The 68,748-nt window shown below is 48.3% G+C and overlaps 5 protein-coding genes across 6 annotated transcripts in view; 2 read left to right on the top strand and 3 right to left on the bottom strand.

Moving 5' to 3' along the window:
- CCDC65 (coiled-coil domain containing 65) overlaps positions 1-19,010 on the top strand; it is a 20,547-nt gene extending 1,537 nt beyond the window's left edge. Inside the window, exons 3-8 of the mRNA XM_003405426.4 lie at positions 14,607-14,776; positions 16,446-16,584; positions 17,424-17,621; positions 17,830-18,048; positions 18,409-18,561; positions 18,675-19,010. Of these exons, the coding sequence (XP_003405474.2) occupies positions 14,607-14,776; positions 16,446-16,584; positions 17,424-17,621; positions 17,830-18,048; positions 18,409-18,561; positions 18,675-18,992 (1,197 nt within the window). The 3' untranslated portion in view covers positions 18,993-19,010. The remainder of the gene's footprint in view (positions 1-14,606; positions 14,777-16,445; positions 16,585-17,423; positions 17,622-17,829; positions 18,049-18,408; positions 18,562-18,674) is intronic.
- Positions 19,011-19,427: 417 nt separating this feature from the next.
- Positions 19,428-22,645, bottom strand: FKBP11 (FKBP prolyl isomerase 11). The gene is made up of 6 exons (XM_003405756.4): positions 22,419-22,645; positions 22,170-22,235; positions 21,691-21,778; positions 21,354-21,387; positions 20,914-20,984; positions 19,428-19,679 (listed from the first exon to the last, which is right to left on the bottom strand). The coding sequence occupies exons 1-6, from the start codon at positions 22,536-22,538 to the stop codon at positions 19,462-19,464; spliced, it is 597 nt and encodes a 198-aa protein (XP_003405804.1). The 5' UTR covers positions 22,539-22,645; the 3' UTR covers positions 19,428-19,461.
- Positions 22,646-32,452: 9,807 nt separating this feature from the next.
- Positions 32,453-46,588, bottom strand: ARF3 (ADP ribosylation factor 3). Of its 2 annotated transcripts, none has more exons than XM_010596317.3 (5): positions 46,457-46,588; positions 34,682-34,921; positions 33,756-33,866; positions 33,393-33,517; positions 32,453-32,856 (listed from the first exon to the last, which is right to left on the bottom strand). In XM_010596317.3, the coding sequence occupies exons 2-5, from the start codon at positions 34,827-34,829 to the stop codon at positions 32,695-32,697; spliced, it is 546 nt and encodes a 181-aa protein (XP_010594619.1). In that variant the 5' UTR covers positions 34,830-34,921; positions 46,457-46,588; the 3' UTR covers positions 32,453-32,694. The 2 variants fall into 2 exon arrangements, with proteins under 2 accessions (XP_010594619.1, XP_064140376.1); XM_064284306.1 differs by lacking the exon at positions 46,457-46,588 and adding an exon at positions 42,508-42,678.
- Positions 46,589-49,522: 2,934 nt separating this feature from the next.
- Positions 49,523-55,198, bottom strand: WNT10B (Wnt family member 10B). The gene is made up of 4 exons (XM_023555914.2): positions 54,886-55,198; positions 54,505-54,767; positions 52,465-52,838; positions 49,523-51,383 (listed from the first exon to the last, which is right to left on the bottom strand). The coding sequence occupies exons 1-4, from the start codon at positions 54,957-54,959 to the stop codon at positions 50,925-50,927; spliced, it is 1,170 nt and encodes a 389-aa protein (XP_023411682.1). The 5' UTR covers positions 54,960-55,198; the 3' UTR covers positions 49,523-50,924.
- Positions 55,199-63,874: 8,676 nt separating this feature from the next.
- Positions 63,875-66,851, top strand: WNT1 (Wnt family member 1). Its single transcript, XM_064285277.1, has 4 exons — positions 63,875-63,978; positions 64,712-64,965; positions 65,629-65,894; positions 66,363-66,851. Exons 1-4 carry the CDS (start codon positions 63,875-63,877, stop codon positions 66,849-66,851), a joined length of 1,113 nt encoding a protein of 370 aa, XP_064141347.1.
- The last annotated feature ends 1,897 nt before the right edge of the window (positions 66,852-68,748 follow it).

The following is a 68,748-nucleotide window of genomic DNA, read 5'->3' as shown; positions in this document are numbered from 1 at the left end:
TTACAAGAGACGGGAACCGACTTAACCAAGTCACACAGCTAGTGGGAGTGCAGAGACTAGAGAACAGGTTTCTTGACTCTTACTATAGTGCTTTTTCAGTCAAATTCTGTTTGGCCTCTGATTCAACTTCATTGACCCTAATTAAGGTTGAGAAAATTTCCGTGAGTAAGAGCAGTTCTGGATCTCTAAGCAATTCAGTCAGGCATCTTTATGCTCTTGGAAAGATCTTTTTTAAAAACATTTTTATTGTTCATTAGATGGAAGCTTACAGAGCAAATTAGCTACCCATTCGATAGTCTGCACATAAAGTGTTTCATAGTCTTGGCTTCATTCCCCACAATCTGTCAGCACTCTCCCCATTTCTGCTCTGGGCTGCCTGTTTCCTTTTGTCCTAATTTTCTACCACTTCCTGCCTTCTCATCTTTGCTTTTGGGCTAATATTGCCTTTTCGATCTCATGTAATTGATTATCCTAAGGAGCATGTTCCTCTTGGGTGTTACTGTTTATTTTATGAGATGGATTGACACAGCGCTTACACATAACAAGGATTGTGAGGGTGGCGCAGGACCTGGCAGTGTTTCATTCTGTTGTACATAGGGTCACTACGAGTTGGAAGCAACTCAACAGCACCTAACAACAAGAACAACAATGAGCTTGGCTATTGTTAGACTGGAAGGTGGTCTCCAGGAATGGCTTTAGGTCCAGGTCAGAAGGGTGTCTTACGGCCATAGTCTCGGGGGTTCCTCCAGTCTCTGTCAGACCAGTAAGTATGGTCTATTTTGTGAAATTTGATTTTTTGATTCTACATTTTTCTCCCACTCTGTCTGGGACCCTCAGTTGTAATCCCAGTCAGAGCGGTCAGTAGTAGTAGCTGGGTACCATCTAGTTCTTCTGGTCCTGGGATCGTGTAGGCTGTGGTTCATGTGGTCCATTAGTCCTTTGGACTCATTGCTCCCTTGGATCTTTGGCTTTTTTCACTCTCCTTTCTTCCAGACTGGAAGAGACCAATAGTTGTATCTTAAATGGCCGTTAGCAAACTTTCAAGACCCCAGATGCTACTCACCAAAGTAGAATGTTGAACATTGTCTTTATGAACTATGTTGTGCCAATTGACGTAGATGTTCCCTGAGTCTACAGTCCTTTTGCTTCAAGCCTAGGATCTTCATCCCATCAAGTGTTTGGTTATGTCTAAGATGTTTCCCTGACTGTGCCACTTGTGTGCTCTATTGTCTATATTAATATATGAGGAGCACTTCAGTCATGTATTTAGAAATAATCCACCACCAAACCTGTATTTGCTGATGGGTATGCTGGTGGGTATGTGTATGTACCACAGTTCGTTAATCCATTCGTCTGTTGATGGGCACTTAGGTTGTTTCCACCCTTTTGCTATTGTGAATAATGCTGCAATAAGCATGGCTATGCATATGTCTATTTATGTCACAACTCTTATTTCTTTAGGGTATATACCTAGGAGTGGGATTGCTGGATCACATGGTATTTCTATTTCTAGCTTTTTGAGGAAGCACCATATCATTTTCCATAATGGTTGTATCAATTTACATTTCCACCAGCAGTATGTAAGAGTTCTAATCTCCCCACATCCTTGTCAACATTTGTTATTTTCTGTTTTTTTTTTTTTTTTTGATTAGTACCAATAATGTCAGGGTGAGATGGTATTTCATTGTAGTTTTAATTTGCATCTCTCTAATTGCTAATGACCACGAGCATTTCTTCATATGTTAGTAGCTTAAATGTCTTCTTTGGTGAAGTGTCTGTTCATATCACTTGCCCATTTTTTAATTGGACTGTCTTTTTTGTTGTTGTTGAGGTGTTGAAGTTTTCTGTAAATTTCAGAGATTAGACCCTTGTTGGATATGTTATAGCTAAAATTTTTTCCCCAATATGTAGGTTTTCTTTTTACTCTTTTGGAGAAGTCTTTTGTTGAGCATGTTTTATTTTTAGGTCCCATTTATCTAGTTCATGTTCTGCTGTGTGTGCATTTTTAGTTATGTTTGGTGTTCTATTTATGCCATGTATTAGGGCCTCTAGCATTGTCCCTATTTTTTCCTCCATGATCTTTATCGTTTTAGGTTCATATTTAGGTCTTTGATCCATTTCGAGTTAGTTTTTGTGTATGGTGTGAGGTATGGGTCCTATTTAATTTTTCTACAGATTCAGTTTTTACAGGACCACTTGTTGAAGAGACTGTCCCTTCCCCATTTAATAGAGTTTGGTCCTCTGTTGAAGATCAGCTGTCCATAGGTGGATGGATTTATGCCTGGGTTCTCAATTCTGTTCCATTGGTCTATGTGTCTGTTGTCGTACCAGTACCAGAATGTTTTGACTACCATGGCTGTATAGTAGGTTCAGAGATCAGGCAGTGTGAGGCCTCCTACTGTGTCCTTCTTTTATAATTTTTTACTTATTCAGGGCTTCTTTCCCTTCCCTATAAAGTTAGTGATTAGTTTTTGCATCTCACTAAAGAATGCTATTGGGTCTAGAGAGGTTCTTGAGTTCTTGATTTCATCCCATCTTTTCCTCTAAGGGATTTTGCTGTATGCCCTTCTTTCATCTTATTTTAACCTCTGTTTACTGACTCCTTCTCCTTACTCTCTTCTATCTTAAAAAAAAAAAATTCCCATAACAGCAAAATATACATCGTCAATCTGGTATTCCCCCTCTAGAAAACACATTTCTCCTTCACAGCCAAAGTACTGGGGAAAAATTCAGCAGATCCTAGGCAGCTTCAGGTAATAGATATTAAGAGTCCCCAAATTTGCAAAAATCCTTATACCTTAGAAATCCTCACCCCACCAGTTATACTTTACGGCTTTTGAAGTGATTTTTTTTTCAGACTCTTATTTAGAGTTATCAAACACTTAATGAAAAGAGAACAAGTGGAATAATGCACAATGGGCCAGGCTCACCCACAAGCCAATTAGCTTTTTCCTACACGACAGCCTTGCAGCTTATGATTACAGTCCCTCTTGCCTTAGCTAAATTACACATTGCTAATATTAAGCACCTTCAGGGTCATTTCTGAATAACTGAAACTGCACATGTTAAATGTACAAATGTTAGCGATCCTCATTTGCTATCACCATTTCTTCACCTCCCATTTACCCTGATCCCACAACATCTGGTTTCTACCCTTCTCTAGGAAGCTGTTCTGGTAAAGGCTTCCAGACCAGAATTGTGGATACTTTTCACCATTTAGTCTTCATCTAATCTGACCTCTCTATGGCACTGTCCCTCTTGGTCATCCCTACTTCTTGAAACTCTCCTTTGGCTTCCATGATACCATTCTTTTCCTGCTTTTCTCTTGACGCTGGGACATGTACATCCAGTCCTCTTTGTGAGTTCATCTTCCTCTCTCCGTCCAGTGAACTTCAGTGTTCGCCAAGTTTCTGTGCCTAGACATCTCCAAGTGTCTAGGCTTAGACAATCTTACTCATTCTGTCATTAAATACCATTTACATATTAATGGGAACCCTGGTGGTACAGCGGTTAAGAGCTTGGCTGCTAACAAACAGGTTGGGAGTTCAGGTCTACCAGCCGCTCCTTGGAAACCCTATGGGGCATTTCTATTCTGTTTTATAGGGTTGCTATGAGTTGGAATTGACTCCCAAGTCAGTAACACCAGCCTGGATTTTTCTCTTGAGTTCCAAATCCTTATACTCAAGGTTCCTAGATATCTCTTCCTGATTGTTGCATTTTCCTCACAACTGAACTCATGAGGTTCCCCTTCCCAACCAGCTCATTTTCCATCCTTTTTTTTTTTTTACAGTCTAGTCTTCTTTATACTCTTTCTGGGGTGGCTGATGCCATTCATCAAGTCATCCAGCTCGGAAATCTGGGCATCATCCTAGATTTTTCCTCCATCCCTGACCTCTGTTACTAAGTCCTGTATAATCTTCTGCTTAAGTATTTTTCAAAGCCATACTCTATTCTCCTTCCCCACTGCCCTGCTGTAGTTGGGACCTGGGCATTACCTCTCATCTGGACTACTGCAATAGTCTGGTCTTCCAGTCTTTGAGCTCAACTGACTCCAGATGATTCTCTACACAACTACCAGGATTATCTTTCTAAAACCAAAAATCAGATCCTGTTACTCCGAAGTTTAAATTTTCTTAGTGGCTCCCATCATCTACAGGAAAAAAAATCCAGACTCCATAGTAAGAGCATCAAAGCCCTTTTCTATCTGGCCCCTACCTGTACCTTTCACACAGCCAGCCTTGTTTCATACCTGTGCCTTTGCACATGCTACTCCCTCTGTCTTGAAATCCCTTTCCCCCACCTCCCCAGTCGTACTTCTGGAACACTCCTACTCCTCTCTCAAGAGTTGGTACAAATATCTCCTCTGAAGCCTTCCCCAGTGCTCTTTGTCAGATGTAGGCACGCAGTCCTTTATATCCCATTGTCACTTGTAAAACATCAACCTCATAGTAATTTGCATGTTATATTGTAATTTTATATTTCTACTAGAATATAAGCTCCTTTGGGGGCAGTGATCATGACTTTTCATCTGTGAATCCTCAGCATCCAGCATTGTGCTGGTATATAGCAGGGATTGGGTACACATTTGTTGAGTAAATGAATGGTCTTCATTATCAGAACCTATTTTATAGGATCCTTTTTCATACTATACATATCAGACAGAGGCTAGCTCTGTGTACAGGTCAAACAGTGAGTGAACCCAAGGCTAATGCATCATGTGAGAACTCAGCGTATGACTCTTTTGCTTTGTTTAATTTTAATTTGTCTTCCTTTTTTGAATAGGTAATACATTCACATTATTCAAAATTCAAGAGATAAAAAGGTTGTATACAGAGAAATTTTCCCTCCCACCCATGCCTTTCAGCTGCCAGTGCCCCTCTCAATAATTCCAGTTTCATCAGTAAGCCTTTTTTTTTTTTTAATATAAATGATAGTATACCATCACACACTTTGCCCCTTGCTTTTTTCACTTAACAATTTTTTTTCTATTTTAACCATTTTTTTAATAGTTTTTATTGTGCTTTAAGTGAAAGTTTACAAATTAAGTCAGTCTCTCACACAAAAACTTATATACACCTTGCTACATACTCCCAATTACTCTCCCCCTAATGAGACAGCCCGTTCTCTCCCTCCACTCTCTCTTTTCGTGTCCTTTTCACCAGCTTCTAACCCCCTCCACCCTCTCATCTCCCCTCCAGGCAGGAGATGCCAACATAGTCTCAAGTGTCCACCTGATCCAAGAAGCTCACTCCTCACCAGCATCCCTCTCCAACCCATTGTCTAGTCCAATCCATGTCTGAAGAGTTGGCTTCGGGAATGGTTCCTTTCCTGGGCCAACAGAAGGTCTGGGGGCCATGACCACCGGGGTCCTTCTAGTCTCAGTCAGACCATTAAGTCTGGTCTTATGAGAATTTGGTGTCTGCATCCCACTGCTCTCCTGCTCCCTCAGGGGTTCTCTGTTGTGTTCCCTGACAGGGCAGTCACTGGTTGTAGCCGGGCACCATCTAGTTCTTCTGGTCTCAGGATGATGTAGTCTCTGGTTCATGTGGCCCTTTCTGTCTCTTGGGCTCATAATTACATTGTGTCCTTGGTGTTCTTCATTCTCCTTTGATCCAGGTGGGTTGAGACTCATTGATGCATCTTAGATGGCCGCTTGCTAGTGTTTAAGACCCCAGAAGCCACTTTCCAAAGTGGGATGCAGAATATTTTCTTAATGGATTTTATTATGCCAATTGACTTAGATATCCCCTGAAACCATGGTCCTCAAACCCCTGCCCCTGCTACACTGGCCTTCGAAGCATTCAGTTTATTCGGGAAACTTCTTTGCTTTTGGTTTAGTCCAGTTGTGCTGACCTCCCCTGTATTGTGTGTTGTCTTTCCCTTCACCTAAAGTAGTTCTTATCTGCTATCTAATTAGTAAATACCCTTCTCCCACCTTCCCTCCCTCCCCTCTCTCGTAACCACAGAAGACTGTTTTCTTCTCAGCTTAAACTATTTCTCAAGTTCTTATACTAGTGGTCTTACACAATATTTGTCCTTTGGCAACTGACTAATTTCACTCAGCATAATGCCTTCCAGGTTCCTCCATGTTATGAAATGTTTCACAGATTCATTGCTGTTCTTTATCGATGCATACTATTCTATTGTGAGAATATACCATAATTTATCCATTCATCTGTTGATGGGCATCTTGGTTGCTTCCATCTTTTTGCTATTGTGAACAGTGTTGCAGTAAACATGGGTGTGCATATATCTGTTCGTGTAAAGACTCTTATTTCTCTAGGATATACTCCGAGGAGTGGGATTGCTGGGTCGTATGGTAGTTCTATTTCTAGCTGTTTAAGGAAGCGCCACATCAATTTCCAAAGTGGTTGTACCATTTTACATTCCCACCAGCAGTGTATAAGTGTTCCAATCTCTCTACAGCCTCTCCAACATTTACTGTTTTGTCCTTTTTGGATAATGCCAGCCTTGTTGGAGTGAGATGAAATCTCATTGTAGTTTTGATTTGCATTTCTCTAATTAATGGCTAATGATCGTGAGTATTTCCTCATGTATCTGTTAGCTACCTGAATGTCTTCTTTAGTGAAGTGTCTATTTGTATCTTTTGCCCATTTTTTAATTGGGTTATTTGCCTTTTTGTAGTTGAGTTTTTACAGTATCATATAGATTTTAGAGATCAAGTGCTGATCGGAAGTGTCATAGCTAAAAACTTTTTCCCAGTCTGTAGTCTTTTTACTCTTTTAGTGAAGTCTTTGGGTAAGCATAGGTGTTTGATTTTTAGGAGCTCCCAGTTGTCTAGGTTTTCTTCTGCATTCTTAATAATGTTTAGTATACTGTTTATGCCATGTATTAGGGCTCCTAACGTCCCTATTTTTCCTTCCATGATCTTTATTGTTTTAGATTTTATATTTAGGTCTTTGATCCATTTTGAGCTCATTTTTGTGCATGGAGTGAGGTATGGATCTTGTTTCATTTTTTTGCAGATGGATATCCAGGTATGCCAGCACTGTTTGTTAAAAAGACTGTCTTTTCCCCATTTAACTGTTTTGGGGCCTTTGTCAAATATCAACTGCTCATATCTGGATGGATTTATGTCTGGATTCTCAATTCTGTTCCATTGGTCTATGTATCTGTTGTTGTACCAGTACCAGGCTGTTTTTACTACTGTGGCTGTATAATAGTTTCTAAAATCAGGTAAAGTAAGGCCTCCCACTTTGTTCTTCTTTTTCAGTAAAGCCTTACTTATCCGGGGCCTCCTTCCCTTCCATATGAAGTTGGTGATTTGTTTCTCCATCTCATTAAAGAATGTCGTTGGGATTTGGATTGGAATTGCATTAAATATATAGATCGCTTTTGGTAGAATAGACATTTTCATAATGTTAAGTCTTCCTATCCATGAGCAAGGTATGTTTCTCCACTTATGTAAGTCCCTTTTGGTTTCTTGCAGAAGTATATTGTAGTTTTCTCTGTATAAGTCTTTTACATCTGTGATAAGACTTATACCTAAGTATTTTATCTTCTTGGGGGCTACTGTAAATGGGATTGATTTGGTGATTTCCTCTTCAATGTTCTTTTTGCTGGTGTAGAGGAATCCAACTGATTTTTGTATGTTTATCCTGTATCCCGATACTCTGCTGAACTTTTCTATTAGTTTCAGTAGTTTTCTTGAGGATTCCTTAGGGTTTTCTGTGTACAAGATCATGTCATCTGCAAACAGAGATAATTTTACTTCTTCCCTGCCAATCTGGATGCCCTTTATTTCTTTATCTAGCCTAATTGCTCTGGCTAGGACCTCCAACACAATGTTGAATAAGACCGGTGATAAGCGGCATCCTTGTCTGGTTCCCAATCTCAATGGAATGCTTTCAGGCTGTCTCCATTTAGGGTGATGTTGGCTGTTGGCTTTGTATAAATGCCCTTTATTATGTTGAGGAATTTTCCTTCTATTCCTATTTTGCTGAGAGTTTTTATCATGAATGGGTGTTGAACTTTGTCAAATGCCTTTTCTGCATCAATTGATAAAATCATGTGATTCTTGTTTTTTGTATTATGTATGTGGTGGATTATATTAATTGTTTTTCTAATGTTGAACCATTCCTGCATGGCTGGTATGAGTCCCACTTGGTCACGATGAATTGTGTTTTTGATATCTTGTTGAATTCTATTGGCTAGAATTTTGTTGAGGATTTTTGCATCTACATTCATGAGGGATGTAAGTCTATAATTTTCTTTTTTTGTGATGTCTTTACCTGGTTTTGGTATCAGGGATATGGTGGCTGCATAGAATGAGTTTGGTAGTATTCCGTCCTTTCCTATGCTCTGAAATACCTTTAGTAGCAGTGGTGTTAACTCTTCTCTGAAAGTTTGGTAGAACTCTGCAGTGAAGCCATCTGGGCCAGGTCTTTTTTTTTTTTTTGTTAGGAGTTTTCAATCTCTTCTTTTGTTATGGGTCTATTTAGTTGTTCTACCTCTGTTTGTGTTAATTTAGGTAGGTAGTGTGTTTCTAGGAATTCATCCATTTCTTCTAGGTTTTCAAATTTGTTAGGGTACAATTTTTCATAGTAATCTGATATGATTCTTTTAATTTCAGTTGGTTCTGTTGTAATATCGCCCATCTCATTTCTTATTCAGGTTATTTGTTTCCTCTCCTGTTTTTCTTTTGTCAGTTTGGCCAGTGGTTTATCAATTTTGTTGATTTTTTCATAGAACCAGCTTTTGGTCTTGTTAATTCTTTCAATTGTTTTTCTGTTTTCTATTTCATTTAGTTCTGCTCCCATTTTTATTATGTGTTTTCTTCTGGTCCCTTTGCATTTCTTTTGTTGCTCCCTTTCTATTTGTTCAAGTCGTAGGGATAATTCTTTGATTTTTGGCCCTTTCTTCTTTTTGTATGGGTGCATTTATTGATATAAATTGGCCTCTGAGCACTGCTTTTGCTGTGTCCCAAAGGTTCTGATAGGAAGTGTTTTCATTCTCATTGGATTCTCTGAATTTCTTTATTCCCTCCTTAATGTCTTCTATAATCCAGTCTTTTTTGAGCAGGGTATTGTTCAGTTTCCAAGTGTTTGATTTTTTTTCCCTGCTTTTCCTGTTATTGATTTCCACTTTTATGGCCTTATTGTCAGAGAAGATGCTTTGTAATATTTCAGTGTTTTGGATTCTGCTAAGGTTTACTTTATGACCTAATGTGTGGTCTATTCTAGAGAATGTTCCATGTGCACTAGAAAAGAAAGTATACTTGGCTGCTGTTGGATGGCATGTTCTGTATGTCTATGAGGTCACGTTGGTTGATTGTGGCATTTAGATCTTCCGTGTCTTTATTGAGCTGCTTTCTGGATGTCCTGTCCTTCACCGAAAGTGGTGTGTTGAAGTCTCCTACTATTCTTGTGGAGCCGTCTATCTCATTCTTCAGTGCTGATAGAGTTTGTTTTATGTATCTTGCAGCCCTGTCATTGGGTGCATAAATATTTAATACGGTTATATCTTCTTGGTGTATTGTCCCTTTAATCTTTATATAGTGTCCTTTCTCATCCTTTATGATGGATTTAACTTTAAAGTCTATTTTGTCAGAAATTAATATTGCCACTCCTGCTCTTTCTTTGATTGTTGTTTGCTTGATATATTTTTTTCCATCCTTTGAGTTTCAGTTTGTTTGTGTCTCTAAGTCTAAGGTGTGTGTCTTACAGGCAGCATATAGACGGATCTTGTTTTTTAATCCATTCTGCCAGGCTCTGTCTCTTTATTGGTGCATTTAGTCCATTACATTCAGCGTAATTACGGATAGGTATGAATTTAGTGCCATCATTTTGGTGTCTTTGTGTATTGTTGACAGTTTCTTTTTCCTACTTAACTTTATGTGCTGAGTAGATTATATATTGTCCGTTCCTCATATTTGTTGTTGTTGATTTTGCTTCTGCTGAGTCTATTTTTTTCTTGTATTTAGATGACTAGGATACTTTGTGGTTACCTTATTATTTACCCCTATTTTTCTAAATTTAAATCTAACTTTTATTTCTTTGTATCACTGTATATTTCTCTCCATATGGAAGGTCTATGATTACATTTCTTAGTCCCTCTTATTTTAATGTTGTCTTCTTTTATATAATAACATTGCTGTTACCCTCTTTTGAGCTTTTTTTTTTTTTTTTAATAATCTTGCTTTGTTTTTTTGGATTTCTGTGTCTGAGTTGACTTCTGGTTGCTCTGCCCAGTGTTCTAGTCTTGGGTTGATACCTGATATTATTGATTTTCTAACCAAAGAACTCCCTTTAGTATTTCTTATAGTTTTGGTGTGGTTTTTATGAATTCCCTAAACTTGTGTTTATCTGGAAATGTCTTAATTTTACCTTCATATTTAAGAGAAAGTTTTGCTGGATATATGATCCTTGGCAGGCAATTTTTTTCCTTCAGTTTTTTAAATATGTCATCCCATTGCCTTCTTGCCTGCATGGTTTCTGCCAAGTAGTCCGAGCTTATTCTTATTGGCTCTCCTTTGTAGGTGACTTTTCATTTATCCCTCGCCATTCTTATAATTGTCTCTTTATCTTTGGTTTTGGCAAGTTTGATTATAATATGTCTTGGTGACTTTCTTTTAAGATCTACCTTATATGGCGTTCGATGAGCATGTTGGATAGATATCTTCTCATTTTTTCACAATACCAGGAAAGTTTTCTGACAACAAATCTTTGACAATTCTCTCTGTATTTTCTGTTATCCCTCCCTGTTTTGGTACTCCAAACACTCATAGGTTATTTCTCTTGATAGAGTCCCACATGAATCTTAAGGTTTCTTCATTTTTTAGAATTCTTTTATCTGATTTTTCTTCAAATATATTAGTGCCAAGTGATTTATCTTTGAGTTCAGAAATTCTCGCTTCTACTTGCTCAATTCTGCTCCTCTGACTTTCTATCAAGTTGTCTACTTCTGTAGTTTTATTGTTAATCTTTTGAATTTCTGATTGCTGTCTATGGATTCTTCCAGCTTATTAAACTTTTCATTATGTTCCTGAATAATCTGATTTCTTCAATTGCTTTATCTATGTGTTCTTTGGCTTGTTCTGCATAGTGCCTCATTTCCTTCCTGATGTCTTGAAGGGTTCTGTATATTAAACTTTTGTATTCTGGCTCTGGTAATTCCAGGAATGCAACTTCATCTAGAAGATCCCTGGATTCTTTGTTCTGAGAGTTTGTTCAGGTGATCATGGTCTGTTTCTTTATGTGACTTGATATTAACTGTTGTCTCTGAGCCATCTATAAGTTATTGTATTAGTTTATGCTTGCTCACTGTGTCGTAGCTTCTTGCTTTGTTTTGTTTTGATATACCCAAATGAGTTGCTTCAGTGAGCTAGCTTGATTATTTTTGCCTTTGGAGCTCCGACGTCCTGTCCCCAGATGGCTAGAGCTGTTTTCAGGTATATCAGTCTAGTAGTGCATTCACTTTTCTTGTATGAATTCAGCTCAGGTTTCTAGGTAGCTGATCATCAAGTGTGTAGTACGGGCTCTGTCCTACAGTCTTAGCGGGGCAGGGGTGATTGGCATATAGACCGGTATCTGACTGCAGCAGGGGGTCACGCTCTGAACAAGGCAGGGAGCTGAGAACCAACCCCTGAGTGTCTCTGAGGAAAGGACATCCATATTCCCTAGAGCATGCAGGTGGGTGGGTTCTGCAGATGGACCATGGGCACCCAAAGTTTTTGGTTGTAAGGACTGGGAGGTACCAGTTATCCTTGGACCCTTGTTGCGGGTGGCTGGGTGACCTGAGTGGAGCTACCAGTCCTTAGGTCCCTGATGTGGGTAGAGGACCTTAATAGGCAAAGCAGTCTCAAACATCAAACACCCACCTCTCCACTGCACAGCTGAAACAGTTGGAGTCTGCCAACAAGGGCCTATTCTCCTGAAATAGGCCCACACAGGTCCATGCAGAGGGGAAGGTGCTCAAAGTCCACGGACCATTTATGCCTGGGCAGGAGCCGCTTCTGTCCTGAGTTCCCCTGGTTAGTGGAGCTAGCAAATTATCTTTTCTCCCAGTTTCAATTTTTTTCCTTCCCCAAGGTCGGGAGGATGGCTCTAGGTGCTCAACAGTGCCTATCTCGGGCCCAGGGAATTCAGCCACTGAAGCCGGCTTGGGGATGGGGGAGGGCGTGGTAAAATATACACAAGTACTTAGCTTTTGCCGAGAGCGCCATTCTTCTCTGGTTCTGGAGTTGTGAGTAGGCTGTGTGGCTGGCTGCTTCACCCTGAGGAAACTGCAGCCAAACGCTGGTACCAGCCCGGCGCCACTACTCCGGGAACGGTGCCTGAGGGCTTACCACAATTCAGGTCCGGTAACCCCTCTCCACTGCTGAACGGTCTTTTCCTCCCCCTGCCCCTCAGATCATTTTCTAAGCTTGCCTTTGAAGCTCAGGGCTACCGGCTTGTCACAAATATACTCGTTTCACTTTTTTCTTCGGGTCTTTGTTGTAAAGAGGAATCGCCAGAAGTATCTGTCTATTCTGCCATTTTGGCTCTTTCTCTTGGGGGTTGTTCCACATTAGCCCATAAAGAGATTCTCATTCTTTTATTTTTACAACTGCTTGGTATTCTGTATTGTGGTTTAACGTGTTACTTTGTCTTCTGTGTTTCCTGTCTTGGTAATTAGAGCTAGAAACTAGATTAGATTCAGGTCCTATTTATTTGCCAAGACTACTTTGCAGGCATTGTATTCTTCCATCGGGAGAGACAAAATGTCTAGTTATCTTTCTTTTCGTGATGGTAGCAGCTGTTGATGATCCATTAATTCACTGGGGGGGGAGCAAAATGCTGATATTCTAATAGGACCATTCCTTTTTCATTCATTACCTTGAATACTTCTGTTTTAGGCTGGGTTTGCTAGAGAAGCAAAACCAGTAAAGCATATAAACACATACATAGAGAAATTTATATCAAGGAAATGGCTCCTACAGTTATAGGGGCTGGATCGTCCCAAGTCTGGGGGTCAGAATAGAGGCTTCTCTTGAATCACATAGCCAAAGGGACTGGTGAACCCAAGATCAGCAGGTCAGAGAGCAGGGCTCTTGCTCACAGGCTGTGAAGATTGATGATCAATGAATCCCAAGAGCAGCAGGAAAGACTGCAGGTAAGCTGCTAGTTGAAGAGCCAAGAACCGGAGGGCAGACAAACAGGAGCCAGCTGCAGGATCCAGAGGGGGCAGCAAGCCCCCAAGCCTTGCTAAAATGTTCACTTATATTCAGTGCAGGCCACACGCCCAAGGAAACTCCCTTTCAACTGACTGGCTACTCACAGCAGATCCCATCATGGGGGTGATCCCATATCAGATCTCAACATGGAAGTGATCAAAACATTATACACCTGCCAAAACACTGAGAATCATGGTCCAGCCAAGTTGACACACAGTCTTAACCATCACAACATCTATAAAGAGATACTTCCCCTAATTTACCAGTTACCCAGAAGTATAGTTTATATAGTAAAGGTAGGATAAATGCTTGATACTTTCTCTTTATTTACCAGTTTTCAATTAAGAGAACAAAGAAGCACCCTCCAATGGTAACTGATTGAATTTTTTAAAGTGCCCTTATGAACTCATGAATCAAACATACTTGATATGTTTCACTCCATTGCAGTTATTATCCTTATTGATGCTCAAACTACCTCTTTCTTGCTGGTAGAAGTATTCCAGTTATCTATTGCTACATAACAAACCACCTTTAAACTAGTGGCTTAGAAGAATTTACTATTATCTCTCATGGTTCCATAGGTTGACTGAGCTGACTAGGGTGGTTCTTGTTTGGGGTCTTTCATGCAGTTTCAGTCAGATGTCAGCTGGGGCTACAGTCATCTGAAGGCTTTACTCGGTTGGACATCCCAATGGCTGGGAGTTGATTCTGGCTGTCAGCTGGGAGCTCAGCTGGGCTGTTGACTGGAGTTTCACATGTTCCCCCTATGTGCATTGGGCTTCTCAAAGCATGGAGACAGGGTTTGTAGAGGGAGCAACCCCAGAAAGAGCCTTCTAATGGGCAGGAAGAGGCAACTCGGCCAATTAAGGGCTATGCCCAGAACCAGCACAATGTCACTTCTGCCATAATCTATTGGTCAAAGCAGTTACAGGGTCTGCCCAAATTCAACAGGTGGAAGAGGAGGTTCCACCTCTTAATGGGGAAATGGCAAGTTCACATTCCTGAAGATTGTAGGTTGGGAGACACTGTGCCCATCTTTGGAAATACAAATGGCACAGTGAACTACTTCATGTGTCCTTTTGGCATGACCCTACTGGTCTTTTGTAACTTCTTTGCTATACTGTATGACAAGACGTTCCTAGCTCAACTTGTGGATTTTCTTCCTCAGACCTCAAAGCAGCCATTTCTCCAAGTTTCTTTTAGTGGTAGCTCCGTCATTGTAAATGTTTATTATCCCTAGGGCATTGGCTAGCTCCATTGGGCTCTTGCTTTACATCAAGAGCGGAAGTGCCAGCAATTCTAGAGTCAAAGAACTGCCATTAGGAACTAGGGAGTAAATGTCATGATGCAGTCCAGCTAGCCAGCTGAATATATTTTTCTTTTCACACAGATGCCATTCAGCTAGAATGGTAACTCTCTGTTTCCTGCCCAGTCTTTAGCTAAGGACCTGTCAGAAGCTGAAGAGCAGTATGCTCATGCCCTGCGTAGCCACCTGCACAATGTTGATCAGCTCTTGGCCCTGCAGAGGCGCCGGCTCAACCTCCTGGAGGAAAGCTACAATATGGAGCTGGAGACCCTAACCAAGGAGTTTGAGACAGAAAGGTATGGGGGCCCTAGGAAGAGATGGGGGATTGAGTCCAAGGAAGTGGCCAGACTGTCAAGGAGCTGCCTGTAAGCAGGTGGCCAGCACCCTGGAACATCCCACCTTGATAATGACATGGCCCCCGCAGGGAAGATCATGAGTGCCTTCTAAACTGACATAGGTTTAAACTTATAGCTTTAGTTTCCTTTTTCCCATGTCAGGCCCATCACTTTAAGGGAACGCTTACAAATCGAGTCAGTCTCTCATACAAAAATTTATATACACCTTGCTATATACTCCTAGTTGCTCTCCCCCTAATGAGAAAGCACACTCCTCTCCACCTCTCTTTTCGTGTCCATTCGGCCAGCTTCTGACCTCCTCTGCCCTCTCATCTCCCCTCCAGACAGGAGCTGCCCACATAGTCTCATGTGTCTACTTGATCCAAGGAGCTCATTCTTCACCAGTATCACTTTCTATCCCAGAGTCCAGTCTAATTCCTGTCTAAGAGTTGGCTTTGGGAATTGTTCCTGTCTTGGGCTAACAGAAGGTCTGGGGACCATGACCTCTGGGGTCCTTCTTCGTTTCAGTCAGACCATTAAGGCTGGTCTTTTTACGAGAATTTGAGGACTACATCCCACTGCTCTTCTGCTCCCTCAGGGGTTCTCTGTTGTGTTCCCTGTCAGGGCAGTCATCGGTTATAGCCGGGCACCATCTGGTTCTTCTGGTCTCAGGCTGATGTAGTCTCTGGTTCATGTGGCCCTTTCTGTCTCTTGGGCTCATAATTACCTTGTATCTCTGGCGTTCTTCACTCTCCTTTGCTCCAGGTGGGTTGAGACCAATTGATGCATCTTAGATGGCCACTTGCTAGTGTTTAAGACCCCAGACGCCACTCTCCAAAGTGGGATGCAGAATGTCTTCTTAATAGATTATGCCAATTGACTTAGATGTCCCCTAAGCCATAGTCCCCAAACCCCCACCCCCGCTACACTGGCCTTTGAAGCGTTCAGTTTATTCAGGAAACTGCTTTGCTTTTGGTTTATCCAGTTGTGCTGACCTCTCCTGTATTGTGTTTTTCTTTCCCATCACCTAAAATCGTTCTTATCTACTATCTAATTAGTGAAAATCCCTTTCCCTACCTCCCTCCCCACTCTCGTGGCCATCAAAAAATATTTTCTTCTCTGTTTAAACTATTTTTCAAGTTCTTATAATAGTGGTCTCATACAATATTTGTCTTTTTGCAACTAATTTTACTCAGCATAATGCCTTCCAGATTCCTCCATGTTATGAAATGTTTCACTGATTCATCATTGTTCTTTATTGATGCATAGTATTCCATTGTGTGAATATACCATAATTTATTTATCCATTCATTTGTTGCTGGGCACGTTGGTTGCTTCCATCTTTTTTGCTATTGTAAACAGTGCCCACCATCCACTTTTAACTTTCAAAATCAGAAACAGGGACAGGAAGGAGACTTCTCACTATAACCTTTTGAAATTTTAAATTTTTGTATCATTACTTATTAAAAAATAAAAATAAAAATAATCTTATTCATTCTTCCTGGCCCTAAAAAGAATACAGCCCTCCTTCCCTCTGTACCTGGAGTTTTATTATATAATGTTTTGAGTTGTCATTACTAGTCTCTATTCATTATCCCTGAGAATAGGGACAGTGTCTTGTCTCCTATAGGAAGATGATCATAGACCAACATGAGAAAGAGATTCATTACCTACAAGATGTCTTCATGGCCATGGAGCAGAACTATATAGATACTGAGTATGAAAGCAAGCTGGAGTTCCAGAGCATGTGGGATGATCTCAAAAACAAGGTACAGAGGGGCAGCAGATAGGCAAGAGCTGAGAGAAGTGATACAAAAATGCTCAAGGTTACTAGACCTAGAAGAGACCCTTTAACCCAGGATGGAGGCCAGTGTTTCAGACATCAGCATAGTCAAGAAAATGTCTATAGCCACTGTTAGGTACCCCTATTGCTTTTTGTAATTTCGTGAAAATTAGTTGGGAAATAGGGCCCTTTTGAAATGTCAAGAGAATGCATTTAAAGCTAAAAAGCACCAAGGAGATCATCTGGCTTCACCTGTGATTGGCAGATGAAGAAACTAAGGCCCAAAGAAGTAAAATGACAAGCCACATTCATGCTGCTGGTCTGTGGGAGAGCCAGGAGAATCCAGGGTCTCTTGCCTCTTGGCCCAAAGTGATTTCTACCATCTGGGAGGTTACAAACTTAGTCAGCCTGGGTTTGGGTATGGGGTTGTTTTTGTTTTGCTCCACAGCGTTTTATACAACTTTTGAGTAAGCTTCCTACATTTAAAAATTGGGAGATTTCAAATAAAAATCAAAGTATTCAGCCTCCCTTAAAAAATGGAAAGATCTGGCAACACTGGGCCACATTTCCAAATGCCAGCATTCATGTAGAGCTGAGTAGCTGCAGCCCCCTTTAAATAGAGCATTTCCTCTCCAGTTCACCACAGGCCTACCTAGCCCACAACATTTATTTGTGCCATCTGCCCAGTCTTTATAGACATTTTCATTTGCAATCCCTACACTATACTATGCAACGAACAGTTCAAGGAGGTGAGGTTGCATGTGGAAGTGAACGGGTACTGATAAGTCGATTCCAAACACTGGCTATTTTGGCGCCACTTCCTAGAATTTAGAAGAGAAGCACTTTCTAAGACTGCAGCTGGAGAACATCGTGGAAGATTTGTGGAGACGGTTCCAGGAAGCACTCAAGAATTACACTGATGCCACAGAGGATCGAAAGATTGCCTTTGAGGCCCTGAAGGTAAAGGATGAGAAGAGCTCCAAAGAGATTGAAGCCCAGATGAAAAAAATACAGAAACTACAGGTTAGTGCCACCAGCCAGAAATACTCACGGCTTCAACTGCTCCATCATGCTGTGTTCATCTTCCCCCAATTCCCACTGGGCCTTGTCACTGGTTGGGGAAAGATGTTACACTCTGATTTCAGTCCCCAAACAGACCTTTTGCCTGTCTAACTCAAGACCCTCAGCTGGTCAAGCGTTTCCTCTAATCTATTCTGTTCCTCCCAACCAGGATGCCATAGGTGTTTTAAAAGGCAAAATCATGGTGCACAGCCGTGAGAGTGAAGAACAGAACCAGTATATTCGTGATGACAAGGAGTTGATCCTTGTACAGTTACGGAAACTTAAGGCCCAAAGGACTCAGGCCCGGGGAGTATCACAGGAGAACCTGGTCAAGCTCACTCTAGAAAGTAATGCTACCCTCAAGGCCCTGAAAAAGATTGTCAATAAGGTAAAAAAGGAGAGAGGGTGGTGCAAACAAAGCCTCCCAGCCTGGTACCCTGCAAAGTAAAAAGGTTTGGGAAAAGTACAAGAGGGCAGAAAGTAACCCTCCTGCTTCCTACCTCAGTGGACACTTGCAATGTCTTTTTTATTCCATGTTCTTTCCCCTCTCACATTTTAAATTAGATGAATTAATAAACACAAAACACTTGGAATAATGCTTGGCACAGCATGTAGGTTTTTTTTTTTTTTTCACTATTGTCTCCTATCTGGATGAGTAGCACCCCTGGGTTCAAGCAGGGGAGCCAACTCTACTATCTCTCCTCCTTGCCCTGTTTCCTAATAAGAGTTTTCTTCCTGCTTCCCATAGGGTGAAAAAATCCTCAAACTTGCTGAAATATGTAGGAAATATGAAACAGAGGAAGAAAAAGTACTACCTTTTTACTCATCAATATTGACCCCTGAGGAGCAGGCGGAGATAGTGGAAAATAACCCAGAAGAGCTTACTGAGGAGCTCGCAAAGGTGAAGTTCCTAGGGCCCAGGGGCCATTGCTCAAGGTTAGGGATGATGGGGCACTGGGTAGCAGTCACTAATGGGCCCTGCTGCACACCTTCTCCCTTTAACTCAACTCCCAGGTGATGATGGACTACACAGGGATGGAGAACTTCTGGAAAAGGTACAATAAAGTGAAACTGGAGCAACTGAGCCTCCAACGCAGACGAACCCAGCTGTTCGAAATCAACGAGAAGCTGAGGGAGATGCTCAAGCAGTACCTGGATGGCATCTCAGTGAGTGATGAAGTGCTGAGCCAGCTCAACCCACTCTTCATTGTCAACCATCGAAGCAACTTACCCCAGCCCTTGTCCATACCTATAGCCCACCCAGGTGGCAAACAACGTCCAACCAGTTACAACATCATTGAAGCCGCCCACGTGATCTCCCATACCCTGTGATCCAAGGAGTAAGCCTCTTCCCAACTAGAGATTTTTTGAGATTCAAGGACTTTGCTATTAAAAGTTTCCAGGGAGTTTATTAGCTCCTTGTATCTTTGCTGTATTGGACAGAGCAGTCCACTTTGAAAACACTAGGAACTGCAGTACCAGGGAGCAGAGAGAATAGCTAGGCTACTACCAGGAGGCTTACTGCTCAATGAAGCATTGCTTCTGAACCAGAGCACCATGGGACCTAGGGCTCCAATGGGAGTATCCAAGACCAGGTCACTGGGGTAAGCTAGGAAAGCAAGAGGGGGCCAGGGAGAGGTGATTCAAGGCTTCCAACCATCCCCCTGCCAGGTAAGAGCCAACCCAGAATGTTTTTTCCCTCAGTCCTTTTCCTCAATCCCACTTACAGAAGTAACCTCAGAAAGTATCAGGTGAAGAATGCAAAGGTTTTTTTTGTTTGTTTGTTTGTTTTAATTGTTTATTATTTCTTTTTGCTCTTGTTTCGTTTCTCTTCCTTGAGCTTCTTTTTGGAGACTTTGGGTCTGTTGGCCTTTCTGTATAGGTGATACCCAATGAGGCCCAGGAGGGCTGGCACCATAGCCATGCCTACCAGAGGAAAAATGCCCTTCACCAGCTTTTGCCAGTAGTTGGCTCGGATCAGTGCAATAAGCTCCACATCAAACTGCAGCACTGCATCCGCTGGAGAGGCAGAGAAGGGGTGGAGTGGGGTTAGAATCTCTGTGCGTTTTTCCAGGGCTCAGAATCTAAATGACAACAGGGAGGGTGAGCCACGACAAAGCCAACTGGGAAGCTGGCAAGATTTAAACATGTGGTTGAGTTCTTTGGACAAAGGCAGGGGAAGGCTATGTACAGAGTCTAGTGATAGCCATGTTGACCCCAGCTACAAGTGTGGCTTAGGCCCAGTGCTAGGTCTTTGATAACACAGGAAAACTGTCAATCTGAAAAGTACAGGCTGTTCCCCATCAATAAGTGAGAGAACCATCTATACTAACTGTACCCCTACTCCCACCCCCATTTCTAAACAGCCATATGGATAGAATTTTTGCAAAACTGAAATTAATTGGATTTAAACTAGAAATTGTTTTAATGCCACCAGCGAATGAGCACGCTCAATGTGATGGCTAGAGAAGGTAGAAGTTTCAACATTAGAGCCAGAAAGAAAGAAGGATGTGGCTTAAGAAATAAGGCGTGGGGCGGGGGGGGGGGCAGACGGGGAGTGCAAATAGAAGTAAACAAGCAGCAACCGGAATGGGGAGGGAAGAGAGGTTTGGAAAGAAGAGTTTCTCCCTAGCCCCCTTCCCCTCTTTTTAGTCTGGGCCTCCCTCTAAGCTGGAAATATTAGAACTATGATTCCAATAATCTGGAGTACAACACATTTTAGCTAACTAAACATCTGTTATAACCAGAAGCAAGAGAGATGCATCATGGGAAAGCTGTCCAGCCTTAGGCCTTCAAGAATACCTATGAACGGTGACCTACGAGGGCGTTTAAAAGTTGCCTTTTGTTTTATATTGTTAGGAAATACCTGACTGTGACAATTTTTACTATCTTCTCCCTGGTGGAGGTTGAAAGGAGGGGTGGGGATGGGGTGAGAAGCCATGCCAGCTACACAAATGACACAATGTGAAATCATAGGAAAAAGGCAGGACAGAAGTAGTTTCTGAGGGATGGCACAGGCAGCAGACTCATGTGGCTCAAGCAGGTGTCTCCCTAAAAAGTCACTGGCCGTCAGGACCAAGACACCTCTTGGTGATCTGAGAAGGAAAAATGTGGCCCTGTAGGAGGCCCAGGAGCTCCTGCCCCTTTCAGCAAACTTGATCTAGACCTTCTCAAGTTTCAAAGTGTGTAGCTCCTTGGAGCTCTTAGGGGCTGGGTATTTAGATGGCCTGAGAGAAAGGCCTAGTCAGATTACCTGGGATAGATGGTGGAAATCCCCTTTTTCCGTAAGCCAAGTGAGAAGGAATGATTGCCCTTCGCTTCTCTCTGAGGGAAGGAATGTGAGACACAGCAGAGGTGGGACCTGGTGGGCCAGGAGCCTCCATTTATCTGAAGTCCCACCAGCAAAAGTCCCTGGCTACCCTCAGCTCACTCACAATGGAAACGCAAACTCCCCCACCTGAGCACCAAACAAAAGCATCAACTCCCCATATGCCTCAACTCCTCCAACAAAACCCACAGCCAGAGAGGCACAGAGGCTTTGCATGTCCTCAGGGTTCCCACTGACCAGTGCGAAGCCAGAACCCCTTACCCTCCCTTCCCTGTCTGCTCTAGGAGTAATGGTGGCAGTGGAAGCCTCTATCCATAAAAAGGGGATGCCCAGGCCCAACCCCAGATACTCACCCAGATACTCACCCCACACACATGTCTAGAAGGCTCTGCTCCAGCCCTTGAGGAAGAAGACACAACTGAACTACAAGCTACCCACATTCCCCAAATCCCAATAGAGGGCAAAGTCTCCCCCTTGACCCTCAATTGAGTTTCTCCCCACTTCTCAAATCCCTGACTTCCAGCGGAGTATGGGGCGAGGTGGGTATTAGAAATGAGGTTTGAAACTCAGGGGGTGGCTGGTAGAGCCCTTGGATCACGTTACTCATTCCAGGGGGCATTTCTAGGGCAGATTACAGGTTAAAAAGGCTAAAGCAGGGGCTCAGATTGGGAAGAGGTGGAATGGAAGACGCAGGTCACATACCTGGGATCACCTGCTTTTGGCCAAGTTCTATCACCAAAGGGTCTCGGGTCAGAGAGGTGTCAATAATGCGTCCATCTACCAAGCTGCCCTGGGGGAGAGAGCATCAAGAGCGCACACCTAGTGCCTCTCCCCACTGCAGGCGCGCAACACACACCTGGACCGCTGGGCGGCGGCAACCCCCTTCCAGCTGCAGCCTGGCGTTCCCTTCTGGGCAGAAAGGAACAAGCCTCAAAGGGCTGGCGGTTCTCGGAGATCTCTCCGCCCTTAACTTCTCAGTGCTGGGGAGGAACTGGCGGAAAAGCAGGGAGAGGAAATGGGCAGAGAAGAGGTGCGCCCCTCCCCCCGCCACGTGCTCGACGACCCCAGAGGCCCGAGTTTCCTCCGCCGAACCGCTTGCCACGTGTCCAAGCCAAAGCTGACGTGTTTCATCAGGGCCCCGCCCCCTCCCAGGCCCCGCCCCGGCCCCCCAGACCCCTCACCGTGTAGTGGATGTGAAGCGTGTCTCCATAGGCAGCAGGCTCGGCACACGGTTCGGGGGGCTCCACCTACGATCGGGCTACAGGAGTCACCGAGGCTCCTCCAAAGATCCCGCTCTCGCCTCTAGACCCAGCACCCCCAACTCAGTTCCCGCATTTCCTCTCCCCCCGCTCCCAGGTTCGTTTAGACCCGGGTGTACCCCCTACAAGGCCCGGCCCGCGGTGCTGGGGGCGGAGACGCCTCCTCCTCACCAGGGTCTCCACTTGGAGGGTCCGAATAGGACTTTCGGTTTCGGCCCCCGCCTCAGCTCGGCACATCGCCCCATTGAGCAGCAGCAGCTGGAGCAGGAGTAGTGAGGGGCGCAGGGTCATGACTGAACGCGGGGCAGGGCACCGGGGTGGGCACCAGGACAGGTTGCTCGGCTGGCGGTGACTAGGACAGCGTTCCCTCAAGCGCCCAGGCCAGACTGGACGGGGCGGGCCGCAACGCGCTAGCTCCTCCTCCCGCAGCCCTTCCTCCACCTTGTCCCCACCTCCTGGAGGGAGGAGGCCTCAGGGAGCTCTCCCTACCCTCTAGGATCCGGAGATCGCAGATTCTGACCGTCCGTTAGCCGTTCTGTTCCACAGCGAGGGGCTGGGTCACATAACAGCACCCTTTATGATTACCTACTATGCCAGGCGCTTGTCTCTAGTCCTAAGACCCACCCTGAAAAGTAGGCATAATTGTTTCCATTTTACAGATAAGAAACTGGGTGTTCAGGGAACTTGCCCAAGGTCATTTAGCTAGGTGGTGACAGAGAACTGAGTCCAGCATGTCAGCTCTTGGCTCTTTCCTCTAAGCAATGTGTCTCCTCACACCTACCCTGGTTGTGTCTGGCTTGCCCACTCAACCCTAGTTGTCACAGGTGGCATCCCTCTCCCACCTTCACCCCTTCAGTTTGGTTACTGGAGGTCCTATATTCAAAACGAGGCAGGGAGCTGTCCTATCCCTTTGTACGTTAGAAAGCTAAAAGAGCGAGGGACCATTTTCCTTTCAGAATGCTGTGAATCCCTGCTTTTTTCTTCCAACATTACCTTTCTTCTTTCGTCGACGAATTTCTCAAGAGGAATAACCTTTTGTGTAAGGACTTCCGTTTTTAAAAGGGTTTTGAAATTATTTCATGTGATCCTATCAGTCCCCTTCTGCATGATTTAAACTCTCACTACCTACTCAGGCCTTGGCATCTGGATTCTCCTTCCTCAAAAGTCATCAGTGAGATCATAAAACACCAAATTCACGGGTCATTATTTCTTGGTCCTTACCCTCTTCAGCATCTCTCTAGTATTTGATACCATTGAGCCCTGACCGCCCTCCCAAGCTCTAGACACGACTACCTACTGGGTATCTCCACCTGGGTGTTTGGCCTGCACTTCAAATTCAACATGCCAAAACTGTATACAGTCCTTGTCCTCCGTCCATCCCACCTGCCACAACGGAGATTCCCTCCCATTTCTTCTCGTCAGCAGTTTGATTCTTCTCTCATCTCCCATATCTAACCAGTCTTCTTCAGATTCCATCTCCACAGTCTCTCCAGCCTTTCCTTTCCATTCCCATGGCTACCATCTTAATTAAGCCTTCATCCTCTCTTTTCAATTGTTTAAAAAAAAAAAAAATCCTCAGCAGGAGGGGATTTCTGGGATAATAGAAATCTTGATAGCAATGTGGGTTACATGGGTGTATATACATTTGTCAGCACTTGCCCATGCAAATTATACCTCAATTTTTTTTTTTAAAAGGAAACATTTTAAAACAAAAATAAAAGCATATTTCCAAGCCTCCCCTAAAGCTGAGTATGGCCATGTGCCTAAGTTCTGGCCAATAAGACATAAACAGAAGTGTTGAAAGTATTGTCTTAAGCTTCTAGGAAGGCTCCTTAAAGGGAACTAGTTCAGCTAGGACATGTATCATTGTGTGCTCTCCCCCATCTCCCTTCCTTCCTCCTTTCTGTTTCCTGGAATGTAGATGAGAGACTTAAACTCCTCATATTAGACCATGAGGCCAATGATGAGGATGGAAGCTATGTCCCAGGATGGTGAAGCAAAAAGACAGAAGCCTAAGTCCCCAGCCCTGGGCTGCCTACCACCAAGCACCTTTTAACTGAGGCAGAAGTAAACATATTGTTTAAAAAAATTTTTTAAAGTACTGGACACCTCATCACCAACCTTTCCCCACTTTACCCCATTCTGTACACTGCGGCTATGTGCATAGCTTCAGTCATGTCACCTAACCCCTAAAAAGTCTGTCATGGCTCCACATTGCACGCTGAGTAAAATCCAGACCCCTTGGCACGGCAATTAAGCACTTCCACCATCTGGCCCTAAACTTAACCCACTGCTGTTGAGTCGATTCCGACTCATAGCGACCCTATTGTTGGCTTTAGTTCCATTAAACCAAAGGCCTCTTAAAGTCAGGAATCTCTCATTTCCATATCCTCATTGCCTAGTATGGTGTCTCACACATAGGAGATGCTAGATAAATGTTTATGGAATTGAACTAAATGCCCTTCCTGCTCAAGGCCTGTGATCTGGGATTACCGTGTGTTTCTATCTCTGGGCCCTGGCTCATGCTCTTCCTTCACCTGTCAAGCTCCTTCGAGGCCAAGCTCAAATGCTACCTCCTCTGTGAAGTTCTGATCCTCTTAGCTTGAAGTGACATCTGTTTGAACTTCGTGGTATACTTTCAGGGTCATTATTATATTCTTCCTTGCATTGAAGTTACTTGTGTATGTCCCACTCCCTCCTCATCTTCCCCCAAAGTCCTCCCCTGCTCACTGACAGCAAGGACAAGGTTATGGTCAGGTCTGTAGCCCCGTAAGTCCTAGCTGCACAGTGTCCTCCATATAAGATTCTAGACAAATGTTTTATTTTGAATACTACAAAAAACTGAGAAACCACTAAAAAGGTAGGTCTAACTACACTAACATGGGAAATCTGTAAGACAAAAACTCTTATGTGAAAAAAGCCAGTAGCAGGAAAACAGATAGCGAGATGAGCCCATTTTTATATAAGTCTTTCCCTAAGTGTAGATACAATACATTTAGAAAAAGAACTAGCTGTGGTGGTTACCTTTAGGGGTGAGAAGATTAGGGGGAACAAGTTTCACATTTTGCTCTGTACATTGATGTATTATTTGTATCTTTTAAAATACAAATTATTTTGGTTACAAAAATATTTTTTAAATTAAATATTAAACAAATGAGCAAGATACACAAAAATACAAGGGAAATGTGTGGGAGGTGTTGAATGAGTGGTGCTAACAGAGCTAAAGGAGCCAGAGTGGAGGGGGGAAAGTCCTGGTGGTTAGAGAGGTCATGGGCAGCTTTGTAGAGGAGATGAAGCTTGAGTTAGTTCCCAGAGGAAAAGAGGGATTTTTTAAACAAGTCAGAAATGGGGTAAAGGCAGAGGGTCAGGTGTCTTGGAGACTAGTTTGGCAAAGTAAGGGATTTGTCCAGAAGAGACAGAGGTAGTCGAAGAAGGAAGGGCGGGCTTGTTGTGGAGTCTTAATGTCAGACTAAGGCAGTGGGAACCCAATGGAAGTTTCTGAGCAAAGGGGTGACAATGCATCCTGCACAGATGCATCAGCCGCATGGAATAAAATCATAGAGTTGGAAAGCTACCATCCTGTCCAGGGTTGAGGCTTTGTTTGGGAACCTGAATGGGAAGAAGGAATGGGGGTGGAGTAGGAGGATAGTGGAAATGGAAAGAACTATTTAAGACAACATTATCTACCCACAGAGAACAGTACAAGCCCACCTCAACCCAGGTGGGACCAAGGGGAAAGGAGCTTTCTCCATGGGTCATGTTAGGAGGAACCTGAGGATACAGAAAGGTCTGATAGTTCTGTTAAGGGTAGGGGAGCTGGCCCAACCTGGCTGGAGGTACAACTTAATCTGAGGGCTACTCCTAGAAAAGCCTCCACCCTCAAAAATTTCTCTGTAAGAGAAACCTTACCACAGGCCCCTGCTTCCACGACTCAACAGGGCACCCACCATGCCCAGCTTGGTTAAGGACAACGATGCTTAGTCATTCACTCATTCATTCATCAAGGTTGAGTGTCTATTACATACCCAATAGTGAGCAGTGCACTGCTTTTTAAATGTTTTTAATATGTTTATTATTAACAGGTTGTTAATAAATAAAAAGCCTAAGTCAGCATATGCAAATCTGAGTTCAAACTTTGAGGCCGTATTTTCAAGGGCGTGTATATATACCCTGACTGATTAGGTTTTCTTTTACATGTGGTTATGTACTCATTCATACAAGAATGAAGCAGCTGCCTCTCCCCCCAACTCCCCATTCTCTAGCCATTCTCTAGTATCCCATCAATGCAAGAGCTGGCACAAGCAAAAACAGATTCCCCATCTCCCATCTGTAACCCACAGCCAAGAAATCACCCCTCTTTACTATATTCAGAACTCAGCTCTAGCAACCAAAACCCTGAGACTCAGAGCCTCAAGCTAAGTCCTCTAACCCTTAAAAGGTCTTGTACTCAATTCTGCCCTAGGGTGGCTCTTATCAGTGTGTGGGATGGAGGGGCAGCAGTTGAGGGGTGCGGGTGGGATGTCTAAGAAAGATCATTCTCAACCCTCCTGCTGCTTAGCCTGGATTGACTAACCAGAACTACACAAAGACATCTCTCAATGTCCCTGGTTTAGAAGAAGGAAGATGCATACATAGAACTGGTCAGCTCAGGGCACAGAGAGCCCTGTGTAAAGCAGAAACCAGTCAGAAAACAAAAACTCAAATATTGTTCCACTAATACAGAGTGAAGGACAGTGGTAAGACTGCACCCTGTCCAAGGCAGAAGACTCGTGAGACCCGGAAAAACAAGGCAGTTCTATAGAGTTCTGGCTCTCACAGGTTTCAGTGTACAGGTAAGTTCAGGGTTAACCCCTTTATAACCAGAGAAGCAAAATCACAAAGCCCTCACACTCTGGAGCCCAATTCTTTTAGGCTCCCCCCTGGGCTATGATAGGGAAAAGCAAGCAGTGTGAAGACAGGCCTAAGTTTTTCCATAACCTCTGTCCCCAGCCAAGTGATCCACTCCACAAGGCTCAGCTCAGAAGCCAGATGTGCTCCTAAACTAAATCAGAAACTGTCTTCTGCAGCTCATGCTAAAATGACAAACACCGGTAGACGCTCACCTTCAAGCCTTGATGGTGACCAGTCTCAACCAAGTTCCTCACTTCTAAACCTCCAACCACTGAGGCCCAAAGTGGTTTTGCTCCCCTTAGCCATACTCAAGTCCTGGTCCTCTTTCCCCTCCCTCAGGTTCCCAGCAACCAAGGCTAGGAAACTCAATTAAATGAGAAACCTGCAAAGGAAAGAAGGCATCTGGATCCTATCACACCCCAGTGACCAGCATGATACCCCATTCCTCCATTTGCTGGGTTAGAGAGTAAGAGAGCTGGACTCTGGCCCTCCTACCTCCTCCCCTTCAGAACTGGAAGCAAGGCTACTCTTCATATCATGACTGCCTGTCCACAGACACCACTCCCTGCACTAAGCAGCAGCAGCAGAGGCAGGGGAATTTTCTCCTAGTTACTTGTACACCAACTCTCATTACCCCACATGGTTTACCATGGGTATTCCAAATGATTCCAGAGCATGCCAGGAATGGATCCTAAGGCCCGTCCCACTCTTAGCATAGGTGTGGGCATGTACAAGGTACTAAATCAATACTTTTCGATTTTCTGCTCTGACCAGTCTAGGCATCTGAACACGAAGTGGTGCAGTAAATCCCTGAAGTCTTCAGACCTGATACTTCTAGTCTGAGAATACATCAAGCTCATACCTCACTCATTATCCGTCACTCCCCCCATACTCTGGGATGAAAAAGAGGACAGCTTTGCTCTCCATCTCACTTGGGTCAATCCAATCCCTTCTGCTGGCCTTCTCCAAGCTCATTTTGGAATATCCTAAAGTGGACCTCGGGCCTGGGGCCTCTGCCAAGCCATGGCTGAATTATTCACATTCTGGAAAGGTGGAGTTGTGTTTGTTCTAAGAGCTAGATGCTAAGCATTTACCTCCCAGGCTGAGTACCCCCTCTTGCCTTCATGTCCCCCACAAAAAGGCTGGAAAGTTTATGCTACTGCCACAAGAGGGCTCCCTCTACCAACGCCTTCCTGGCATCCTAAACTAAGTACTCTCCTCAAGTTGTTTAGGGGTCAAAAGACCCCTCCATTAGGCTAAATCCTCTCCATTATCATTATCTTATGAGAAGTTGTCTCTCTTGAAGGTATTTACTTACTACTTTACAAATAAAGCACTTGGAAAAAGTGCTCCTAACTTATCAGCAACTTGTCACCAAGCAGGACTTTGAAGAGCTTAAATTTGAGAAGCTTAGGAGGAGGAAAAGTACCCTGATTTTGAAGTGTCAGTGGGTAATGCTTGAAAGGTATGGGGCTGATAAAGGGATGTCTGGTTGGAGTAGCTTAAGGGCAGAAGCACTGGTCCTTCAGGGAAAATGGCTTATTAATAATAGGGAAAACTGGCAGGGGAGGCAGTGGGGAGGTGACTGAATACAAATTACATACTTTACACCAGTACTTGGGGCTCTCAAACTCATTATTTGCCTAAATTCTGCCCTTTCCCACAACAGCAAGATGGGCAGACCTCTGGCCTCAAAGCTTCAGAAAAGTGGCAAGGGGGGGCCTGCCTGGCTCACTCAGACCTCATCCACCCACTCCACCCCCCCATGCGGCACTATCCCTTTCTTTGCCTGGAGCCAGAGAGCAGTAGCAGGAGAGGAATACAACAGTGGTGGGAGTGGGATGGAGGCTTTATGAAAAAGGTCTTTTCCCTAAGACTCTTATGGAATCTCCCTGGATGAGGCTTGGCATCCTGACTATGGCAAACCACATGCCTGAAGTAGAGTTGCTGCAGGGCCATCAGTCATAAGGAAGATCTAGCTCCTCACACCACCCAGACCTCTACTGTTCATGCTTGTTCACTGCCAAAGTCCAGAACTGGGTGGGTGAGGGGGACTCTGATCTATGGATAAGCTGGTGTTATAGCAGTAATAGAGCAAACCCTGCTCCAACTGGAAGTATCTGCTAAGGAGGGTTGGGGAGATCCGAGAGTGGAGGCAATGTGAGGCACACCAAGCTCAGGGCCATCTAGCCACTGAAGTCCCTAAAGTCTATCAACAAGTAAAACCTGCAAAAGCCAGAACCTGTGTAAGGCAGAAGCCTGTCAGAAAATGAAAACTCAAATATTTTCCACTAATATAGAGCAAAGGACAGTGCTAAGACTTCACCCTGTCCAAGGCAGAAAACTTGTGAGACCCAGAAAAACAAGGCAGTTCTGCAGAGTTCTGGCTCTCACAGGTTTCAGTGTACAGGTAAGTTCAGGGTTAACCCCTTTATAACCAGAGAAGCAAAATTACAAAGCCCTCACACTCTGGAGCCCAATTTTTTTAGGCTCCCCTCTGGGCTTTTCTGGGCTATGATAGAGAAAAGCAAGCAGTGTGAAGACAGGCCTAAGTTTCCATAACCTCTCTCCCCTCAGCCAAGTGTTCCCTTTACCCTTCTGCTGAGAGAAGGAACAGTCTGGAGTGAGGGACTAGAGACAGAACAGCCCTCACCATGAAACCACTGTCCCATGGCTGCTGCATATCAAGGATAAAGGTCTGCTCCAAAGCTCCATAAAACAAGTTTAATTTCCAACCAGGGTCACAGTCATCGTGTATCCCACATTTTGAGCAAGGATAGAGAAGGTGAGTTATTAAACATGTATAATCTACATTCCAGAGGAGAAAAAAAGAGAAAAACTAGTTCAGAACTGTAGTTACCACTGTAACACCACAAACTTTGTGGGGAGGGGGGTCCCCAGGGAGAAGAAAGGCTGGAACAAGGAAAAGAATAAAAGTAAACCCACCAGATGGGGAGGAGGAGGGAGTGGACAAGAATGGAATGAAACTCCCAATCCCAGAAGAGCTGCTAGGTGAACGGGAATGCAGAAAGGACCACCCCCCCACCCCCCCACCCCCATTCCCTCCTGGGAATGGCCCTGCAAGGGCCTAGCAGCCAGGGATACTACCAAGATCACTTACTGCCCCCTGCTGGAAAGACCAGTGCCAAGGCCAACCTCCAAGGCTGCTTCCTAACACCCTCAGCCCCAAAGTGGTCCCAGGACCGCCAGAATACAAAGGTGGGTGGGGGCCTGAAATGGGTAAAACCTATTTTGGACCGGCATCTAATTAGAGAGGGTGAGAGATGGAATGCAGCAGAAGAGGCACAGACCTCACCGACCACAAAGATAGAGTGGGGAACGAAACAAGAATAGGAAAGAGCAGGAAACAAAAAGTGTAGAAAAGAAATAAGGAGAGACAAACAGGCAGTAGCCGTGAATGAGCTGAGAAGGCAAAGGAGAGAGTTCAAGGAGGGGGAACAACAGGCTGGATGAAGAAAATCAGAGGAAAGAAAGAGGCAAAGAAAAAGTTTGGAAGGGAGCATCTGTGGGGTCTGGAGAGTGAATGCATTTTAAAGTGAAAGAGAACCTCCAGCCCCACCCCTGCCACCACACACCCACACACACACATATGCACACACACACCCACACCCACACACAGGCCTAGAGAGCAAGGTACCTGCACACACCCACCGCATCCTGGCTAAGTAACACACCACTAAATAAATGGCACTGAAGGAGATGCCCCAGAACCTCTCCTTCACAGTTCAATCTGGGGTGGGTGAAGGGATTACTGATCTGCCTGCTTTAGACAAAGGGGGCAGGAAGTCTGGCTCCACGGAGGTGGGGCTTAGGAGAGCCTTTCTGGAAAAGGGCCCTTCAGCCACACTGTGGGGAGACCCTGGGCCCTGACCTTAGGAGAAAGGTTATGGATGGCTGTCTTGGAGCTCAGGGCGCAGCCAGCACACACATGAGCCCACAGAGCAGCTACGGCTTCACAGAAACTGCAGAGGTCAGGACCCAGGCCAGGACCACAGACACAAGAGCCCCCTGTAGACACAGAGATCAGTAGCAGCAGCTTCTGAGTAACTACATAATAAAAGGCGGAGGAGCCTGCAGACCACTGCTGCCCACCAGCACCAACAACTACTTCAGGGTTCTACTTCCTCTACTCCAACCCCCAGAGCCATTTAGGGGAAATGGGCGAGGAGGGCAGGGGAATGGTGTTGGGATGGAGCAGGGAAGGACAGCAGGATGGTCTGAGGGCCTGGGAAAAGCATGGAAAATCTTCATCCTTTAGCACATCTTAGACTACAAGAAGAGCTGGGGAACAAGGAGGTTGATCCTGAGGTCTGCTATGTCATTCCCACTCCCCAGCTCTGCATTAGACCTCCTAGTCAGCCCTGGACAGGCCCGCAGGACTACTAGGGTGATAAAACTTCTAATGGACAGATGAACCACCCAGCCCGCAAGATCGGAAGAGAAGGGTTGGGTGGGCTGGAGGGCAGGAAGGCAGGAGTGGGATTGGTCCATGCCTCGCCTTCGCCTAATAGTAAAAGAGAACGAAGATGGAAAACCTGAGGCCCTCCCTGCAGTGCCCTGGGTCCCAAACACTTACCATGGGCTTGCTACCCCCACCATCCCCTCAAGCTCCTGAGGAACAGATCTAAGGATGGGGGGGAAGGATCACTTGAACACTTTGGGCTGATAAGAGAGAGTGGGTTCCTCTCTCCTTCCCACTAACAAGGCAGAGCGGAATGGCATCTCCTTGAGAACAGCCACCTAGAGATAAATGTCACCTCCCTACCCTAAGTGGGGTGGGGAAAGGGGTACAAGAAAGAGGGTGATGGAGAACCCTTCATCTGTCCCATCACCTAGGAAAACCTAACTGCAGAGAGGAGAAAAACCAAGATTAGGGCAGTCTACCCTGACTAAAACCCTGCCATCTTCTTCCCTTTATCTTACAAACATGGGAGGGGCAGATGATAAGAGTAGAGTGGGCAGTGTCCTAGCTCCAAGCCCTGACTGCACTCCACCCCATCCACCCTGCTCCCTGGCCCCCACATATATATATCTCTGTACTGTATATACACGCGCACACATGCACGCACACACAGAGAGGCCCGTGCAATTTCCATGTAGAACAGGGAAAGGGTGACAAAGAAAGGGAAGGTAGGGAGTAGAAGAGGCGCTTGTGGGGACAGGGAAGGGACTCAGATGCCAAGAACACAGCAACCAGAGCCAAACGAAGCATACGGAGAGAATACCCCACTCCATCCATCCCCTGAATCCTAGGAGGTGAGAGAGAGGGGGGCCATCCCATGAAGCCAACAATCTTGTTTTTGTTTTAAATCCAGTAAATTGGAATGATTCATCATCAGGACAGCAACTGGGGAACTGGACTGGTCATGTCGATGGATGGGGAGGGGAGGGGGCAGGGGGCAGGAGAGGCAAGGCTCTTGCTGGGCATGCGGACATGATACCCAGGGCCCTGGCCACACTTGCAATGGGAAGGAAGGGGTAGGGAGACAGACGTGTCAGGGAAGGGTGGGGCAATCAGATAGGGCTGTCTGGCTCCTCACTTCTTGTTTTTGAGCTGATTGGCCAGCCAGTCCAGGCCTTCGTATAGCCCGTCCCCGCTGGTGGCACAGGTGGCTTGAATGTACCAGTTGCGGTGACGCAGGGAATGCAGGCCCAGCTTGTCTGTGATCTCAGCAGCGTTCATAGCATTAGGCAGATCCTGGAGTGTGAGAGAGACACACAAAAAGGAGCCTCAGGAGCTTTCAAAGGCTATTAGGGCACCCACCCACCAAAGAGACAGAAACCAGCACCCTCTTCTCCTATCTTCATGTTAGAAAACTCAGACAAATCCTAAAGAGCTGTTTTGGATTTAGTCATGCCAGAACCCCAGATCCAAGGCATTAGAGGTCATTCCACTGGGGAGTTGGAAACGAAAAATGGGGCTGGTAGGAAAATGAAGAGGTGGCTCAGGCTGGGCAAAGCATCAGGCCTGTGATCCTAGGAGCGAGGGCAGTTCCAGTAAAGTAGAAAATAGGGAAGATGAAAGAAGGACCTGAGGTAATCAATCTATGACACAATCCCGGAGGACTGAAATGTTTAAAAAAAGCTGAGGTGGGGCATACAGATGCCGACTGGTCCTGTTTCCCAGAATTGAGAGCACAGTCACAGGGCTTCCCGTACATTGAGTCCCAAGGCCCCATGATTTCCAAGGCCAGGTTGCCCTCTCCCAAATTCAAGAGTGGGGAGAAGTCGCACCTGTTTGTTTGCGAAGACAAGCAGCACAGCATCCCGGAGCTCATCCTCCGCCAGCATCCTCATCAGCTCCTCCCGGGCCTCATTTACTCGCTCCCGATCATTGCTGTCCACCACAAATATCAACCCTAGGGAGGCAAAGCATGGCTGCACAGAGGTGACACGTGACCCTCCCCCACCATCACCACCACCAAAAGACAAAAGGGTCTTCAAACCACCCAAATATCTCCTCCTTTTCCGCCTCCTTTCCCCTACCCCAGGAGCTGCAGCAGGGCAAGGACTGGCTGCCCATAACCAAGGAAAGAGCAGCAAACGCTCTGCTCATACAGGGTGTGTGCCCACCCCTGGGCAGTTCACATGTCATACCTTGGGTGTTCTGGAAGTAATGTCTCCAGAGGGGCCGAATCTTGTCCTGACCACCAACATCCCAAACTGTGAAGCTGATGTTCTTGTATTCCACAGTCTCGACGTTGAACCCTTTGGGAAAAGCAGGTAATGGCCACTAGGCTGCAAACACCAGGCCTGCAAACAATGCCCTGAGAGACTTGTTTCTGTTTCCCCCTAGCCTTGGCCATGACCCCAGCAATGGAAAGAAGGCTAAGATTTACTCAGATTTTGTGTTCCTCGACTAGTAGCTTGAAGGCCAAAAAGAAAACCAAAGAGAAATGGAACAGGACAAGGAGATTCACAATTGCCTAGGTAACTTGAGCCTGCCTTCCCCATCCATTCTCTCGGTCTTTAGCTCTCCCTCCTGCAAAAAAATAATTCGACCCTGCTCCTGTACCTTGGCCCCCAGAGTCTGCCTGAGCTAAGAAGCGGGGCCTGAGAGGAAGCGAAAAGAGTGAAGTAAGCTACAGTCCTAGAGCCCCAAATGCAGAGCCAGCTGACCACCTGGAGCCCCCATCACATGGCAAATGTTCTCCTTTCCATAGGCAGGTCTTAACCAGGATCAGGGCCACCAAAGATCTAAACCAAAGCAATTCCAGGCCTCTGGCAGGAACATCAAAGTCCTTCACCTGCTTTCCAAACAACACAGAGAACAAACCAACTCTAGTGCCTGAGGGCAACCGCTGAGTGCCAGGCTGCGGAAGTTCCCGCATCAAGGAGGGCCAGGGAAGGTGGGCAAACAGCAATCCCAGCACCTGCTAGTGAGCTGAATAACCATCCTTCCTGAACCCCACAGATTGCATGGACTTGCCCAGGGAAAAGAGGCCAAGTGGAAGACCTAGGAATAGGCCCCCTGCCCTGCCTCAGCCACTACATGAAAGATTACATCCAAGCTGCGCCCTTACCGATGGTGGGGATGGTGGTGACAATTTCCCCCAGTTTCAGCTTGTACAGGATGGTGGTCTTTCCTGCAGCATCCAGACCCACCATCAGGATGCGCATCTCCTTCTTCCCAATCAGGCTCTTGAGAAGGTTTCCAAAGATATTCCCCATGATCACAGCAGCTGCTTCTGAGGACAGTGGGGCCCAAGTGGGGGCAGTGGCAATCTCGTTTTGGCCTGGTCCCTGGTATGGAGGATTTGACCCTAGGCAAAGGAAATGCAAGCTCGTTACCATGGTTTGCTTGTCAGGATTTCATATAAACAGGGTTTTCCAAAATCATGGCCAGAGTCCACTCATGACAAGCTGAGAGCCTGAGGAGACTCTGAATACAAAGGCCCACTCAGACACATCTAGAGTCTTTGGGAGCACAGATAAAGCAGTGAACACTCAGGATCTCTGCTCTACCATTAATTTAACTGTGTGACTTTGGCAGGTTACTTCACCTTTCCATATCTGCACCTGTAAGTCAAGGGCGTTGGACAAGATGATTTCTAAAGTCCCTTCAGTTCTGACACTCTACGGTATACCCCAAGGCGCTGTGGGAACATCATTAATGCCCCTCCCTCCCCTAACCTTACCCTGAGACTTCTAGAAAGGGTGGGAGAGGAGGAAGAGGAATGAGGAGTGGCTCTCTCTGTGACTCTCGACAAGGTTCAGGCTTGCCAGGTTCCCAAGGTTTATGCTCCCTGCTCTAATCGAGAGAATCTGTTCCCTTCCCATATTTCTGCAATTCCACCTTCTTTCTACACACCAAAATGAATGAGGGAGAAAGACACAGCAGCATTCCTAAGAGACTGATCTTTTCCACTCTGTAAAATGCCAACTCCTGAAGTTTTGCCTATTCACACTGAGACTGCACCCTTCACTCCTCAGCTGGGTAGATTCTCTTTTGCCTCTGCTGTGACCCATCCAAAGCAAGCTGCTCCACATACTCACCTACAGTGCGGTATTCCTACGTCCCCTGGTTCTTCCTTAACCCCTTTTAGTCCATTCTCCACATAGCAGCCAGAGGGACTATAAAACCAAAATCAGGTCATGGTGCTCCTCTGTTCAAAACCCTCTCTTAGTTTCTCCCTTTCAGTGAAATCCAAAGCCCGTGCCACGGTCTACAGGGTCCTGCCCGATCTGTACTTTCCTACTTCTCCTGTCTCCTACCATTCTCTCCTTTGCTTACTCTGCTCCAGATTCCCCAACGCTTTTCTGCCTCTATGCTTTTGTACTTGCTAGTCCCTCTGCCTGGGATGATCCTCTCCCAGATAACCTTCATGGATTACTCGCTCACTTCCTTCAGGTGTCTATATAAATGTTACCTTATCAATGAGTTCCTCCATAATCACCTATATAAAACACACACACACACCACTTGCTACCCCATTTATCCCACTTTACTTCTCTTCATAGCACTTAATACCATCTGACATATTACATATCTGTTTCTTGCTGTACTGTCTTACTCTTCCTACTATGTCAACTCCTTGTCTACTTTGTTCACTGCTGTGTCCCCAGTACCTAGAATACTGCCCGGCACATAACAATTGAATAACTGTCCTAGCTCCCAGAGTCTCTTCTGGCCTCTAGCAGCTCATTCAGGTTGGACACTTATGCCTGGTACATAGTAGGCTCTTAACAAATACCTGCTGAAAGAATGAAGGGGAGCATAAGAACCTTTGTGAAGGCACAAGCTGCCTATCTGCCCAGCCACTGCCCCCAGTGACAGACCATAGATTCCTTCAGTCATTCCTTCTCTTACTGCCTCCCTCTCTATAGCACAGGGCAGCCACAGAAATGCCTCTTTGAAACAATACTGAAATGGGGGTTCAGAATCTCCAGTGCCAGCCAGTCCTCCATGCCTGCGGGGGCATGCGTCAGCGGGCAGCTTATTCAGCAATCACCATATGCCAGCTGCTGGCATTCTCTACAGAGTCTGGGAACCAGAGAGAGGCACACACCCCAAACCCAGCAGGCGAAGGAACAGGTCAAGACAGAGAGCACCCAAACCCAAGAATGTGAAAGGTAGACGGTGAGGGATCCCACTTACAAGCTAAAGCATGGGAGTTTGATAGGAGTTTGATTGTTTTTTTCAAAAACCTCTTCAGGCTTTTATTTTTTTTTCCTTCTTCCTTACTCTTCTCAGTTTGCAGCAAATTCCAGACTAGTGCAAAAAAGCCAGATCAACAGCCCCTGGAGACCAAAGTGCTAGTTTGTCCAAAAAACAGAAACAATGAGCACTTACGGAGTGCTTCATCTTCAAAGGCCTCACCAGACATCCACTAATGAGCCAGGCGTGGTGTCCCCGGTAGGTTCCCCCAGATTAGCCCTGCCCCTGACCCAGAGGGCTCACACCCCAGGAAGAGGGCCTTGCTCAACCTTAGGGCTCAACCTCAGCCAAGTCGCCCACTAGCTATCCTCCCTGCCCTTCCTGCCTCAACCCACCAGGCAGATAGACTTCCAAGGATCCCTGAGCCAAGTGGGAACACCTGCCCAGCTAAAAGATCAAATCCCACCAACCCTGGCAATCTGTGGTAGTTAAGACTTCTGGTTCTGCTATCATCACCTCCAGAAATTTAAACCTCTCTCAAGTCCTCTTAGTCTTTATCCTGCCTCCTGCTCAGATGGCCTTTGCTTCAGCTCCAGATGACACTTTGCTCTGAAGGTCCGGTAAGGGGCTTTGGCCCAGATTCTGAATTGAATCTATACTACACATTTATCTTGCTGTCCTTCACGGCTGGAACTACTGCTGATTAAATGATTACCAACTGTGAGTATAGGAGTGGCTGGAAAAGATATAAGCAGCTAATATCCCTTGCCCCAGAACGTGAGCACGCTGTCCTTTAGTTTGCTTCTTTGCTAAGCTGTTATGCTGAAGTCTTGGTTCAAAAGCTGGTCCCAGCATTGCACCTATTTCTATTTCCTGGATGTCACATCAAGGCCCCTGCATTATCTGAACCACTCATGTGATACTTACTATCCTGTGTAGTTTTTTCTTCTTTTATAAACCCATACATTTACCATCTCCCCAATCAGACTGTGTATCTCCTATGGGCCAGGATGAAGCCTTTTATTTATTTTCAGGCTGCAGTCACCCCCAGTGCCAAACCCACTGTAGGAGTTCAATCAAGCACATCGTCTGATTTAAGCCTCATCTGAGGATGTCCTTATAGCACTTCTTCTGCCCTAGTTAGTACTTGCTATCTCTATGTAATACCAGATGGCTGTTTAGATATCCTGCTGATTCTCAGCCATTTTCCACACATATCTGACACCACGACTGATTTAAGAACACCATGAAAGGATGAGAAGACAAAAATTGGTAAGTATTTTCCCCTGCTATTTAACAGGCTGTGGGGCTGATGGTTGCCCTGATGAAATATCCTGAGTAGTTACCATGTATCCCCTAGGGTATCCCAGGGCCTTGAAATTAATGGACATTATGACTCCTCTTTAAGTATAATCAGGAGCTTGACTCAGCATGAGCAATGCAAAGGGGATGTTGGCTTTCTTGTCCTGGTTTTCTGTGTCCCTGCTTATCACCAAATAGCATGTTGTCCTGCCACCGGGACTGTTGCAGCTTTCTTTGTGCCATAAACACAAATCTTTGGCTATACTTTCATCATGATGCATTCCTAGAAAAAGCTCTGGAAGGCAGGAAGGCAAACAAACCCTGGATTGCTTCCTTATGTATTGTATAGCCTATAGTCATTCTCTATCGCTACAGATGGCACTCCTGTGTCGATGAGGCAAAATGCCAGGGCTCTAGGGCTGCTGGAAACCAGGAATCAGCAGTTAAAACTGAAGATGAGTGGTTCAAGATGAAAAATGAAATACAGTAATATCTCTATTAAGAAAGAAGGTATCTCAGCACTATATTTTAGTCAGAAACTTTGCTATAAGAGATAAAAATAACAACAGGAGCTCTAAAAATGTACTCCTAATTAATTACTTTAAATGTACTTCAGTACAATGGTCCCACTTAATAGGCCTCCTAAGCTCCCAAGAGGAAACCCTGGTGGTATAGTGGTTAAGTTCTACGGCTGCTAACCTAAAGGTCGGCAGTTCAAATCCACCAGATGCTCCTTGGAAACTCTATGGAGCAGTTCTACTCTGTCCTATAGGGTCACTATAAGTCGGAATTGACTTGACAACAACAAGTAAGACCCCAAGAAGCAAGCTGTCACTGCACCTGCCTCCTTGGCCATCTTGGCTTACGTGTGTTACAAGAACATGCCTACCTTACTCTCCAGGCAATTCTGAGAGTCACAGCTCAGTCTGCCAAACACACTTGCCTCACCCAATTCCAATGACTGACCCAGGTGTGTGTCCTGAGACACCTCTGAGGGGACTCTTATCTGGCACCACCTCCTCCACTTCAAGCTACATGCGTTCTGGGAAAGGAAGATCAGTCTCCCAGACCCTCTGCTTCCAGGTGGGGTCCACTAAAAGAAGCTTTGTTCCCAGATAATTTTCAAATTGAAGTCATTTTCAAATCGAGATATCACTAATAGAAATGTTATTTTTGGCACAGCTAAAAAAGCAGACCAATAAACTTTAAGGAATCAAAAGGAGGGGCTACCTGTATTTAGTTCTTCTTTAGTGCAGCTGGCTTACGACCTCTGTAAATTTTCCAAGTTTTTTGTCTCAAGAGCTCTGTAATCAGCACACAGGAACTCCTAGATTAGTATCTCAACAACTTCTATTGGACTCAAAGATTTCCCAAAGCCAGAAATAGCTTCTGATGTCAGCTTTCATTCATTAACCAAACATTTATGGAGAATCCTGAACTATGGATACAGAAAAGAAGACATTTCCCACATTCATGAAACTCAGTCTAGTGGGAAAGAAAGACTAGTAAACACAGAAAGACTAGAAAACAAAACAGTGTGAGGATAAGAATCAGGTAAGTACACAGTATTATGAGGATAGACAGCTGGAGTACTGAACTAAGACTAGGGGAGCGAAGGACTATTCACAGACATGATTCTCAGGTCACATCTGAGCTGACTCCTGAAGGAAGAGTAAGAACTAATCAGACAACAATGAAGAAGGAATGGGGGACAGGGAATTGCATGTGCAAAGAAGGCATAAGAGACTTGAGTTAGAGATAGAACTCTTTATTAGCTAAAATCAGGTGCAAATAGAAGGTAGTTTATTTGGATGCAGCATGGTAAGTAAAAGTGATGAGGGATGATGCTGGAGAGATAAGCAGGGGGGCTAGATTTTAAAGAGCCTTAAAGACCAGGCTGAGTAACATGTTCAGGTATGTACTTTAGAAAGCTCATTCTGGCAGCAGTTTATGGAATGAATAAGATGGGAGAAAGACTAGAGGCAGAGAGAGCACTTGGGTAACAGTAACACAGATGAGAAATTACGAGTTCTTAACTAGGGGTGGCATTACAGAGGAGAGGGCAGATTGGAAACATTTGGTAGAAGCCACAGGATTTAATGACTGATTAAATGTAGAAGGAAGAAGAGTCAAAGATAACTCCCAGGTTTCTGGCCTGGGTGAGTGGGTGACATTTCCCAGATAAAAAATACAAAAGGAAGAGTTCTGGCGGGCGGGGGGGGGCGGGGGATTTTTTTTTTTTTTTATATTAAACGTTGATTCTGAGGCGTTAAGGTACAAAGCTCAGTAGAAAAGTCTGGGCAGGGTATTTGAGAATCATCTGTGCAGATGGTAACTGAAACTGTAAGAGGAACCAAGATAACCTAGGGTGGCAACAAATATTGGCTGCCTACCCAACAGCCATTCTCTCCCCCTTCTCTCTTCTAATAGAATTTCTATTTTGTTCAGATGATGGGGAGGGGGGGATATGAGATGTGCTTCAAGCAAGATGGCCTCTCTCTAGCCCAGGCAATGAACTGATTAACCTAAAGAATCTGGGCATTCCATTGCTCTTGCCAGGGATTGGGTCAGGAACGGGCATGTACTAATTCTAGTCAATAAGATGTGGTAAAAGTCTGCTGGAAGCATCTGGAAAAGTTTTTCTCAACCTTAAAAAAAGGACATATGGCACTGTTTTCTCTCTAGCCTTTGGATGTTGATATGTAAGGATGATGCTTGGAGCTGCTGGAGTAATCTTGAAACCATGAGGGGACAGACATGAGAACCCTAGGATGTCAGAGCAGAAAAAAGGGGAAAACTTGGGTCCTTAATGACATTGTCAAGCTGGTGGATTAAAAAATCGAACAAAGAAGAAGTGTCTATCCCTAGACTTGTTATGTGATTTAATAAATCCCATTATTGTTCGACCCACATGTGTGTTCTCTATCTTTTGCACCTGAAACATCCTAACTGATATAGAGTGTGTACAGTGGGATGGGAGAAAAGGTCAAATGTAGAAACCTGGGACACATCAACAGTTAAAGTAGTGGGCAGACAAAGAGCCAGGAATGAAACTACGAAACAAGATGGGTAGAAGGGAAATCAAGAGAGCAAGATATACAGGCACCAGTGAGGAAACAGCATGAAAAAGGAGAGAGGGTGAAAGGCTGTAGATAAAGCCTGAAAGGAACCTACAGAACTACTAGGCAATCAATGAGGACCTTGGTATAAACTAGAACATATCCAAATAAAATTAGACCCCGCTTAACTCAATTACAGTAGTAGTGTTCAGGCTCAGGCCAGAAATGTTATGCCAGTTTCCCTTCTAGTCCTAACCAGAGACAAAAAGGGTTCTCAAGAAGACTCCAAAACAGAAACACCTGAAGGAGGCCACAGCTACCAAGCAAAGGAGGATCCTGAACGTCCCTGTCTGTCGGAGACTCAACCCTCTGGGAAGGGTCTAGCTTTTCCATGAACAACCCTCAGCAACTGAGTCAGGAGAGAGCATTCAGGGTCTATTTCAGAATTCCTGGCCTAGCCAAACGAAACAATGACCAGATAAAAACTAATTTGTTTCTTTAAAATATTCTGTGGCACTGCCCTCTGACCAAAGCTTTCAGCTTGTCCTATTCTGAGAATTTGACCAGTTTACAACTGTTTCTGATATTCTATGGCTGTTTCAATCCCCACATCTATGGCCTTACTTATCCAGAAAACTGTGCTTGCCCAATTGCAAAATCAACTGAAATTCAAACATAGTTAGCCTAAAGCCCTAAACCTTTATTTCCAATTTGGTCCCCCAGAGTAGGTCAAGATGGTAGCTGACAGCAAAGAGATCAAACAGGAAGCCAAGGTCTGGACAAGGCCAACCATTATAGAATAGTCTATGGATATGGGAAGCCCTGGGGGCACAGTGGTCAAGAGCCCGGCTACTCACCAAAAGGTCAGCTGTTTGAATCCACCAGCCATTCCCTGGAAACTCTATGGGGCAGTTGTACTCTGTCCTGTAGGGTCACTGAGTCAGAACTGATTCGACGGCAACGGGTTTAAAAAAAAAAAGGGATGAACAGAAAACTGCCTACCTTGGGGAATAAGAGTTGTCGGCTCCCTCAGCACCTCAAACACACTTCTACTCTAGGACTTACCATAGTATGTTTAATTCGTCTTTGTCTGTTTCTCTCTCCAGAGCTGATGTTTCCCAAACAATGTGCCTCTAACGTGTTATAGGTCAGGTGGAGATACTGATCCCAGCAGCTACTAGATGGCTGGGCAGGGAATGGAATGGCTAGAGCCCTTGGGCCAGTCATTTCAGGTTTCAAGCAGCTGTGTGTGCATCACTATTACTATTTCCTGCATATGCCAGGACGGGGAAAAAGCTAGGAAGTACTTCACTAAAACTATGAGCCCCTTACCAACAGGGACCATGCTTTATTCTATTTTGTGTCCCCGGGATCCAGCACTATGACTGACCTGTAGCTAGTGATTGACATGCTTCTTGTTGAACAGCATGGCTCTCATTACGGTGGCAAAGCATTTGAGAGGCTGAGAAAGACAGAATTCTATAGATGATGCCCAGTCCTTTTCCTGTATGTGACAAACTGGAGATGTGGTTTCCATGTTCTCAGAGCCCTAGGTTCCTTGGACAGGATTCAGAGGTTGCCTGGGTGGGGAGGAGGAATCATATGAGGGCTCTAATTATTCTCCCAACTCCCCAGTACCACCAGAGCAGCTCCACTTTTATCCATTTTATAAACAAAAGCAAGATTTTATTTAAGGAAAAGTTTCAAAGCCTTAAAAAAAAAAGAAAGGACAAAAACCACTGCAACAGAGAACAAATACTCCACTACATTCTAAACTCAGGCTAAAGTTTAAACATTCATGCTTGACACTCCTGTACATAAGTTAATAAAGGAAAGGTTATGCCAGGGTCTCATCAGTAACGGAGTCCTAAAAGGTACCAGGAGAACTGCCACATCCAGCCATCTCACCTTTCTTCAGGTATATGCTGAAAATGGTGGATCCCTGAAATCTTGAAGCATGTCCTTTCTGATGCATATGGTGTGGCAGATCCCTTGCAGAAGTCTATTACAAAGCTCTTATGCGTTTGTCAAATCCCCACCTCAGTCAGTTCTTTCTCATACTACGTACCAAAGCTTCCAAACATTCGTGAGACTCTTTCTAAACGCTCCCCATGTCTTTTTGTTATCAAAAAGCTTTATTAGTACTCTACCTATATTTGCAACAGATGCGGTAGATGGAGAATTACAAAGATATCACAATCTGGACCTTAATACAGTGCATTCTGAAACAGATACTCAGAGGCGGACATTTAACATAGAGCTAACTAAATAGAAAGAGTGGCCCAGGAAATGGAGAATCCTGAAATACTGATCAAGGACTAAAATAATGGAACCCAAGAACCTAAATCCCTGACCTGTGTCAATCAGCGTGTTCTTTTATGGAAAAATCAACCAATATGTCAGAGCCACATTGACTTTTCTAACATGTGCACTATTCTTGAGCCCCCACATCCCCACCCTACATCCATGTTGATGGTTCAGGGCCCCTGCCCGGTTCCAGCTTCACCTCCCACTCAGGCAGCAGGAGCTGCTTCTGTGAGGCTGATGCTGAAAAAAGATTTCCCTGCTCATAAGCCTACAACCAGCACTGAAAGTCCTGGTAACAATCATCCCTCCACACAGGTGCCTCAGGCGTCAAGTTGTTCTTTCGTAAACCTACACTCCTTTAAGATAGCCCTGAGTGTTCACAGTATTATTGCTGTCATGATGATGATTATTATCAGCAGCTAATACTTATTTGGTGCTTACTGCACAATACTAAGCACTGTACATGTATTACCTCATTTCATTCTCATGACAACTCTATGACGTAGGTGCTATCATTACCCTCTTTATAGATGATGAAAATAAAGCCAAGAAAGGGCAAGTAATTTTACCAAAAACATGTAACTCGTAATTCGCAGGGGCAGCATTTGACCCCAATTTTGTCTGATTCCAAAGCCCCATACTACTCTGCCTCTAAATTCACCCGCAACTAAAATGGTGAGGAGAACCACACACAGTGATGTGCTTTGAGTCTTGGGCCTCTTGGCAACTGTTTCTAAAGCTATTTGGGAAAGGAGATTCCACAATTTTCCTCAGTTACATGCTCAGCTTTAACAAACTTGGTTTTAAAGAAGTTCCTCCTTCTAACCAACAAATCTCACCCACTGTCCTCTGAGTCTATCTCCTCTCATTCTGACTCCAGTGGAAGAGAGACTAGCGCAGATGAACACACACCACAATATAACCCTTTGTGCACTTAAGACTCCACTTCCACTCTTTCCAGCCTGCTCTCTGCTCTCCTTTGTACTTGCACTTAGTATAACAGTAGAAGCAGCTACCATTCACTGGCACCAATGCAGTGCCAGGAACCATATACATACATTGGCCCCTCCTTGGCTATCTCCAGAATCCCAATTCACAGACAACACTTTGAAGGGCTCAAGTCTAATGGAGAGCCCCTTCACACAAAATGGGGAAGCAGGAGATGTGGGACTTCAGATAAATAAGGATTCCATGTTCTAGAAATATTTTCTCTTTAGGTCTTAGCTTCCATTATCCATGACTCTGTTGTGCCTCTCAGGGAGGCAGGGAGACTAATTATAGAGTCCAAGGGTCTCTGTGTCCTTACTGGGTTATCTCTAGGCACTCTCCCCAGCAGCCAAGCCATCTCTTTCCCTTTCCTTTAACTGTAGTCAGAAAATTTGTTGATTTCTACCCATTCAAACCCTGTATTCACTTATGCATTCATCGTGAGTGCATACTGTGTGCACAGGCATTCTGGGAGACAAGAAATGAGATCCAATTTCTGCACTCAAAAAACGCAAGATGTACATATATAAACATTTTGACTAGGCAAAGTTAATAATTCTATTCAGGGAGACGGGTGGCATCTTAATATTCGATACATGGGGGCCCTTTCCAGCTGAATCCAAGGTCAATGATTCATTTTGAATCTCAAGGGATCTGCTTCTTTCTTAGAATGAGCTTTTACAGACATGTTATTCAGCCTTAGGTCTAATGTGCAATCACCAGTCCACTGTCCCATGCCAGTCACAGCAAGTGGAGACACTTGCCCCAACAACAGGTCTAAGACAGAATGGCAACAAAGACTGTCACCACCTACCTGGCTGGGGGACAAGGAAAGAGGTATGCAGAGACTGGATTCAGTCCTGTTGCAATGGCCCAAGCAATCAGACTCCTACAACAGATCTCCTCCCAATGAAACTTTCATGCCCCATACCAGGGGTGACCCAATCCAACAGCAGCAGAGACAGGTTTTAAGTTACACTTCTTCCTCACCCGGATGACCTCACTATTTCTTCTCACTTCTGATCACATACCACACTCCTCCATCTCCATCACCACACTCCTCCTAGCTGGCCAGACGGAGAAAAGCAAGCCGGTGGTAATACAACTCAGGAAGAAGGGAACTCCCCCCAAAAGAGGAGCTACTACTTTGCTAATGAAGTGGCCCGTTTTAACAGGGAAGTCCACCTCCCCCTCCTTTCCTCAAACACTGGTGTAAGCAATGGCTCCATTTTCTGTTCTGGGAATCCTGGTACATCCTAAAGAAAGAAAGCGGATTGGAAGACACAAACTCAGGGCCAGCGACAAGATGCTCCCTCCTCCTGTGAGACCGCCCCCGCTTTGCCTGGGGGAAGAAGGCCCCACCTCTCTTCTCCAAGCTAGATCAGGTCCCCTCCCCCTTTTCCTGCCTCCACTCCTCCTTCTCTCCACCTGCTGCCCTCTTCCCTACCTGCGGTTCCCAAGACCCGAAAGCGCAACCTCCACCAGAACAGAGGCCCCGGGGTGCCCCACTAGCCAGCCCTGCCGGAATCTCTAGAGCCCCCCTTACGCACCCCTGCCCCATGATTGGGGGAGGGTGTCACCACAAAAAGGCTTCTCTCGGGTCTCCTATTGCTACGGGGTGGAGGAGAGAGAGGGGGTAGGAGAAAGCGGCATTCCCTAGCCCTTTAACAGAAAAAAGATACAAAACAGCCATCACCGCCCTCGCATCAGCGCTCTCTGGACGGCTCTCCTCCCTCCCAACCCCGACCCCTCACAATTCAACCTCCTTCAGGCAAGGAGAAGCTAACTGAAGCCCAGGTGGCCCCCTTGTGCGAAACGGAGACAAATCCGTTTGCGGCCCCCCCACCCCACCCCCAGCCCAGCTCCGCGTCCTTCAAATGCGGGGGCAGGCGTGGGAGTGGCCCAGCATCTCCCTTCCGAGCTCCCGGATAGGAAGGACCTCACTGCCCCATGCCAGGCAGTGCCAGGGGTTGGGGCGATATCCCCTCAGCTCCCACCCCGAGCCTCTCCTCTAGGAGGACCCGCTTCCCTCCTCAGCCCCTCACCTGTTCCAGCTCCCAGCTCAGCCGCTGCGGCCGCCACCTCCGCCCCCGCAGGCTCTGCTCGGATCTCGCTCCCCTCCCTCCAGCTCCCCCAGCCGACTTCGGCGCGGTTGTTGCCCTGGCCCGGCTCGTCGGCTCCCTCCCTCCTTCCCTCCACCTAGCACCGGAAGCCGCGACGGCGACAAGAGCTGTGCGGCTCAACCCTACCCCCGGCCCAGGATACTTCCCACCTCCCGGATCACGCGAGAGTTGCGCGGCGGCTAGTGGCAATTCTCGCGAGATCCATCACCATGGCAGCGGTTGCAGCAGAGATAGCCAGGCTCAAGAGCTGGAGCTTGGGCGGGGGCCCGTGTGGGGGCTGGAGGCTGCGGGCGGCGGAGGCTGGACTCAGGGAACGGGGATGAGGCAGTAGGGAATGAGGTGAGAATCCCGAGCTCGGGCCGTCCCTAGAATTTGAGGATGGGGCCGCAGACTGTCTGCACAAGAGACAAGTTGGGCTGAGAGGCCCAAGGCTCTTGGGCAAAGCCAGTAACCGGGTCAGTCCTTGCCGTGGCCACCTACCCCGCCAGACTCATCTTAATTTCTTAACCAGGGCCAGGGGCATCCCCCTGAGAAATCTCACTGCACCAGTGTTACTCACTACCGTTAAAGACAAGGTTACTTTGGGGTCTGAATAAGAAATCCTTTCCCACAGGGAAGAGGAGGGAGAGTGCTGAGTTTAAAGAGCTGAAGAAAACCGGACTCTGGGTTAGTTAGGAAGTTGGAACTTGAAAGACAAGAACTGTTGAGGCCTAATATTCAGACATGTAGTTTGAGGAAGTGAACCTACATGAGTATGAATTTTAGTATCCCAAGGAATGTGAAGGGCTTTGCAGCCAATGCTTCTACCCACCCTCACATCCCTTACACCATTTTACACCTAGATACCAAAGCTGCCTTGGGAAGTCATGGCTGTGATAGAAGGACGCTAGTAATGCTAAGAACAGAAGAAAACTCAAACCCATTGCGTCGAATCAATTCCAACTTATAGCAACCCTACAGGACAGAGTAGAATGCCCACAGGGCTTTCAAGGAGCAGCTGGTGGGTTTTGAACTGCCATCCTTTTGGTTAGCAGCCATAGCTCTTAACCATTGGCTCCTTTAAATCTCCTCTTTCCCTACCTAAGCAGTATATGGGAACACATGGCTCTTTCTTAAGGATGAAGCAGAAGTTGTTACTTTTCTGGACTTTTTTGCCTTGTTTCTTATCTCCTTCCAAGAAGAACTAGGCTAATAGTAGCCACACTGTGTCTGCTCTGTCATCCCTATCAGTCCCTGGTGTATGCACACAGCAGTCTTTTCCTCTTATCCGTCTGTTTTCTCTCTTAACCTGGAGAATAACATGAATATGAAGCCAAAAGAACCCTAGTTTAGGATGGGGAGGGGTGAGAAGAATGACAACCTGTTTATAAGAAGAGAGTTATCTCTTTTCTGTGCTGTTGCTGTTAAGGGCCTTTGCCCTGCTGAGCTCTGTGTTTATAAAGGCAGGAGACTCCTCAGTGTTATTACACACTTGTGGGGTAGGCCCAGTGATACATCCATATCACTGCTTTACTTTTTCCATTTTTTTCCTTAGGATTTAATAGTAGCCCCCACACTCTGACCACCAAAATTATGCTTTACGATCCCTCTTCCCTAGTGTCCACAAAGTGCCTTGTGGAACTCTGACAAGGAGGTGGAACCTACGGAAGTTTCTGCTCAAGACTTCAGATCCTCTTGGGTTTGGGTCCCAGGTATGACAGAAGGAAGGAAATGGTGACAGCCTGATATGGTTAGCAGCAAGTACCATAGTATTTGAGTCAGGAATGAGGGGACTGAAGAATCTCCCAGCCCTTCTGACTTTCACCCCTTTGGAATCTGGAAAGTGTCTGTTGTAGCATCAGTGGAGGTTTCACTGGCAGCAAAGAGGAGCACATATAAGAGCGGTGCCACCCAGCTGGCATTTAGTCAGCCACTTAGTTAAAGCTAAAGGGAGAGGAGCTCATCCAGAGCTGAAGAAGGCCAAGAGGCCTGACTTACAGTTCATCAGTCTTCCTCCTGCTGGCTGCCATTGGAGCTGAAATTGCAGTCACCACTCCGTGGGTTGTACTCTCCAACCCCCATCACTGACCCCAGGCCTGGGCTGAAGCCCAGAGTGTGTGCCATGTGCCGGGAGCGGGGGAGGGGGGGTTGTTGGCCTTGCTGACAAAATCCATTTGGAATTTCTCAAGGTTGTGGTTTGGGGCTTAAGTTTGCCACAGAGTGTGTCTGATGAAAGAAGAAGGAAAGCTAGAAACAGTCAAAGGAATACAAAGGAAGGAAATAGGAAAAAGCTGAAATATACTTGCTGGGACTCCGCTGGAGAGTCTCCTCACACTTCCTGAGTGTGAGAAATTCTCATTCCGGATAGTCTGTATCAATACTCTGTAGTCATACTGTGTGCCTATTCTAGCTGCACTCCCCTCTTCCCTTATACACACATTAAGCTTAGTCAGTGCCTGAACTGAGGATGGGGTATCTTGCTGCCTCCATCAAATTTCCAAACCAAGAATTCCCAATGCTCAAGTGGAAATTCGGGACATAAAGTACTGCCTTAACCCAATGCTCCTCAAAATTTCATGGCTACCATGGTACGCCTCATCATTTCATCTAATTTCAAGGGTAATTTAAATAGCAGATATATCTATTGCCTAAAGGCGGAAAGAGAACCATTTCTACCTTCCCTGGCTGAGGAGATGACCTGTTAGGGTCCTCATCTGGCAGCCCCTTAAGCATGCAACCATTTGTAGTGTTCTAAGTGCACCATGCATATCCTTTTTCTGCATTGAATCTTGGAAAGATAACAATTTGTTTTCAGAGATACTGAGCTAGGATAAAAAGAGTTAAAAAAAAAAAAGATGTTATCTGTAGTTATGATTATCTCTTAAAAGATAAAGAAATTATTTTACTAAGATTAAATGCAGAAGAACCCTTAATAAGGAAGGACAAAACACGTAGGCAAATAATTCAGTGGAAGAGCATGCTGGTTTCCAGAACAAAATAATTCCTGTTTTGAGCATAGGAATCCCTTTTACATGTCGCCTATTAGCCTTGCATCTACCTCCCAAGTTCTCTGGTTTGGAGCCAGAGAGAAAAGCACGTGCTTTTTTGGGTCTAGGTTCAACATTGAGATATATAGTCAGGACTTGAAAAGTCCAGAACAGAGGTGACTTCATGGTCTAGGGCAGAGGTCAACAAACTACAGCCAGAGGGCCAAATCTAGCCCTACAGCCTGTTTTTGTGAATTAGGTTTATTTGGACACAGGCATGCTCATTTACTTATCAATGTTCTGTGACTGCTTTTGGTCTACAATAGCAGAGTTGAGTAGTTGTGACAAAGCCCACAAGCCTAAGATATTAACCTTCTAGCCCTTTACAGAAAAAATGTGCTGATCCTTGTTCTAGGGCGGTGACTAAGGTGAACTCTAGAGTTGAGGCCTATAGAGAGAAAATAGGCCCTAGGTTTGAATGTCTAGCCCCTTCCACCTAGAAATCCCCTCTGCTTTTCCACACTAAAAGTTGCCAGCTAAGTCACTGGAGACTGTTTCAAATTCTTTGTGGGACCAGGCAGGATATGCATAAAGTTATTGAGTGTACAAGATAGGAGAATTCACCTGGAAAAGAAGTCATGGACTGGGATCCCAAGTGTAGGCAGAAATATATCACCATCTGCCTCCACTGGTCCAGTAACTTAATTTATTTTAGTTACAAACAGGAACCAAGAACAAGTCTCAGTACAATAAATTATCCATTCCCACCCCTCCCAATGAAGAAGGAAAAAGAGGCTCAGAGAGTTTTTAGGTAAAACCCTTCCTTTGGAGGATCCCTCTTTAACATCTGAATGTAGGGAGACAGCTTCACTAAGGCCTGGACTGACAACTCTCTGAGGATTCAGGGGAGAGCACCTCCCATCGTGCTGTCCCTTCACCAAGAAAAGCCTTTTTATTGCTGTCTTCTGTTACCCCACAAGAGGGGGCCCAGGCTGCAGTAGTGGAGTTTTGGAACAGCAAGTAGGAGTGAGTGGTGTCTTTCTGGATACAGGACTTAAGGCTCCACACAATGCCTGGGGTTATCCCTCAAGTGAGAAGAGTGGTTAAACTATAGGTACTCCCCAGCCAAAAGAAATATGAATCAGGGCTAAAGGGGCCCTGGGGTTGGGGGGCAATACAGTGCATTTCATCTTAGTCCATTCAGGTATTTAAGGAGCAGAAGGGGGATGACAGCTCCCCCCAGGCCCTCCAACTGAAGGGGAGAAGGCCGTACATCACAGACTCCACCTGGTACCCACCATCCCCAAAACTGTTTTCAGGGAGATACTTGGAGCTTCCAGGGACCCAGATTGACCCTGGGCAGAAATCAGAGCAAAGGGCTGCAAAGGTGCGCCACTCACATGTTCCCACGGGGAGGCTGGCCCTCACTTGCACACGTTGACCCATTCTGTGACCTTGCACTCATCACAAAGCACATAGCAGCACCAGTGGAAGCGGCAGTGGCAACGCTCAACTCGTGTCTGCCGGAGCACATTGTGCCCACGGCCACAGCACAGGCTGCCACAGCCATCCAGTAGGCGGCTGGTCTTGTTGCAGGCCCGGCCCCTTGTCCCTGGGGAGCCCACAGTGGGGTCTCTTTCACAGAAGTCAGGAGACTTCTCAAAGTAGACCAGCTCTCCTGAGAGGCGACGAGGACGCAAGCGGGGTTGGAAGGCTCCTGAGTTTCGGTTGTGGGTATCGATGAAGATGGCCCGGCCCAGCCGCTCCCTCAGCGCTGCCCCTACTACCCGGAACTCTGGGGCGGCCCTCCAGCATGTCTTGAACTGGCAGCTGCCTGATGTGCCATGGCACTTGCATTTCCGCTTCAGGTTTTCAGTTACCACCTAGAGCATCAGAGCAGGCAGAGGTGAATGGGATGCCAGCAGGTGAACACAGCACAGAGGGACAGGAAAGGGAAGGACACAGAGCACAGAGACAGATAAATGGAGGCAAGCATGACCATGAAGGGCACTTTAAGGTTAGCTAGTAGCCCAACTCCCTCATTTTATAGTTGGAGAACTAGAGCCAGAGCAGTGTGTGACTTGCCCATCTTCGATCACTAAGAGCAGGACTCAATTCCACTTGTCCTGACTTCCAGTCCAGTGCTCTTTCCAGACTGAGCACTGCTAAAATGGGGAGTCTGGCCCAGAGCACACCTAGATACTGAGGGGACAAACCCAAACCAAACCCACTGCCGTCGAGTCAATTCTGACTCAGTGACCCTGTAGGGTTTCCAAGGCTGTAAGTATCTACCAAACCAGACTGCCACACCTTTCTCCCTTGGAGCCCCTGGTGATTTTGAACAGCCAGCCTTTCAGTTGGCAGTTGATTACTTTAACCGCTGTTCCACCAGGGCTCCTTAAATACTATAGGGAAGGCAACTCTAATTACGGCTACCATTTCATGAGCTCCTGCCAAGAACTAGGCTTTATGGTGGGTATGCTACTTGCTGCTGTTGTTAGCCAACAGCCCCTAACTCATGGGAACCCCAGGCACAATGGGATCAGACCGTTGAGATCCATTGGGTTTTCACTAATTCTTCAGAAGTAGATCACCAGGCCTTTCTTCCTAGTCTGTCTTACTCTGCTGAAACCTATTCCACATCAGAGCAACACATTGACAGACAGCCTCCACTGACCAACAGGTGGTGGCTGCACATGACATGCATTTGCCAGGAATCAAACCTATACGGAAAGTGAGAATTCTGCCAGTGAACCACCGCTGCCCCATCACTACTCACTAGCTCAGTTTTAATGATATTGTAAGGTAACTTATTAGGCTCTTTTTACAGATACAAAACTGAGGTTGGGTGACTTGCTTGAGGCCACCCAAGTGGTGAGTGGCAATCATCTGCCACACTTCATCCTATTACTCTGCTGGGCCTCTCAAACTCTAGCCACCCTCAAAGGCTAGGGACACACATACCTGGCGCCCCACTCTGTTGTTGTGGATCTGCATTCGTGCCTGAATGTCCCGGGGAGCTTCTCTGGAATCCAGGAAATCCCGAGAGAACTTCTCTCCAAAGTCCATGTCATGGTTACAGCCACCCCATTCCCATGTGTCCTGGGGGCCAGGGCTGGAGCCTGAGCCAGGACCAGGGCTGGGCAGAGAGTGAGGGAAGCTCTTGCCCCGGGACAGTGCCTGCAGCTGCAGCAGTTTGGCCCTCAGCCGATCCTGCTCACTGCTGCCCTTCCAGCCGCAGCCACAGCTCACCAGCTTGCCCAGGCTACAGGCCGTGGCTACAGCGTGCATGACACCTGCAGCCAGCATGGAGAAGGAAAAGGCACTCTCACGGAAACCTGGGGAGGAGAAGGGTGTAATGGTGGGGGTAAGGCTGACAAGCAGCTGAGGAGGAAGGGAGAATACAGAGCCACCCTCCAATTCCTAACTAAATCCTGCCCTGGCCATTGACCAGCTGAGTAATTTGAGAGAAACCAGAGAGGGAAGGGAACAGAGAGCTCAGCATCTCAATTTCTTCATTTATAAAGAGAAAAAAAGGCGTCAAAATGATCTCTGAGGCCCAGTCTCTGTTAGTCTGTGATTTTCAGGTGAGACTGCAAGAGTTAGCCCAGAAGGGGAGACCCCTGGGGTTGGGAGATGAGTAAGAGGGAGTTCCTGAGTTCTACATTCAAAGGTTTAGGAATTTTCCAGCCCTGCACGGAGCTTGGGTGGGGTGGGAGCAGAAGCCCTTGGGATTATCTCTCTTTTTGGCTTCAGGGTCATTTTAATCAATCTTTTAACCAACCTACCCTCTACCACCCCAACAACCCCCAGAGCACCGGAGCTGCCCTTCCCAGGTCCTAGTTTTATATTTGTCCAAGGCTGCTCTTTATGTTTATCCTAACCTACTATTACCCTATAAAACACTGAGAGAGGGGAGAGGCCGGGTGATTTTCCCTGAGGCCCTCTTAAAAAGTTGGCTTCTTTGTTATGAATTGGGGGTCACAGAAGCTCAAGATGACAAGGCCTTCCCAGGCTTAGATAAACCTGCTCCACATTTGGGCGTCAAAGCCTTCCTTCACACCACGACTGTGAAGAAAAAGGGAGTCCCTCACTTCCTTCAAGGCACAAGCTCTCTGGAGCCCTGGGAAGATGAGAGGCAGCACCTCCTCAGGGGCCAGGCCTCTCCCACCCCAGGATGCAGGGCTCCTGGCCCAGCCTCCTTGATCCCCCCAACCCCGAGCCTCCAGGGGTGAAGCTGTTTGCACATGTTTTGGGAATTCCCCTGCAGATGGCAGCTGCCTATTAACCCCATACTCCCCAAAGCACTGCCCCCACCCTAGGACCCAGGCAGATCCCGGTGGATCTTTACACCTCCAGGGAGTAAGCTGGGCAGGGCCTGGGGAGAGGAAACATGCCTCCCAGACCAGGCCTGCACTGACCCTCCGATCTTCCTCACCTGCTCAGGTGAACGCCACCTGGGGCCCCCACAGCACAGAGGAGGGGGCTGCTCCCCAACTTCAAAGCCATCGGGGTCTTTGTTCCCAGCTTCAGCTCTTGGGAACCCCGGCAATTAGGGGAGCAAGTTTAACTCTTAAACAGCTGGTGGCGTCTCCCCACCCCCGCTAAGGCTCTGGGGACACGAGCCCAGGCTTGTTTCAAAGAGAGGGAGGGGGAAGAAAAACAGGGGAAGGAATGGGTCGGGGGGGGGGACGTTTGAAGCTTCCAGAGCTGGGGGCATCTCTTACGCACAGGTGCAACCCAGGTCGAGCTGGGCGGAGGCAGGAAAGGGGGCCCTGGAGTAGGGGAGCCCGGACCCAGCTGCCTTGCCGGCAGCGCACAGGTGGAAGTCAGGCGTGCAGGGGCCCAGAAGGGTGGCCAGACCCGGCTACACTCGGCTCCGGGGGGAATTCCCGGGAGAGGCCCTCCTGGAGCGGTGAACTCGTCCCTTCCTGCCTCCGCTCGCCTTGGCCGGCCCCCCACCCGAGCTTTGGCGGCGGCGCAGACCCGTCCCGCCCGGCTCACCGCGCTTGAGGATGGCGCTGTGGTGCGGCAGGCGGCCGCCGCCCTCGAGCGCCGAGCAGTTCCAGCGCTGGTCCCGCAGTTGGTGCTGACACTCGTGGACCGCGATGTGCAGCCCCTGCAGCGCTGACGCCGTCACGTCGGGGCTGCGCAGGCACAGGCCCAGCTGCCTCTTGCTCAGGCCCGACAGCGTCAAGCACACGGTGTTGGCCGTCAGCGGCGGTTCGCCTGGCAGCTTCAGGCCCAGAATCTCATTGCTGAGGGCCCTGGAGACGGAGAGGGTTGCTTGGGGTCTGTGGTCCAGGCCTTGCACCCCATCGGGTTCCCCCCGCCCCAGGGCCTGTGGCTTCTCCGGTGGGCTGGGAGACAGGGGGTACTGCTTACCGACTGCACAGCGCAAGGAACAGGAGGCCAGAGAGGCCCGAGGGCGGAGGCCGCGGCCGGGGCTCCTCCGGCATGTCGAAGCCCGGCCTGGAGGCCCCGGTGGGCAGATGGATCAGGGCCTGTGGGATAGGGCGACTTGATGCGAGCTCCGGAATCGAGTGGCTCGCCGGGGCAGCGGAAGGATGCCCTATTGCGGGCCTCTAACCCGCTCTCTAACCCCCTGATGCCATTCCACTGATTTGTCTCATCCTTCCCCAAACCAAAAGAACCACAATAAGGATCACCCCTTGATCCTCAGAGTCCCTGGGTTCTGGAGGGCTAAAAGAGGACGAATCGCCCCTGACGCCCCTCCCAGGGAGACACAATGCCCGGCACCCAGGCTTTCAATACCCGCGCCGCCACTTCTCCCTTTCGGAGGGCCCCAAGATCGCTTCCCCACAGGGCTGGGGGAGGGATCCAGAGGGGGTTCCCCACCACCTACAGTGGGCGGGGGCAGGGGTGTCGCCTCCAGGTGCCGTCGAGGGCAGGCGAGCTCCCAGAGCAGGGTCGAGGAATGGGCTCCCCTACCCACTCTCTCCCCTTTCTCTTAGGCAGGAAGGAGAGGTGCGGCAAAGAGGGGGACAGGGACTTGGATGTGGTTTCCGCCTGAAAGGGACAGTGGCACACGCTGAATTCTTTTCCCATTCCTCCCCCTTCCCTAACTGTACGCTCCTCTCCTCGGAGCGCCGCCCGTCTGGTCCCCACGGGTTCCAGCCTCGGTCCCCACCCTTTGCTCTTGCGTTCAAAGCCCTCCAAATCTGGGGGCACTCCTTTATTCGCTCTGGCAATATCTCTGTGCCACTGTGGGCGGATGCATGTCTGTCTGCCCGCGTGCCTGTCTCGTCCCGGGTGCGCGTCCCTGCTCTCCCAGCTTTTCTGGCTCCCGAGTACCTCCAGCAGCTCTGGTGCGCGGTGGCCTCGGCTCGGCTCCGGCTGCTCAAATCTTGGGGAGACTGTGTCGGGTTCTGCCCCCTCTGCAGAGCAGCATTCTTCCAGGGCAGAGCCACTCCTCTTCGCCGCTTCCCCAGCGCCGCGGCGGCCGCGAAGAGGAAGGGAGGGAGGAAGGGAGGGAGCGATCGAGGGAGCTAGCGAGCGGACCAGCAAAGAACTGGGGACTCTGGCTCTGGTCGCACGGAGCTCACGGGCGGCTCTGTCCGGGCTGAAGAGCTGCGGCCCCTCCCCGAGCCCGGGGCATCCCCACTCCACCCCCCCCCGCACCCCCGCCCTGACTGGGGAAGACAACCGCTCCCCCTCCTCCCAGCACATACACACCCTATCCCCCGACGCCCCGTTCGGTCTCGGCCCCTCTGAAGGGAGAGTTGGCCAGAGTTCCCCTCACCTGCTCTGGAGTCGCCAAGGCTGCAAGGAGGGTACTGTGACCCAGACTGTGGCGCTGGGATACGCGGTCCAAGTGGCCAAGTCTTTCGTCATTTTTCTTTGCCTTAGTTTCCCCACTGAGAACAGGTGGCTGGAGGGCGCCTTTGGCAAGATGAGGACCGAACTGAGAACCGACTTCGGGAGTTGGGTAGGCTCAAGTGAAGGCCACAGCTTGAGAGTACGCAGGGCACTCGGAGCCGGCAGGAGAGGCGCGTCTGGTCGGCTGGGCTCCCGCCCACCTCACAGCCCTGCGCCTGCCCCTTGGGAGGGGTCAGCCTTGGCCTGAATTTGGCCCTAGCAGAGGCTCGGGTAGCCCCAAAGGTCTTCAGTCAGCCCCTAGCTTCCCTCCGCTTGCAGGCATCCTTGCCTGCTGATGTCCCCTACCCTTACCCTTACCGTAATCCCCGGTTTGCACTTCGGGTGGCCGGGCTTCCTGCTCCACACTCGCAGATTTGCTTCGCACTTGGTGGGGGGAGGCCTCGGGCTCCCAAAGTGAGCCCAGCAGAGGGCAGCCAGGACAGAGTTTGCCCTTGGGGGAACCAACCCCCCCACAAAAATCCCACTGCCATAGAGTCGATTTTGACTCACAGCTATCCTATACGGCAGAGTAGAACTGCCCCATAGAGTTTCCAAGGCTATGATTTTTACCGAAGCAGACTGCCACATTTTTCTCCCGCGGAGTGGCTGGTATGTTCGAATCCCCGACTTTTCGGTCAGCAGCCGGGAGCCTAACCAGCGCACCACCAGGGTTTCTTCTTGGGGGCAAACAGCCCTAAGGAGCTCTGGCGGCAGCGAAGGGGTTAGGCGCCACCGCGCTACTGCCTGACTCACCCTCGGAGCTCTAACCACTTCGGGCTATTTTTGCCAGAGAGGGGCCCCAGGCTTCCCAGCGGCCCCCCACCCCTGCCAGACCGCAGCCCAAGGCACGGCTGGCCCTGCGGACCCGAGGATGGCGCGTTGACTCAGAGACCAGCCCCAGGGGGAAGCAGAGCCACGGGGCTGATGCCCACAGCCACAGTCACCTCTTCCCTGGCAGTGGCCTGGCAGCTCTGCTGGGCTTCCAGTCCGTGTTACTGTAGGTCTTCCCTGGCGCTGCAGGGAGCACTTCTGTCCAGGGCGCAGAGGGTCTGAAGGAGGAGACCAGCCACTTTCCTTGGGACAATTATTGACCACCTGTATGTGCCAGGCCTGAGTAGGCTGGGGAGGGGGAAGTCCCATAGTCCCTGACACTGGACAACATAGACCATCATGGAGGGGTTGCTCTTCCCTGCTTCCCCACCTCTGGTAACCCTAGAGCTCTTGCCCCATCTCCCATTTTAGGGGCCAAGCACCAAGGCCTGTGTGGCTTTTGAGGCCACCAGAGTCGGCAAGCTCTATCTAGGTAGCTTTCATCCTGACACCTGGATTCAGTGACGCCCCCCATCAGTGTCTCCATCCTTCTTTCTGTGCTTCAGCCTGGAACCCCACTCAGTCTCCTGGAGGGGTGGGAATGAGGTTTCCTATGCCCCCTGTCTCCATGGGGACCTTGTGGACATTTGTCTTTCTGCATGTGTCTCTGGGTCTCCCTCAGGTGTCATGTTGCTTTTTGCCTTCTGATTCTACCCTGCTCAGGCTCCGGTATAGAGTCAGGTGCCCAGGAGGGGCCAGGGTCAGAACTACTACCCCTACTCCCAAAGTCTCAGTGACTCCCGAGCTCCCCAAGCAGGGCTATTTCAAATCCAAGGACCCATATCCCTACTCCCCCTCTCCACTGAAGCCCAACTCTGGGACAGGAGGCCACAGGCAGGCAGACTGGGTGGCCTGAGCTGGCCCACAGTGCCCTCAGCCCGACCGGCTGGCCCGAGTGCTGACCCACAGGCGGCTGGAGGGCGGGCGGGGGCGGGGGGAGGGGGCAGGCGGAGCCTGGAGAGGGCTCCGGGTGCACACCCATTGCCTAATACCCCAAGCACGCGGCCAGCTCCAGGAAAGGGGAGGGGTGGGAACCAGGGAGACCTTGGGGCTTTGACTTGAGGAGGGAAGTAGGGGGCTGTCATCAATGAGGGGAGGGAGCCAGAGTGAACTAGTCCACTTTTCACTCCAAGAGGGGAGTCAAAGGCTGCCCTTCCCATCATGGGTATGGAGAGTATAGAGACAGCAATCTGGGAAGAACACTGGGGCCCTGGAGGGCGGGGGTCAAATAAAAGAGTGAGGGCCCCTGGAGATTGGGGTATCAAGCAACTGAGGCGGCGGCTAAAGCCAGGCACAGTCTCGGGAACCTCCTCTGCCTCCTCCCCTCCTGTTTGCCTTGGCCCGGGGTCCCGTGTGACTCATCTACTGCTGAGCCACTGATAGGGGCGGCCAGGCCCGGGGAACCCAAATTATAGGCCCGGGAGGGATGGATGCGCCCGCAGCGGTGAGCTCAGCTGTGCTGCCCACCCTCTGCCTCTCACGCCTTCTGTTGCAGTGCCGGAGGCCACCACCCAGAGGAACCAAAAATCCAAAGCCCGACTCTGCTGGACTCTTGGGATGCCCCTCCCCCCACATTCAGCAGTGGCCCCAACAAATCTGTGGGATTACCCTAGACAGAACTCTGCTTGCTTCCCCACCCTAGGTTAATGGACGAGCTCAAGCAGGGAGTGCCGCCTGCTGGTGCTTTTAAGGAAGACAGCCTCCTTGGTCCACAAGCTCAGTTCTGGTCCTCTGCTTCCTCCTCAGACTCCAATGTCAAGGCAAAACCTCCTTCCCCTTCGACATCCCTCTTCTGTCCGCATTCCAGGAGGTTGGTTTATTACTGATTTTCTCCTTCAAGCCCTTAAAGTTGTTGTGGTGGGAAGTGATAAAGAGAAAAATAAAGCAGGATAAGGGAGGTAGTAGGATTCTATTTTATATAAGGGGGGAGAGAGAAGGAAGTGAGGAAGCAAATGCACGGAGGTATCTGGGGAAGAACATTCCAGAAGACAGAGAAACAGGTGCAAAGACCCTAAGAGAGGAACATGCTTGGCATGTTCAAGGAATTGGTAAGGGTGCCAGTGAGACTGGAAGGGGGTGGCCCACAGGGGGATGGTGGTAGGCAACGAAGTTGGAGGGTAAGGAGCAGAGTCAGATCATATAGGGCTTTGTAAAAGGACCCCTGTTGGCACAGTGGCTAAAGCACTCGACTGCTAACCAGAAGGTTGGTGGTCCAGCTCTGCCAGAGAAAGATGTGGCAGTCTGCTTCGTGAAGATTTACAGCCTTGGAAACCCTACAGGGTCACTATGAGTTGGAGTCAGCTCCACAGCAGTGTTTTTTTTTTTTGCATGGGGCGGGGGGCGGGGCAGGAGGGAGGTTTAAGATTTTGGCTTTTACTATGAGTGAGATGGGGAACCACTGAAGAGTTCTAAGCAGAAGAATGAAAAGATCTGCCTTTTGTTTTAGAAGGGCTGGCTCTGGCTGCTAGGTGAATAAACTAGGGGAGAGGCAAAGGTAGAAGCAGGCAGAGTTGTTGGGAAGCTGTTAGGAAGCTCTTGCAGTAATTTAGGCAAGAAGTCCAGGGTAGTAGTAGCAAAATTCTGTGTGAATTTTGAAGGTAGAAGGGCAAGATTTGCTGAGAGATCAGGTGTGGAGAATAAAAAAAAGAGATGAGTCAAGGACGATTCCAAGATTTTTGTCCTGAGCAACTGAAAAGATGGAGTTACTATTTGCTGAGATGGGGATGACTGCAGAAAGAGGAGGTTAAGACAGGGGAGGGATCAGGGGTTCAGTTTTAGACATGCAAATTTTGAGATGCTTATTCAAGTGTTAGATATGCAAATCCAGAGTTCAGGGCTAGAGATATAAATTAGGGAGTGTGAGACTGGAGAAATTACCAAGTGAATGAGTGTAGACAGAGAAGTTCCAGAGTGAATCTGAGTGAGCCCCAGTGTTTAAAAATTGGGGACATGAGAAGGAACCAGATAAGGAGACAGAGAAGGTGAGCAGCCAATGACATAGGAATGCTGTTAGATGCCAGACACCTGTCTAGTTGGTTCCGACCCTACAGGACAGGATAGAACTGCCCCCATAGGGTTTCCAAAGAGCGGCGGGTGGATTTGAACTGCTGGCCTTTTGGTTAGCAGCCAAGCTCTTAACCATTACACCACCAGAGCTCCCAGGTAAGAATAGGGTTCTAAAAACCAAGAGAGAAAGTATTTCAAGGAGACAGTGTTCAGCTGTGTCTGTTGGTCCAGAAAGGTTGATTAGGATAAGAACTGAGAATTGACTATTGGATAGGACAATACAAGGTCATTGATGATAGTGATAAGGAGATGTAGTGAGTTCAGAGACCTGACTGGGGTAGAAAGCACCTGATTTGGTGCTAATGATTAAAGCAACCTTTTTGAATTTTGCAGTAAAAGAGAACAGAGAAATGGGGCAATCTTGAAAGACAATGTGGGATCAAACAAAGTTTTACAGTTTTTTAGATGGGAGCTATTACAGCATGTTTGCATACTGGTGGATTTGATCCAGAAGAGAGGTAAACTGATGGTGCAGGAAAGAAAGAGGGTCAATCGATGAGAGATTTGCTCTAAACAGAAATTCGGGCCAGATCATACTATGACCCAGCCCTTCCTCCTCTAGCCTGCTACTGCTGGTGGGTAGAATGGTGGAACAAAGGATACTGTCTCCTCTTCCCATCTGTTTGTCCCCACTGGTCACAGACACAAATTCCCTTCCTTCTAGCTCACCTGTTTGGTTCTATCAGTCCACTAGGTCAAAAGACATGACCCAGGCACAGTGGGGAGGAACTCCTAAGGGACAAAAGACAGGCTGCCCACGGTACATTGTCTATTCACTTAGGACATCTCTGCTGGGTGCCCTCTTCAGAGACTACTGGCTTTTGGACCTGTGGAGGATACTGGGCCAGTACACCGTGTCCCTCAGGGATGAACCTTGGAGGGGCCAAGTACACTAGGCTGGGCAAAGAACATGGGAAGGACATACCCCTCAAAAAATAACATACATATTTTTCTGGGTAAGGCTTCATTTGAGTTAATGAGTATCTTTGTCAAAATATTAAAGCCAGGAAGGTTAATTAAACTTCCTAGGCATTTTACTCCTTAGAATGGTTTTTCTGAATTAGAGAGGAGGCCTAGTCTTTTCTAAGACAGGATTCTTTGGGTCAGGCCTGTATAAATTACCCAATCAGAACCAAAAACCAAAAAACCAAACCCACTGCCATCGAGTGGATTCCGACTCATAGCAACCCTATAGAACAGAGTAGAACTGCCCCCTAGAGTTTCCAAGAAGCACCTAGCAGATTCGAACTGCCAACCTTTTGGTTAGCAGCTGTAGCACTTAACCACTATGCCACCAGGGTTTCCACCCAATCAGAAAAAAAAAAGGCACCTTAAAACAAGGGAGATGAAAAAAAGAGGATCCAAAATGGAAGCAAGAAGAGCCTAAAGATCATTTTTACCTATATGCTGATTTTGAGATGGCCCAGGCTGTTGTTACTGCACACTCTCAAGCAGTTGGTAAGGTGGGAAGAGCATAGGCTTTGAATCAGAACAGTCTGGGTTTTAATTTGGCTCTACCATTTATTAGCTGCCTTAGACAACTGCCTGATCTGTTTTTTCCTCTGTAAAATGGGGAGAGGAGATATGTAAAGGAAGAGATCCTCTTTCCAGGGCCCATCTGTGTGTGCTAGTGGCACATGATAACCAGGCTGGCAGTGCCCTCTTTGTCCCAAGTAGGGAACAGCAGCCACTTCTTCAATAGGAGGCCAAGGTGACTTGAAGCTGAGCTGGAGTTTCTGGGAGGAAAAAGTGTACAATAAATGAAATTCAGGGATGGATTATCCAATAAGCAAGGTAGGCATGGGCTTAATTGTGCTTACTTACTAATCTGTAGTGCACAATTTCACCTGGTTTTCACCACACATTAGTAAGTGCAATTAAAACAGTGCATACCTTGCTTACTGCAAGCCAGTGCATACCATGCTTGCGGGTTCATCTGCCCCTGAATGAGATGGTCGCAGGCACTCTCAGTATCCCAGTGTGGTGAGAGTAAGCAGAGCCAGAGTTTTGGGAGAAGACAGACACTTCATGACAGGCAGAAAAATCCAAAGAGAAGACAAACAGAGGTAGGAGTTCCCTATTCTGCGTTCAGTTCAGCCAGTGGCCCCTCTCTTCCCAGCCCTCTCACCATACACACGCCTGACATCTATTCCACTGCCCTTCCTTTCCAAGTCTAGTTCTCAGGGACTCAGCCACTCCAGGTTTTGCCCCTCTTGTTACCACCTTGTTTGTAAGCTAAGCCCCCTCCCCCAGGGACACACACCGGCGGGTGACACATCATAGGATGATGCAAGGTACGTAGGGCGACAGAGTGACACATACACGCATAATCTCCCCACGCACACACTCATCCACCCACCTCCACACAGTCCCAGACAGCTTTCCAACCCTCATTCAACCTTCTGGGTCTCTCCTGCCTGCAGTGGCCGCCTCCTTCCTGACACACAGATGAGCCGCCCCAGGCGGGGCTGTGTCGAGGTGACTCGATGACTCCTTTTGACCAGAGCTAAATTCCAAGATTCTTTAGAAGGGTCCCTAACAACTCCTCAGAACACAGAGTTTCTGCACACGCCTGCGTACGCGCTCTGGCTCTGGCGTGTGCCCTCAGAGCATATTCACGCACTTTCTCACATGCACTAACAATCGCATTGTCGTGCTTACACAGACACACACACGCACACACACACACACACACACAGCCACTTGTCCGCTCCTTCCCGCCCACATGCGCAAACTGCCGCTGCCTCAGGTTTCTCTCTATGGCCGGACTCCCTGTGGTCAGCTCACCCACCAACCCACCCAGGGGATTTCCCTGACCACAACCCGACCTCCTCCCACCCCCCAACCCAGGTCTCCCCCTTTTCCTTCCCAGTCCAGCCTTCCGGGGTTCCTGGGCGGGGAGGCATCTCCCCGGAGTCGCTGCCCAGAACCACACCTTTCCTTCCGTCACTCAGGATAGAGGAGAAAAGGGACACAGGAGGGCCCCCAGCGTGGCGTCGAGGGGATAGCCCTACCGCTCACAGCGAGGCGGCTGGGCTCCTCGCGGGTTCTCCCCGCAGCAATTCTTGCCGCGCCCTCTGGCGGACACTGGTCCGGGACGGGCTCCGGACTCCAGGAGGAGTGAGGCTGGCGCGCGTGGGAGGGCGTCCCAAGGGGAGGGGTCGGCGGCCAGTGCAGGCCCGGAGGCGGGGGCCACCAGGCAGGGGGCGGGGGTGAGCCCCGATGGCCAGCCCGTCAGCTCTCGGCTGAGACGGGCGGGAGCCACGGCCCCGCTCGCTGCGCATTGTCTGCGCCCCCGACCGGTGCGCCCTGGTGCCACTGCGCGGCCCGGCGGGTCGCTTCAGCCAGTGCCGCAACTATAAGAGGCGGTGTCGCCCGCCGTGGCCGCCTCAGCCCACCAGCCGGGACCGCGAGCCATGCTGCCTGCCGTCCGCCCCCAGGGCTGAGCCAGACTGCGAACTCTCGCCCCTGCCGCCACCGCCGCGTCCTGACCCACCGTTGCCAGCAACAGTCAAAGCCGCCGCAACTGCAGCACAGAGCGGGCAAGGCCGGGCAGGCCATGGGGTGCTGGGCGCTGCTGCCGGGCTGGGTTTCTGCTACGTTGCTGCTGGCGCTAGCCGCCCTGCCCGCAGCTCTGGCCGCCAACAGCAGTGGTCGATGGTGGTAAGTGAGCTGGCGCGGGGTCGCCACTCTCCCGGGGCGTAGAGCCAGGGGGCCAGCTTGACCCAGCTCCCACGCTCTAGAATCCGTCCGTAGACAGGCTCCCTTCAGCGCTCTGACTTTCCGCCGAGACACCGAGGGGTGCTCTGGCACGGAGCTGCCCTGGCGGCTTCAGCTCAGGCTGAAGGTGGGAGCGAATGACCAGCCCATGGTGGTCAGCGGTGGCCCACGGTACCCCAGGCAGGGAGCCCACTCCCATCTAACACCACCCTTTTTCCTCGTGCCCCAACTGCAGCCTCACGGTGGCAGCCACACCACAAGTTTCCCTGCCCGGGAAGTGAGGGGCCAGCCCTGAGCGCATAGAGAAGGGGAGAAGAGGATGGGACCCTTATGAATTTAGCGCCTTAGGTGGGCAAGGACTGCAGGCCAGGGCTTTCTTTCGCAGGCTGTCCCGACGCAGGCTCAGAGAGTCAAGGTGAACACTTAGTTTCTAAACTCCCCACCAGCCCCTGTCCAGTACCCGGACCCAGGGCACCAAGCAGCCCTAGGACTCCTGGGCACACAAAGTCTGCGCTCCCAGTTCTTCCAAACTAGTGAGTTCAGGAGCACAGAGTCATTGCCTTATTATTGATTTCCCACCGCTCTCTCTCTAGAAGAGGACAGGATGGGCACGGCCTTTTTGGTTAGGGTGCAGATCTGCCTCCTGTGCCTGAGCTCCAATCATCTGTCCCACCAGGGGCATCGTGAACGTGGCTTCCTCCACGAACCTGCTGACCGATTCCAAGAATCTGCAGCTGGTGCTCGAGCCCAGTCTGCAGCTGCTGAGCCGCAAACAGCGGCGGCTGATCCGCCAGAACCCGGGGATCCTGCACAGCGTGAGCGGGGGGCTGCAGAGCGCCGTGCGCGAGTGCAAGTGGCAGTTCCGGAACCGCCGCTGGAACTGCCCTACTGCTCCGGGGCCCCACCTCTTCGGCAAGATCGTCAACCGAGGTGGGTGCCCAGGAAGATGATGCTTTCGGCGCCAGGGGAAACGCGGGGTCACCCCCAGGGCATGGTTGGGCAAGGGCAGGGAAGATGTCCCCAGCGCCTGCAGGGTCACACAATCAACCCGCTGAGAGCCCCATGCCCAGGGCCAGCTCCAGGCCAGACTCCCTTCCAGATGCTCTCCAGCTGTGCCACTTAGGTACGAAGTTAACTTTTCTGTGCCACTGTCCCAGAGAAAGTAGCTCCCCAGGTCATGGACGCTGGCTGACCTCGTCTTTCCTCCAGCTTTTGCTCAGAGCAAGGCTGGCAGCGCCGAAATGGGCCTAAGCTTAGGGCTGCGGAGGGGTCTTGCGGTGCAGAGCTATTCCACTACCCTTTTTTGTTTTGTTTTGTTTTTCTCCCTGGGGTTGCCCACTTCAGCTCTTAAGCCAAAATGAGCCCTAGGCCCAGTAAGGCGTGTTTACGAGCGTGAAAGTGGGGACGTGCCCACGCATGTGCTTTCTCTATGGGACAGAGAGACCAACTTCCCGACCCTGACAGTCACACGGCTCTCAGGACTCGAAGGGCGGACTCCGGGCGCGGGAGCCGAAGTCCCAAGCCCTCCGCTGAGGGTGCTGGCCGCCTGCGCCCAACTGCCCTCTCGCTGATCCCTGTTCCCTTCCCCCACAGGATGCCGGGAAACAGCGTTTATCTTCGCCATCACCTCGGCTGGTGTTACCCATTCAGTGGCACGCTCCTGCTCTGAGGGCTCCATCGAGTCCTGCACGTGCGACTACCGGCGGCGCGGCCCAGGGGGCCCCGATTGGCACTGGGGAGGCTGCAGCGACAACATCGACTTCGGCCGCCTCTTCGGCAGGGAGTTCGTGGACTCTGGGGAGAAGGGGCGGGACCTGCGCTTCCTCATGAACCTTCACAACAACGAGGCCGGCCGCACGGTGAGCGCACTTTAGGGGCTTGGCACCCAAGGTGCAGTGTAGGGGATCTTGGGGTCTCTGCGCAGGGGCTAATTTCGGGCTTGGGAAGTAACAGTCAGAGAAAAGGCAAGGGGCTAAGGTAGGGCCCCGAGAGAAGGTGTCCTGAGGGAGCAGAGCGGGAGGCTTGCAACGAAGCCAGAGAATGGAAGAGATAGTGGCTGCGGGCAAAAGGATGAGTGGGCTGAGGGCAGGTAGACCAGAAGAGGTTAGAAGTCATACAACCCATTGAACGTGTTGTCTACAGCCCTACATTGTACAGTTTCGCAAACTAAGGCCCAGAGACCAAGACCGACTCGCTGGCGCGGAGCAGAGTTGGGCCTAGTCCCCAAATCTCTGAGGTCCCGGCGGCGTCCGGGAGGGGGCGGCATCTTGGGTGGTGGCTCTGGCTCTGATCGTGCCCGGGACACCCTCCCTTCCCGCTCTCCCCAGACCGTGTTCTCCGAGATGCGCCAGGAGTGCAAGTGCCACGGGATGTCTGGCTCGTGCACTGTGCGCACGTGCTGGATGAGGCTGCCCACGCTGCGCGCGGTGGGCGACGTGCTGCGAGACCGCTTCGACGGCGCCTCGCGCGTCCTCTACGGCAACCGCGGCAACAACCGTGCCTCGCGGGCCGAGCTGCTGCGCCTTGAGCCCGAGGATCCAGCGCACAAGCCGCCCTCCCCCCACGACCTCGTCTACTTCGAGAAATCGCCTAACTTCTGCACGTACAGCGGACGCTTGGGCACGGCGGGCACGGCTGGGCGCTCCTGCAACAGCTCGTCGCCCGCACTGGATGGCTGTGAGCTGCTCTGCTGTGGCCGGGGCCACCGCACGCGCACGCAGCGCGTCACCGAACGCTGTAACTGCACCTTCCACTGGTGCTGCCACGTCAGCTGCCGCAACTGCACGCACACGCGCGTACTGCACGAGTGTCTGTGAGGCGCCGCGGGGATTCGCCCCTGGGAGCGTTCTCCTCCAGCCTTCCCCCAAAACAGACTCGCTGGCATCCTGTACGCGTCCATGCCTTTCCTCCAGCCACACTCCCATCAGTGCATACGTATCCCAACTTCCCAACTCTTCCACCTCCTCCTACCTGGGGATTTCTCAAACCACTTGCCTGGGGCAGCATGAACCCTCTAGCCACCCTGAGGGACCTGCCCGACCTACCTCCCTCCCTCTCCGCGGGAGACCCTTTGTTGCACTGCCCCCCTGCATGGTCAGGAGGTGAGAAAAGGGGGTTCGTCCCCTCCCCCATCCAGGGTCAGCTCCTGACGGTGTTTCTCTGCTTCCTCCGTCACGCCAGCGACCTCTCTGCGTCTTTCCTTCTCCTGTTTCCTCCTTTTTCTCCAGGTCCCCACATGCCCCTCCAATTCTCCTGCCAAGGGTGCAGACCCTGAACCCACACCTGGACATCAGGGCCTTTCTCCTCCCCACCTACAGCTGAAACGGGAGGTTCCAGAGTGAAAGGGCAGCTGTGGTGATGTGGAAAATGAGGTTGGGGGGCCCAGCAGAAATGCCCCCATCCTCCCAGCCTCGGTAGTAGAGCCATTGAACAGCTGTGAGCCATGCCTCCCTGAGTCACCTCCTACCCCTTCCTGTCCTGCCTCCTCATCAGCGTGTAAATAATTTGCACTGAAACGTGGTCACAAAGCCGAGAGTTTGGATGTTGTAAATAAAACTATTTATTGTGCTGGGTTCCAGCCTGGTTCACAGAGACTACCCCCGCCCCAACCCAGTCACTCTCCATTCTGCTCTCATTTTACCCTCTAGCCTTCTCTGGTCTCCTCTTTTCTACTCCCCAGTCTCTCAAACATGCCTTTGCCTACCGGAATCAGTATTTCCTTCCACTGTAGCTATTAGTGGACTCTCGCCCCCACCAATGTAGCATCTTCCTCTGCAGAATAAAATCTCTATTTTTATCAATGACTTGGTGGCTTTTACTTAAATCTAGAACACACCATTGTTTGTGGTACCCACTTCCCCCTCCTTTGACCACTTCCAGACTTGGGGTGCTTACTTCTCAAACAAATAGGGTACAATGCTAGAAGACTTGTTTCCTGGCCCTGAAAGAGGACCCTGAGATTCTGACCCTTGGTTGACCCTAACGAGGCCACTGCGGATCCAGGTCTCCTGAGAAAAGACGCTGGTCAGGAGCCAAGAGACCCTGCAGGGTTCTTCCTGTTCTATTCTTCATGAACTGGCCACATGATCTGGGGGAAGTTCTTACCTGTGTCTCAGTTTCTTCACTTGCTGAATGGAAATTAAACAAATTGAGCCTACCTTTCTCACCTGGAAGAGTTGTTGTGAAAATAGCTACAATTAAGTGTTAGCTGGTTGTTTCTTTGTGGGGTAAAGAGCTGTGAGCACATTCTGAAATGTAGAAAGAGAAATCCAAGTAGAATGATGCCGCTGCCCCCTGTGTCGAGCCATTGGTCTCTGAAGCCTGTCTGTGCCAGCTGTGGTCAGGGTAGAATGATGCTGCTGCCCCCTGTGTTGAGCAATTGGTCTCTGAAGCCTGTCTGTGCCAGCTGTGATCAGGGCATTAGGCAGTAGGGAAGACAAACCTCTTCTCCCACCCCAGGCAGGAAAACACCTTATGAATCCCCCAGCTCCCAACCTTGGGCTCAGGAGGGTCCAAATAACAGGTGATAGGTTCTAGTCCTGTACCTGAAAGTTCAGAGATAATGGTGAAAGAGAAGACAGGGGCAGAAGTGTTAGAATCCAAATACAGTCTAGACTTAAACCAATGTAACCAAAAGGAAACCCAAGTGTGGTCCATAACCAAACTATTAAGTTAGCCATTCCCATCACCAGCCTGAATGAAGATTCCATTAAT

The sequence above is a fragment of the Loxodonta africana genome, chromosome 4, assembly GCF_030014295.1.
Source record: "Loxodonta africana isolate mLoxAfr1 chromosome 4, mLoxAfr1.hap2, whole genome shotgun sequence".
In the NCBI taxonomy this organism is placed as follows: domain Eukaryota; kingdom Metazoa; phylum Chordata; class Mammalia; order Proboscidea; family Elephantidae; genus Loxodonta; species Loxodonta africana.
The sequence above is the reverse complement of the archived record's forward strand: the minus strand, read 5'-3'. Positions and strand labels throughout refer to the sequence as shown.

Coding starts and splice junctions, on each gene's coding strand:
- WNT10B (XM_023555914.2), bottom strand. CDS start 54,959: ATGCCGGAGGAGCCCCGGCCGCGGCCTCCGCCCTCGGGCCTCTCTGGC. Junction 54,768..54,885: donor TTCCTTGCGCTGTGCAGTCG/GTAAGCAGTACC, acceptor CTCCGTCTCCAG/GGCCCTCAGCAATGAGATTC. Junction 51,384..52,464: donor ACAACAGAGTGGGGCGCCAG/GTATGTGTGTCC, acceptor CTGATGCTCTAG/GTGGTAACTGAAAACCTGAA.
- ARF3 (XM_064284306.1), bottom strand. CDS start 42,571: ATGCTTTGCCACCGTAATGAGAGCCATGCTGTTCAACAAGAAGCATGT. Junction 34,922..42,507: donor ATGTCAATCACTAGCTACAG/GTCAGTCATAGT, acceptor TCCTTTGCCTAG/GGTCAAATCCTCCATACCAG. Junction 33,867..34,681: donor CACCACCATCCCCACCATCG/GTAAGGGCGCAG, acceptor CTTTTCCCAAAG/GGTTCAACGTCGAGACTGTG.
- WNT1 (XM_064285277.1), top strand. CDS start 63,875: ATGGGGTGCTGGGCGCTGCTGCCGGGCTGGGTTTCTGCTACGTTGCTG. Junction 63,979..64,711: donor AACAGCAGTGGTCGATGGTG/GTAAGTGAGCTG, acceptor CTGTCCCACCAG/GGGCATCGTGAACGTGGCTT. Junction 65,895..66,362: donor ACAACGAGGCCGGCCGCACG/GTGAGCGCACTT, acceptor CGCTCTCCCCAG/ACCGTGTTCTCCGAGATGCG.
- FKBP11 (XM_003405756.4), bottom strand. CDS start 22,538: ATGACCCTGCGCCCCTCACTACTCCTGCTCCAGCTGCTGCTGCTCAAT. Junction 20,985..21,353: donor CTTCTAGACATGTGTGTGGG/GTGAGTATCTGG, acceptor TCCTTCCCTCAG/AGAGAAGCGAAGGGCAATCA. Junction 19,680..20,913: donor ATTTCCACCATCTATCCCAG/GTAATCTGACTA, acceptor CTGCCTCTCCAG/CGGATGCAGTGCTGCAGTTT.